At 45.8% G+C, this 71,925-nt stretch overlaps 1 protein-coding gene and 1 long non-coding RNA gene across 3 annotated transcripts; both read right to left on the minus strand.

The window, feature by feature from the left end:
- Positions 1–3,386: 3,386 nt before the first annotated feature.
- On the minus strand, positions 3,387–35,716 carry SENP5 (SUMO specific peptidase 5). Of its 2 annotated transcripts, none has more exons than XM_081006384.1 (10): positions 35,564–35,716; positions 22,665–24,193; positions 20,345–20,450; positions 20,055–20,202; positions 16,847–16,894; positions 16,146–16,223; positions 9,610–9,747; positions 8,753–8,836; positions 4,396–4,446; positions 3,387–4,266 (listed from the first exon to the last, which is right to left on the minus strand). In XM_081006384.1, exons 2-10 carry the CDS (start codon positions 24,160–24,162, stop codon positions 4,156–4,158), a joined length of 2,262 nt encoding a protein of 753 aa, XP_080862510.1. In that variant the 5' UTR covers positions 24,163–24,193; positions 35,564–35,716; the 3' UTR covers positions 3,387–4,155. The 2 variants fall into 2 exon arrangements, with proteins under 2 accessions (XP_080862510.1, XP_080862509.1); XM_081006383.1 differs by lacking the exon at positions 35,564–35,716 and adding an exon at positions 35,399–35,467.
- Positions 35,717–40,638: 4,922 nt separating this feature from the next.
- Positions 40,639–47,646, minus strand: LOC308477655. Its single transcript, XR_013986651.1, has 2 exons — positions 47,439–47,646; positions 40,639–40,849 (listed from the first exon to the last, which is right to left on the minus strand). It is a non-coding gene; the product is annotated as an uncharacterized lncRNA (long non-coding RNA).
- Positions 47,647–71,925: the final 24,279 nt, after the last annotated feature.

A 71,925-nucleotide genomic window follows, 5' to 3' on the forward strand; every position in this document is an offset into this window, starting at 1 on the left:
TGAAGCCCAATACGCTGAGGGACACAGAATTTGTGACATGAATATTTTCAAATTAAGATATTTCTTAAACAGCTGGTTGAGAACTCAGAAAAGGATCAAAGCAGTTGGGAGTTTAAAAAAACAGCAAAACTTTTGAAAATTATATGGGAGGCCAGGGTGCAAAATCTGCAATTTATCATTGAAGTTCACTGGGCAACCTTGGGGCAGTCTCAGCTTAACCAACCTCACAGGGTTGTTGTGGGAATAAAATAGGGAGGGGTGAAGAACTATGAATGCCACCTTGAGTTTCTGGGAGGAAAAGTGGGATATAAATGATGATGATGATAAATGTAATAATGCTACAAAATGGTAAGTAATGACTGGAATACCAGATACCAGCATATACATTGGGGCTAACATTAACAAGCATGCATGTTCATGGAACTTATGAACGACCTGGTATCCTAACCCAACTCAGAATAGCTAGAATTTATAACACCAGTAATGACAGCTATTGGAAAGAGGGAGAAGTTAAGATCAGATTTCACTCACTGCTGGTGGAATTGCCCTGAAGCTGAAAAGCACTGACAGGAAATCATATCCAATATAAAGAAACGTATTGAAACGCCCTGTTCAGCTAAACCCCAAAAATATTTCTATTAAACTTACCTGAAAGACGCAGCCCCAAAAGACAGAGAGAAACTCTAGTTTCACGTGATTTTGGCAGGAATGATCTAATTATATGCAAAGCTAACGGGTATGGGACAGACCTCCCCGCTTAATGGAATGCTGCAATTTTAGTTCAAGAACTGGCAATTTTGAGCAAAAGCATCGGAATCTTATGGGTCTGGCAGAGGGGGAGGGAGACAAAGGAAGAGTTTTGAGAATGAGGGATGTTTAAAGAACTTTGGAACAGCAAGCTGAGGACGAGTAGCTACAATCCTTTCTTCGGTCATGTGAGATGTCCTTCTTCAAGTACTGAATACCCAGGCAGTGTGTGTAATGAATAAATCACGCAATGACAGGTGGGAAGACCCATAATTCAAATCCACACACGGCCATAAAGTCTGCCAAGAGACCAGGACCCATCATTTTTGCTCAACATCACCTACTTCAAAGCACTGCCAAGTATAAAAGAGGTTGAAAGACCAGAATATGCCATTTGTATAACTTTTAAGCTTCTTGGAGGAAGGATTTGATGAAAAAATGTTTTAAAAAAGAAGCCACTAACTTTTTATCATGAAGTCTTTTAAGTCCTGCAAACATGTGTGAACTAGGCAACTGCTCTATTTCAAAGGGAATATGCCAGGACTGTTCATCAGGAAAAACAAGTGTTCGTCTCTAACCTCAAAGGGATTTTTTTAAAAACAAAAAACAAAAACCTGTAGCACTACAAATTCAGGGGACAACATGCAAGGCCAGGATTCTTCTAGACGGCTGCTTGCAAAACCCATTAATCTTCAATGCAAACGTTGAGTTGTCTCTTTTACCGCCGATAGCCATTACACATAAATAGCAATTATTGTGCCTGGCAAAGGGGCTGACAAGCTGCCTCTTTATGGTTTTGTATTTTAATCTCCTGATTTCTTAGCACTCACCCCCCATAAGAAATATTTAACAACGGCGCACAATTTCCTCTCAAAGGAAGGTTTTTTATATATATATATATAAAGAAAAAAATGGAAAAGAGTTATGAATGCAATAAAGACAAGGATGTTACTAGAAGGCATACATGATGAATTGCTTGAAGGCAGCGTAGGCACGAAACCTTGCAAAATAAAGGTCTGCAAGCCTTGCACATTTAATTTAGTGGACACTCCAGCAGGTGGCAAGTTAAAGCTAGTTTTAAAAAATCTGCTACATGCGCTTTACTAAGGGGAAAGGAGATAATCTTTGCACATGCTTCTGGAATAGATTCTTACGTCTCCAGGACTTTGTGCACTGCACCGTTGGTGACTGCATTTGTACAGAGTGCCAAGAAACTAAATTACATTATTGCTCACTGGAGCCAGAGTTGAGATGGGATGGCAAGAACAGAAATATGCCTGTACTGTATAGCCATCCTGGTTGGCAGAAGAAGCGTAACAGTCCAATGAACGTGATGGAATTGGAGACGCCACTGCAGCAGGGAGGTGGCCACTCCCAGAGCAAAAGCACTACGTAATCCATCAGGCTCCTGCCTCCTTCAGCAGTCACTTGGCAAGCAACTGTTCCATCAGGCTGCTGCTGCTGCTGCAGAAGAAGCAGAGCCACTCCATCGGCTCTGCTGAGAGACCAGCTCCATTTGCTGACGACGTCACCACCCCAGCTGCTTACTTTTAAGAACTGGTGCCAGAATACACTATTATTATTATTATTATTATTATTATTATTATTATTATTATATCTGAAAAACCTTTTCAACTTAGGAGCAATGAAAAGAACCCACCTTTTATTAGAATAGGAAAAGTGAATTGCAGGACCATCTGGGGTACTTTCCAATTTTATGATTCTATGAGGTTCTGACAGGGATTTCTCATGCAGGGATTTCTCAGTAAATAAAGTGGTGGTAGAAAGAGCGCCCCCTAAATGAATGGAAGCTCTAAATGCCACTCCTCTTATTTGAACTGCTAACAGTACCCATCTTCAAATCAGCAATTTGCCAGGAAAGTTCACACTAGGGTTCTCAGAATCAGGATGTCTCTAGCTGCACCAGGAAAATGTGAAATTGCGGAATTCTGTGGCTGGTGGAAGGGTCCCCAGATTCAGCTTTCATTCAAGCACAAAAAAAATATAGAAGCCAAGTTACTTGACCTCAGGATACACATACAGACTTTGCCCAAGAGGATGGTGGGAATTTCACGCAGTGTAGGTACTCTAGCATATTGCTGCCCGCCCCCCACTCCCATCCAAAACTCTCGGCCTTTCTTTCTCAGAAAGCTTGAACAGAAGATCACACATTCTTCAAGTACGCAAAGTAACTTTATCCACATTTAAAAGTTTTATTCCTGGCACGCACACACACGCACACACGAGAGAGAGAGAATTCAGCCTCAGGGAAAGTGATCACACTGGTCCTAAGCCAGGGGACAAGCGGGCCACCCCGAAAGAAGGGGAAGGACTACACTGATGCACACGGGGTGAATCTTAAGACTCCCTGCAGGACAAGCCCCAAGAAGCAAGAAAACTTACAGATAGATAAAAGAGCTGTTGTCCTCTTGACCCTGTCACCGACACCACAACAAACACAAGGAACAAGAAAAGGGAGTTTGGGGGCGGGGAGAGAGAGAGAAGTAAAGGAAGGCAGAGAGGCTCGGAGGGCTCAGATGTGGCCTACAAATCACCCTGAGAATGGGACCATATTAAAAAAAAGAAGACGACGTTTCCAGAGCAAGCGTAGGAGCAACACCACCAAATCCGAACCGAACTAGCATCTCCATCTTTTATTAGTACTAAAGAGTCTCGTGTACAAGGGATTGCTTTTGAACTGTAGGGTGATCTAGTAGCCACCTAGTAGATTTTCTCCCCCCAAGTTGCAATGATTTAAAACTTTACTGGATTTCCACAAATCAAATATATAGGCCAGTTTCCAACACACCCCTCTTCTTCCCAATATAATGGGAATTTAGAGCTTTTTAAAAAAAAGGCTGAAGGAGGAATAGTCTCAGGTTGTCGTTTTTTTAGAAGAAATGTTGTAACTGCTCTCGTTATGGCATTGGGTTTCTTTGTACATTCAAAGCATTATTGCATCAGAGAGGGGGGGAATGGAACATGCATTTTTTATGTTTTCAGACAAAAAAGTTTAACCTGTATTATTCTCTTCTGTTTCTAGCTACATTTCAAAAGGTGCACCAATTCTACAGTTTTATACTTCTCGTTTAGTCGCATGCTTTGCCTATGCGCATGCGTTTTAAGATAATAAATATTAAATACAGGAAAGAACATTAGAAAACGAAAAGAAAAGGGGGGAGGGGGGAACCAACGACTGACATCGGGAATATTTTGTGGCAGGTCCGCCGGTTAAGGAGCATGTCAGAAAAAATGTTTGAGGTAATTGTGTTGGCCACACTGCTCCGCCAAGACTCGTTTTGAAATCCATGGAAGTTTCTCAGAAAATTCAAGTACACAAAATACCAGCCAGGGCTCTTCAAAAATGCCGAAAGGAGTAGCTTCTCTCTTTCCTTCTCTTCCTTTTTATTAGTCTATTAGCCGGCATTCGCAGAGCTCCTTGTAAATCCTTTTTCGCACCCGAGGCATGTCTTCCTGGGAGAACTGAAAAGGCTGGTCTAAGGCGAGGCACTTGCAGTACTGCGGGAGGGGAGAGAAATGAGAGAGAGAGTTAGGAACCAGAACCGAAAATTATTACAAGGAAGATTCTAAAGAGGGAGGAAGCACACACAAAAATAATAAAATATAAAAAAATGATTGCATCCTTACCTGGAGCACAAAAACTCCACAGTCACTGTCGTTTTTCTGTTGTGGAATGCACTAGAAGGGGAAGAGGGGTGGGGGGAAACGCAAATAAATTTCAAACATCCATAGAATGATTCCCCATTCAAGACTCTCCTCCAAATGAAAGCTGGGGGAGCAGCCTCCACATTTCCTAGCCACACCTGTCAAAAGGGTGATATAAGAGAAAGAACCATGGGTGCACAGGTGGGAAGAGAGCTGTCCTGCAGGTATCCTGCCACTGAGAGAATAGAGCGCTGGACCTGATGCTGGGATAGCTCAGTTAGTAAAGCATGAGACTCCTAATCTCAGGTTCAAGCCCCACACTGAACAAAAGATTCCTGCATTGCAGGGAGTTGGAATAAATGACCCTCATGGTCCCTTCCTGCTCTACAAGTCTATGACTAGATGGGCCTTGGGCTGATCCAGAAGCCACTTTTCTTATATACTCCTCTTCCTGGCACAAGTCCTTTGCCAATCGGGCTTGTGGGACACCTGTTGCAGAACAGGCAGATAACCACGTGGGTTCTTTGACTGCTTGCAGGACAGTCCAGTAGCAGTGAGCAAGGGGTACCCGGTGGTGGCTGATCAACCACTCTCATACTTTTCTGCAGTGTCTCACATCTCGACTCTCCCTACTTCACTCTTGTCTGGAGCCAGCAAAGAGGAGTGACTCCTAGCAGCAATGTGGAGAGGGAGAGAGAGATAAACCAATGCCTCATCACTTCTACACTGTGCCAGGGAAGGAATGTTTTTGCAGAACCAACAGCATCTGCAGACTCAGAAGGTGGAACCCAACACAGCACTAACTCCCTTGTCCTGTCAGCACAAAGAACTCTTCTGCTCTTGCTCCCTAAATCTGTCCTGGAAGTTCCCCCAAACTTCTGGAACAGATGGAGGGGGCGTGGGACACATACAAGTAGATTGGAAATCCCTGGGATCCCAGAGCAAGGGTGGATTCGTCCCAGGACCTTTTGGGATGAAGTCTATATCCACATCAACCAGAAATTCAGCTATAATTCAACAGCAAAACATTTCTTTTTTCCATTTTGAAGAGAAGGAAACAGTTCTAACAGTTCAGGGATGGGGAACCTGCAACCATCTCTGACCACTGGCCATTCTGGCAGGGTCTAAGGGCCTCAGGTTCCCCATCCTCGTTTCTTTTTTTTCTTTTTTTTAAAGGGAGTGTAGCTTATTTTAGGGGATGGTCCTCTGAAGTAAATCAAAGCCAAGAGGTCAGGACAGACCGGGCTGTGTCACACAGCCCATGTATTCTATACTCAAGGAGGCGCTCAGATGCTTGCATGGATCGGGCCAAGTAATTTAACGCAAATACGCATTTTATAATAGAAAACAAATTACATCTCCCAGCCCAGCACCAAATTTTTAATGACCTCAGCAGGATAGTTTCTCCTCAATTATTTTGAGTAAATATTTGAACATTGCTATCTGCTTTACACAGGAAGAATTTGTTTCGTGCTTGCACACTGGCGCCCGCAGAAGCCCAAATGTGCCAGATCAGAGAAGCATTTGTCTCTAGGCTTCATGGGGGGGGTGAGGGAGGGAGAGATTTCTGCATCCCACCTCCTTAACAGCTTTAGAAAGCTACAAAGGCATAAAGCTATGGCAAATGGAAGTATTTTAGAGTGATTAGCCTGCATATCAATGCCAGTAATTTGAAGGCTTGGTACGGGACACATTTTTACTCATCGGTTCTGTGGGCACCAAGTCAGTGTGTTTCAGGGTAATCTGTAGCAGGTGCTCAAAGAGGCACAGAAAGTAGGTGAACATCACAGGCCTAATCCTCAGCAACATGGACACAAGCACTGTCTAGTGTTGGAAAGAAGAAAAGTAAGTTCTGGCTGGGTCTTAGTGGGGCTACTCAACGGCTGCTTCATGCATTATGCCAGTGTTTCTCAAAGTTGGGTCCTCAGCCATTGCTGGACTACAGCTCCCATCATCTCTGACCACTGGTCCTCCTGGCTAGGGATGATGGGAGTTGTAGTCCCCACAACAGCTGGGGACTCAAGTTTGATAAACAGTGGCATAATGCATGAAGTGACAAGTCTGTGGTTGCAACCAAATGACATCCTACAGCCCCCAGTTTTTACTATGCTTTGGCACCCCCCCCCCACCCCCGGCCAGCGCCTGTTGGCCCCAGCAACTAGTCCACCTGCCTGCATCCAAGGTCCCCTCCGCAGGTCTGGCTGGTGTGTGCCATTATCCCATCCACCCCTCCCCAAAATTGCTACGTCCACGCAAGCTTCCCCCAGTGAATCCTGGAGACCTGTTTCATAAGTATACAAGGAAGGAGAGAACTGAGTTTCTTAAGGAGGACTTCGGCAATATGTCCGCTGGGCCAAGTAGGACAGCGATCCACCACCTTGAGTCACCCCCTATAAATGTACTACAATTATTTATATCCCATCTTTCAGGATATGAATCCTACCAAAGTGGCTTACAAGTAATATGAAATTAAATAGGTTCTCCTTTTACTTCCTCCATGGTGCAAATCTATATTTTTGAACAGTGCAGTTTTAGGTACAATAATATTCAAAATGTATATTTAAAAAGGCAGGTGCCACAGTTGCATCTCTGCTATTTTTAGGTGTGCACTTGAAAAACACAACGCGAGGATAGGTCCTGAATCTCTTGCTCCCTGCAGCGATTACAACAAAGCCAAGCTGGCTTGGAAATACTCCAGCTTTACCAGCACATCTTCCAGATTCTCCAGACATAAAAATCACCAGACACTCCAGAGGTTAGGTTATGTCCTAGACCTCAAACTACTTCCCCGCCCCCAGGGCTGCAGAGAGTCACTTTTTTGGGGGGGGTGGAGGAGAAGTGAGAGAACTTCCTCATGCAGTAATAAAGCCTCAAGATGCCTCACTGTACCAGGAAGCCGTTGGGAGACAGCTTAATGTTCAATGACCCATTTTATCTCTTCAGAACTATTACAGGATATGGTTATGCAAGTCACAAATTCCCTTGTTTGCACTTCACACAAGTTGTTCCCTTTTATCACTGCCAGACTACATCTGGTTGCAAGCGGCTGTCGTATTGGAGTAACGTGGATGTCTTGGTAGATTGGGGGGGGGGGTCACTTCCACCACTTTTAAATCCCCCTGCCATTCACTGCAGGAGCCCCCCAGGCACCTCAGATAAGATGTGCTTCTTTTGGTCATGCAACACGCCGTTGCCTACAATCTGCTAACTCCATCCTAGCAAAGCCATGAACCCACAGTGGTTTTGAACGTAAAATACTGCTCAACTCTAATTTCCCCATTCCACCTCCACCACAGATTTTTTTTTCCATTTCACGATTTCATTTATTTCATCAGAATTACTGTATTTTTCGCTCTATAAGACGCACCAGACCATAAGACGCACCTAGCTTTTGGAAGAAGAAAACAAGAAAAAAATATTCTGAATCCCAGAAGCCAGGACAGCAAGCGATAGCCGCGCACAGCCTCTCCCGGGCAGCGGGAGCCTTCATCCCCCCTGCCTGGGAGAGGCTGTGCGCGGCTAAGACTCCCCCAAGAGCCGCGCTCCCTTTAAAGAGCGTACGGAGTGTGTGTGCGGCTCTTTAAAGGGAGCGCTGAGCAGAGCCTCCCGCCTGCATTCACTCCATAAGACACACACACACATTTCCCCTTACCTTTTAGGAGGGGGAAAGTGTGTCTTATAGAGCAAAAAATATGGTATATACCACCTGGTTGCAAATGGAGGCAACTAGTTTGGCTGCGGCTGAATCCCTGGGAATCCCTGCCCATTCTCACGCAGAAGCAAGAGGCGTCATTGCAGCGCAGGTAGAGCTTGTGGCAAGCCAACCCCCCCCCCCAAAGTGCTTCTCACTGGCTGCCAGCCCTGATGGTTACGTTCTGCCTCCCCTGTCAAGAGGCAGCAATGCTTCTGAATAGTAGTTGCTGGAAAATGCAGGAGGGAGAGTGTTTTGTGCTCAGGTACTGCTCAGGAACCCTAAAGGCATCTGGCTGGCCACCATGAGACCAGGATGCTGGACCAGACAGGTCACTGGCTGATCTAGAAGGCTCTTCTTATGCTCACTGTGCCTTCCAGATGTCCCTGGACTCCATTTCCCATAATTCCTGAGCATCAGCCACACCAGGTGGAGCTGATGAGAGTTGTAGTCCCCAAGAATCTGGAGGGCTACAGGCTCTCCATCCCTGCATTTTGGTGGTAACATGTCACATGTTGAGGGTTTTCATAGCAAACGCTCTCTGGGCTTCCTGGGGAAAGGTGGAGATTTCTGACTTCCAGTGGACATTGCGTGTTTCATCTTACTCAACAAAGCCTTCTTTCTAAAAACCACACAGGTGGTCCTTACCTTTGTAACAGCAGTCTGCCAATCCTGAAGGAAATCGGGGTGGTTCTTTTCTCTAGCTTCTGTCAGCAAGTATTTGCGTATGTTCTTTAAAGAAGAGGGGGTGGGGGACATGAATAAGGGCCATTTGAATACTGCTATGAAAACATCTTAACTGAGTGCTTCCCTGCAGAGGATACCTGTGGGTATAGTGAAGAGAGTTTTCTGCTTGGACTGGAGGAGACTGGGATTAATTTTGCAATTGCCCATCGTGTGAAGCTGGGAGACCCCAAGCTCACAAGAACACCAAGCAGGCCCAACGCAAAAGGTAAAAATGAAATAAACATCATACACAGGGCCTTGAGATCTTTACAGAAGGGAGCGGGGTAGAAGTGGGATTGATAAAGGGCATAAACTATTTGGAAGCTATTTAGGATTAATTTAGATATACTGGATAGGAACTGTCGCTTTCGCAAATGTGGGGTATGCATGAAATGTACTGCTGGAGAAGCAAGTCTTGAAATTATATAAACTCCTAGGGTCTGTGGCTGCAGCAGAGTTGCAAGACAAGCTTCAAGACAAGGAAACGCTACCAAACAATATAGCACCTGGCCTGGGATCCTTGAGACTGGTATGCCACTTGCCTGAAGATTAGAGTCTAATTCGCACAACAACTTCTGAACTACATCTGGGCCAGTTTCCACACTGACAATGCTCTCTGTTTTGGGCCAAAGAGTCCTGAAATGTGTAGATTGGACGCTCCAAAGGATTACCGAAAAAATCAGAGCCCTGTGAAAGGATTGGGGGGGGGGGGGAGCTAAATGCTTTTTCTAAGGCCGACGCTGTTTAGTAGAACAGCTGTAACAACAAGTTGCTCTTACCTCGACACAGAACTTAAAGTGAATGCCTTGAGAGTCGTAAAACGAAATAATTCGGTTAGGGAGATTCACAGTAATTAGGGACCAGTGGACTTCCAGATGAATAGGAATTAACAAGAGCGTCTTTTTGAAGAGGTCCACCTAGTGAAGGGGAAGAGAGCACCCATCACCACAAAATACAAAGTCACGTGCAATTCAGACAGAATGATCCCAAACCACCGTAGGAAGAGAACAGCCTGGAAACGTTTCACCCTGTGTGTATTTAAGTCACCGAAAAGCAAGTGGGTGGAGCAGCCTATTTCTAATAAGACACATTCTTCCTTCCCCTCTACTATGAAATCAAAAAACAGGGAGCCAGTGAAGCAGCAACAACTACAACGATTTTTCTTGAATATGACATGCCAAATTAAAATGTTCTGTTGTCAGGTGTAAAAGCATGTCAGCTGCGTTACTCTTGAGTTACTCTACTCATTGTAGGCTTGGAAGGCCATTCTCTTGTCAGACTTGGAGCAGGGAGACCCAGGTTCAAACGGCCACTCACTGTGCAGTCTTCAGTCAGTCACCATATCTAACTTTAACTGCGACAAAACAACCATCCCTTAGCTCCTTAGAAGAAAGAGAGCATACAAAATGTGATAAAAATCAGGTAGTGGTGGCACATTCTGGTTTCTGACAAAGCCAAATTCAACAAAACAAAACCCACTAGCCTTGGAGGCAGCAATAGTTACCAGGCAAGTACTACACAGACATTGAACTAGGCAAGACTTCCCAAGTGGAAGCAAGCCCTCTTGCCCCAGCCATACCCACCCAGTACATTTCCGAGCACAATTCAAAGTTGGTGCTGACCTTGAAAGCCCTAAACGGCCTTGGTCCTGTATACCTGAAGGAGCGTCTCCACCCCCATTGTCCAGCCCGGACACTGAGGTCCAGCACCGAGGGCTTTCTGGTGGTTCCCTCGCTGCGAGAAGTGAGGTTACAGGGAACCAGGCAGAGGGCGTTCTCGGTAGTGGCGCCTGCCCTGTAAAACGCCCTCCCAGCAGATGTCAAGGCAATAAACAACTATCTTGTCTTTAAAAGACATCTGAAGGCAGCCCTGTTTAGGGAAATTTTTAATATTTAATGCTGTATTGTTTTTAACACTCGATTGGGAGCTGCCCAGAGTGGCTGGGGAAACTCAGCCAGATGGGCGGGGTATAAATAAATAATTGTTGTTGTTGTTGTTGTCGTTGCTATACAGGTAAGAGCATACATGCATGAGAACACACCCAATTATTTCTTTGCAATCCAGTGGTCTAAGTTTGGCAGCGAATGGAAGCCCCACCGCTTTCAGCAGGAGTCTGACCCACTCAGCATAAAGGCTGATCCATGGGCTAAGGCCTTTCTGGTGATACCGTAACTGCACAGAGCAGTACCAACAGGAAAGATCTTGTTTCCAAGTCTGCTCCAAGTATTTGTGGGAAAAGCAGAGGTGAAATGTTCTTCCTCCAATCCCTCGCAAGCCAGCTCCATTCCTACCACTAGTTGAGTCCTGATCCACGCCCTATAAAGGCTACAAGTCTAAGAAAGTGGCATTTTCAATGCTCCCCACATAAAACACTCCCAACACAGTAAAATAAAGTAAGAAAAGCAGCACGTCAGCGAGAAAGGTTCTCACTCAGCCCACTTTCTGCTCTGTTGGTTTTCTTCTTGCAAGGGGTATTGGAAAAATATGACTCTCACCCCCCCCCCAAACCTGCGATATAAAGTCCATTCTACTGCTTCGAATTTGCTCCTTTATGTAGATTAAGCCTTGGAGCTTATAGACATTCACTTTGGGTTCCGTTTTCCTCCCCAGATGCAATTTATTTGATGCCATTTGCTTATTTAAACAGATGCTTCAATTTATTTATTTTTAAGCAGCGCGGCCGTTACTGCTTTACATCTCTTCATGCTGAATTATTCAAAATCAATATTTTTTTGACAAGTGTGCTATGAGATGGCATTGGGTTTTAAGCATGAAATTAGCATTCCAAAGAGACAGCCTTCCGCACGTGAACACACGCAGCATCAGCAGCACAACGCAGCCAAAAGACAACGAAGGAGCTCTGCATTCTGCATCTAGCCTACGAGTGAAGATGTCGAAGGCATATTAGAGAGGTGGAAACAGCCTTGGGCAAGTGATGAGGATGGCGGCTTAATGGATAGGACAAACATTTCTGCAAGGCAGGCTGCATGCGTTTAATACTTGATGCTGCAAGCAAAACTGCTAAAGAACATGGAAGGGATGAATAGGACCTAACTGTCAAAGTTACGGTTTTATGCACACACACAAAAGGAGCACACTTCTACGGAAATGGATGCCCGTCCCATTGCACCTGGTGTGCACACGCCGGCAAGAATGCCCAACTGCGAAAGGCAAAGAATTAGGTACACTCCTTGTGTTCTCAGCTGTTGCAAGGAGGTTTCTAGCTCTCGTGCCTGCAGAGAAAAGCCTGAAACAAGGAATTTCTCAGGGCAGGCACCCTTGTTCATGTGGTGGGAGCAGCAGAAAGGCCCCCACCAAGCACATAACATCCCATGAAGTAGTTGCCCAATACCCAAGATGCCAACTCGTGAATGGCCAGAGGCAAGTTGCCACGTTGCTGTTTTCATTTAAGAGAAACTGCTTCAGTTTAAAGCAATGGAGGTGCTTTCCCCAACAACCAATTAAGACACCCCCGTTCCAACAAAAAAGTGTGGGAAGTAGAAAAACCAGGTACAAACTAAGGTTTCACAACTATAAAATACCGGGCTTGGATGTAGGAAGTCTCAGTTCTAAACCTGGGTGAACCATTACTCTCTTTGCTCGACCCACCTCAGAGGATTACGCTAAAATGTAAGGCAGGTGTAATACATTGCCATATCGCAGGTGGGGCACACAAGCTGAAAAGAAGAGGCTTGAGGTGAGATTTGAACGGGGGGCTTCCTGGTGCATAGTTTAACCTTAGCCATTCTTATATACAAGCTCCTTGAGGTCATGGTGAGAATTAGCATTTGCTTTGAGGAGGAAGTGAGAGCAATCTTATCACAAGCGTCAAAAATCAGATACTCTTATTCTGGGGCAAAAGATGGAAAGCGAATGCACCCCAAGTTTAATTAAAATTCAGTCAGGTGAAACAGATGTTTGCTGCAGACTTTGAAATGCTGCAAAAGGCACGAACAAAACAAAAGCAGAGATCTAGTATGCAAGCTAAGTAACAAAATCCAATTTAGCTTCCCATTCCAAGAAGCAGAACAGCACATTTCAATTTATGAGGCCCCGTTTTAAATGAATCCTTACAAAAGAGGATTGACTTTCTATCTCAAAAAAGAAAGACAAGAAAGAAAGAAAAGGAGGAAGGATGGAAGAGATCACACTCAGTAGCTACTGAGGAGATCACATTTTTGCCAAAGCAGAACTACGACAGACAGCTGAAACTCAAAGAGAGCTTGGGAACAAAATTGTGACAGCATCAGAGGGTGCAAAGGTTTCAAAAACAAGACAATTTCAAGTCAACAAAAATAAAAATAAAGGCTGACTTAAATAATTAATTTGATCAATATTCCCTCTGATAATTCATGTGCTTCCCACCAAGTGACCACTTGATCCATGTTATCAACTAAAAACAATTTCATTTACACCTGCTGCAATCTACATACAGTTTTGAATACTTTCCATTTTTACCTACAGAGGGCATGCTTTTAAAATATCCCCATAGCATAGAGAGTCTTTCCTACCAGCAAGAAGCCATATCAGTTATGAGCTAAGGATAGGACTGTAGGAAGCTGTGCACTTATCTAAATCTTTGCCTATTGCTTCCAGCACTGCTTCTTTCTGCTTCACTCTGCCTTGGCGGACCCAGCCCTGCCTTCACAGAAACAGAGCAGCAAAATGAACAAGAAGTGCTTGTGATCAAAGGCTGGGATAGCTCAGCTGGTAGAGCACGAGGCTCTTAATCTCAGGGCTGTGAGTTCGAGCCCCACACTGGGCAAAATATTCCTGCATTGCAGGGGGTTGGACTGGATGACCCTCACTGTCCCTTCTGGCTCTAGAATTCTATGCACAGGCTGAAGGAAGGCCTGAGAGTCACTGGGCAGATTAGAGCAATCCTGTCTTCGCAGAGTCAATATACAGTGCCCATGGGCCGCATCTAAAGTTCTCTGCCGACTAGCACAAAGGTGAGTTTTAATGTTGAGCAGAGGACGCCAATGCAACAACTGCAATAGCAGAAACTCGTTGCAGAGGATTGTGCAACTCGCTGCACAAGACTGCGCAACGAAATTACCAGCAACCTTTTGGTGCGTTCCTCTTGCGCGACAACATCCCGCTGGAATAAAACATTTCGCGAGCGGAAAAAGTTTACCGCTAAGTGACTTTGATTTGGGGCAAACATTGGATACAACCCTACGTTTCGAAAGTGGGCAAGGCATTCCAGAAGTGGGCCCCACCAACAAAAAATGTTGGGAGTGCCGAATGCTCTCATTCATTGTGCCAACCAGCTGCACCCCTTTGTCATGCCTCCACCTCAGTTTCCTCCCCCTGCAACAGTCAGTATTGCACACACAAGCCAAGCAAGCTCAGTTCTTGCTGGATGTTTTGGAGTCTCTCCCCCACTTTAAGTCCTAAAGGCAACATATGTCCGCAAGCCTTAACAAAATAAAAAGATTCCTTCCAGTAGCACCTTAGAGACCAACTAAGTTTGTTATTGGTATGAGCTTTAGATGAAGATGGGTGCATGCACACAAAATCTCATACCAATAACAAACTTAGTTGGTCTCTAAGGTGCTACTGGAATGAATCTTTTTATTTTGTTTCGACTACAGCAGACCAACACGGCTACCTACCTGCAAGCCTTAAGTTTCCCAAAGCCTGACAGTACTTCATTTTGCACATAGATGGTGCCATTTTGCCTACATAAGGATAGCGAACTCCGTTCTCCAAGTGACCAAGTACATAGGATAATTGGGAAATGATCAACATGCTTCTTCATATGCACAGAAAAGTCTCAACCTATCTGGTAGGGGCATTGATTAGCTTTATAGTTTAACAGCAGGGCTAGCTTTGCTAATATTAATCTGTATGTAAGTTATTCCTTGAGAAACAAAAGTATTTTTACATAAATAAAATTAAAAGCTTATTGATCGATCGATAGAAGGAACCTGCTTTTATTCACTCTGAAGTATTTCCAAGATTTAAGGATGTGCCTTAAATAAACATTTAATAAACATCTCAAGTCTACTTTAAGCCTCTCTGCAAACAAAGCCCATTTCAGTGTTCAGTTGTGATTTAAGCAAACACCTAGAATGCTCTGGAGCACTTCAGCCCAAACACTTTGCTACATGGCTCCATATATAATTCATAGTGCTGAGTTGCTGAGCTTCCTGTAGGTTGAGGAACAAAAGCCAAGGCTGTATACTCTAAGGAGGCCATCTTTTCCTATCCTGAAGCTTGCCAGACCCTTTCTTTCTTTCTTTCTTTCTTTCTTTCTCTTTCTTTCTTTCTTTCTTTCTTTCTTTCACACACACCTCTCTAAATATTTTAATCAGTCAACTCAGTTGGTTATAGGAAGTCTTTCCTGTTACCCAGAGGTTTTTCCATCCCCCATATTAGAGAGGAACATTCTATCTGGCAAAGATAGTTTACTATTTGGGGCTTGGAAGGGTATTTCCACTAGGTCAGTCATGCCGGAGGGTAATTCCCAGCTGTGTGCGATGCTTGAAACCAGCACTTCCAGCACAAAGATGCTTTCCTCGCTTCTGCTTTTGGTTCATAGCTATGTATATTCTGCAGCCGAGCCTGGGACCGTCTTTCATGCAAAACCTGTATTTTATCAGGAAACTACAGCATCTCAGATCTATCTTAAGCATTTATTTAAGACATTTACATGTCATTTAATCCTAAGCCCTTCTAAGTTATGTACATTAAAAAAAAATAAAGTTGAATTTAAAAATAAAACAATAAAAACTTATCATAAAACCAAATGCTACTTTAAAATGCCTGCTGCAACAAGGAAGTCTCAGTCACGTGCCTGAAGTTCTGCAAAGAGGGCACCTGTCTAATTTCAGCTGGGAAGGAGCTCCACAGGCTCACATCCACTACAATGAATGCAATGTGTCTAATAATTATGAGCCATGCATTTGAGTCATTGAGGACTAGCTGACTGGGACGAAATATAAGGAATCAGGTGGTCCTTACAATATTCTGGACCCAAATTAAGGACTTGGAAATTAATACAAGAACCTTGAACTCAGCCTAATAATTCAGCAATACAGTGGAACCTCGGTTGCGAATGTGATCCGTGCAGGAGGCACGTTCGCAACCCGCCGCGTCGTGTCTGTGCACGCGCAGGTCACGATTCGGTGCTTCTGCACATGCACAAAGCGCAACTTAGTGCTTCTGCGTATGCACGAGCGCCAAAACCCGGAAGTAACCCATTCCAGTACTTCCGGGTTCAGCGCGGTGCATTCATTTCAAATTCATTCTTCGAAATAGTTCAGTATTACTCAGCTGTTAAGGGCTTTCAGAGCACACAGAAACCTACCTTTTTAGTCCATCGTTTTACTCCGTTATATCCTTTGGTTACCAGCTGTCTATGAAAAAAGCTGTTGAAGAAATGAACCTAAAAAAGGCAGAAGAGGTCGATGACTGATCACATTCGAAGCCTCCAGTTCTAGCACAATGAACTCCAGCTGAATGCAAACCAAGATCTGCTGCACCCCAACTAAGGAAGCTCTTATTTTATTAAGAGCATTTTTATACCACAGTAAAAACCTCTTAACTAGTGAAGGAGGGGAGCTTCAGCTCATAAACCATGCTGTGTGATTCTGAAGGTCCAATTTTATTATTTTAACTGTTTTGTTATGCTTGTTTTATTGCATATTTTAATTGAGGATGTTTTAATACTCCAGTGGATTTGTTATTGTGTCTCTTGGTTATGTGTTGATTTACAGTTGTAAACTGCTTACATGAAATTTTGGCGTGTAAGCAATATATAAATTAAATAATAGTAGATGAATGTCCATACATAGCCAGTGTGTGCTGTAGAGTGGAGTTCATATGTAAATAAACAGCCAGCAGATTAAAGGATTGACTACTCCCTCCCCCTGTGCAAAGTTAGGAATAACTGCCCCCATAATTGCCCCTCTCCATTTTCCCTTAGGACTAATACTTTTAAGCCACCTTTCCCCCCCTATCCAATTGAGCTACCGTTGCATAATACAGAACCAAGTAAAAGAAGCTCACCTTGTCAGGGACTGCGTCCATTATTAGCTCGCCATACATGTTGATAATCTGAAAGAATTTAGAGAAGAAGAAAGTTGAAACTTTATTAGGGAGGAAAATCACATTATATTTGTGAATTGCTCCTCTGCAATGCTCAATGTATCTGGTCATTCTCTGAATGCATTGCTAGAAGCCAGGATACATATACTGCACATTGAAAATAGATTCTGCACAATCCAACAACAAAGAAAGCTTAATTCTGCAACCTGAACGATTTAGAATGAATGAATTTACTCTGTTTTTGCTAGTAGCAATGAGTTACGCTGGAGACTGAAAGTCTTATTCTCTGGAGGTTTATTCTGCCACCTTTTCAGCTTCTGAGATTGCAGCAGCTACTGCCCCCAAACATACAAGACTGCAACCGTGAGGACTGGAATCCCAACCACCCCCAGTGTCAGATTTAAAACAGAGACTGCCCCAAATGGCAGCTCGCTCCATCTTGCAAGAGGTGTGATTTCTGCTCTTTAAAAAAAGAAGCACATGTTTGTTTTGTACCAGTGTACTCCCAACCTTTTTCCACCAAAAAAGAAGGGGAATATGGCTCTGTTCTCTATGGCAGAGGCGGTTCTTCTTCCTCCAATTACATTCACATGGACAATGTGTTCAGGAATAAGTTTACAACGCTGCTATGTCCTTCATTTATTTTATCTAAAGCATTTTAACTTTGCTTTTCAACCAAAAGGGCTCCCAGAGTGGCTTACATCTGATTAGTACAAACTTACTTACAGGCTTACAATCTAACTTGCACAACACAAAAGCAGCCTGGGGGGAGGAGGGAAGACCAACAAATAAAGCAAACCCACACACCAATTCTTAAAGTTGCACAGTAACTCTTAGAATGACCAGATATAGTATGCACAGCTTTACCTCTATGAAGCTCAGAGAGCCAGACCTGAGAAAACCGTGAGCTAATTGAGCCTTTCTTCATTAAGTCAGGTAGCTCAGTGAAGATTAACATATTTGTATGTATCCAGGGAGATTAAGGGACACTTGTGACCTGCAGTTACACCCTGGCATTGAGGGAAATGACTTTGTGGGTGTATTGTAGCAGATTTGACACATGCAGTGTTAGAAACTCAGATATACACCTCAGGTTAAGTACTTAATTCGTTCCGGAGGTCCGTACTTAACCTGAAACTGTTCTTAACCTGAAGCACCACTTTAGCTAATGGGGCCTCCTGCTGCCGCCGCACCACCAGAGCACGATTTCTGTTCTCATCCTGAAGCAAAGTTCTTAACCTGAAGCACTATTTCTGGGTTAGCTGAGTCTGTAACCTGAAGCATATGTAACCTGAGGTACCACTGTATAAGCTAGGCACCAAATGCCTCCTTAAACCAGGATTACAGTTGCAAAAAAGAATGCCTAGTTGCCATTTTTGGGCCAGACAGCTCAAAGGTCATATTTTTCAATACAAGTTTTTGATTTCTGAAATTCATTCTGATTGTGCAGATAAAATATAATGGATAAAATTTTACAGGATGTGTTGCTAGTGCGTGGAAACAGTCAAAATCCAAGGATCCCCAGGCATGCACCTCCAGACGGTGAAGACGTCAGGCACCATCCTGCCACCCAGGCATCTTCACTTGGTCACAAGTGGTCGATTGCCAGGTGCAAAGTGCGTCTGGTACATTTCAAAGGCTGGACACATTACTTACTGGCTTGATATGCAGCAGATGGGAAGAGTCCTTTGTGAAGCAGAAATTCTCTTCTCAATCCAGAAAGAGGCTACTATTTTACATTGTATACAGATTTCCACAAATATGCAAAAGCATTTGGTGTAACAGGAATCTAGACCTGACCACACAAGATAGGGTGTAAGGATGTAAATATTTTTTCCCCCTAGACCGACAGACAGAGCAAGTTCCATGCTCACATCTTGTCTTAGAGAATTTTCAAATCTCATTTTTAGGCAGCGATGCGAATCACCACTGAATGCAGCAGACAAGTATGAGAAGGAAGCAGTCATGGTTATTTGCTTTACAATTTTGTCTTATTCTACTGTTGCAGTCAACCATCTTTGCAAGCTTCATTTTCTCATTCCGCTAAGTAAGAATGCAAATTTTGAAGGATGCACTAATCCTAGCCTGGATTACATGTTTCAAACCCAGCATTCCAATTCTAATTAGACAGTCTAGTTCTGTACAAATCAAGCCACTTACTTACACCATAGCAATCTAACCAATTTGAACCCAGAACCAGATTAAGGGGGCAATTCTATAACAAGGTCTACTAGGATGAACTCCAACGAAGCTGAGAGGTTATCCTGTCTTAACTTCCTCATACTCAACTCAGATATCCACTGGCTTATCTCCCCCACGGAAGGGCATTCCATAATAGTCATACCTCGGGTTGAAGTAGCTTCGGGATAAGTATTTTCGGGTTGCGCGCTGCGGCAACCCGGAAGTAAGCGCGCTACTTCTGGGTTTCGCTGCTTGTGCATGCGCAGACGGTCAAAATGACATCACACGCATGCGCGGAAGCGGCGAATCGTGACCCGCAGACGCGGGTTGCGTTCGCTTCTGGATGCGAATGGGGCTCCGGAACGGATCCCGTTTGCTTCCAGAGGTACCACTGTATAGGACCAACCAGTCATGAGGTCAACTAATGCACACATGACAGTGGCCAAACCAACCCTGTTCAGGAAAGGGGTTATTGGTATATCCATGTAAGCTGATAATAGGTGCTCCTCACTTGAGAGATCACCTGAACCTCTGGTGACAAATATGGACCTAGGAACACCCTTGAATGTACACACACAAACACGCACCAATCAATTATATTAGTAGTGACTTGAATGGTTCCTTTCCTCCCAAATCACACACCCTTCCAGCAGTATGCCAACTGGGTAGGAGAGACTTTTGAATAAATGTGTTTTTAAAAAAGTTTTTTTTATAAAAAAAAGATGACCTTGGGTGGGAGTTTTAACAGACGTTACTGAAGATCAGTGAATTCTCGCATTGCAGACGCCTCTACTGGATAACCCTTGCCTTTTCTATACTCTAGAACTCATTTCCCACAATAAGGACAAGATCCATGAAGACAGTATAGAAGCAGGTTAATGTTTTGCACCCTGCTCCAAAGAAAACCCAACATCCCTTCAACCTGGAAGCAAGGCAACATGTGACTGAAAGCACCATTTTAAGCAGCAGAACCTGCAATTGCTCTCACCTGATCGTTTAGCCAGTTCTGACCATCCAACGTTGTCAAATCATCCATATCCAGCATGTGCTTGTTATAGAAGACTCGGAAATTGCAAGTGGAAGATTTGGGATGCCTCGTCTGATACTTCATGATTTCCTTGGTGATGAATGGCTTTCTGGAACAGGCAGCCGAGAAAGAGATAAGACAATGCGAAGTTATCCCAGCACATTTGATATGCAGCTCTGCATAGCCATAGGGAGCCAGTGGAATCCGGAAAGTGAATCAGCAGAGCGAAGAATTAAGAGATAGCTACTAACCTATAGGAGAAGTCTTCATTAAAGACTTCCTTTAATCTTCCCATAACATCCTTTTCACAGAGTGGAATTAGACTGCCATATTTCTTCATTACTTCATCTAGGAATCCTTATAAATAGAGAGAGGGGTTTTTTTGAAGAAGAAAAAGTATGCATAGGAGCAGCAGTTACATAGGAATCAGATGACTTATTTCTATGGTTGAGTTTCTACGAGCCATTTTCAAGTCAGAATGGGAACAGTACAAAATTGATGTACAAGGTTGACAACGACGCAATGACAAGTCCCAGACTTGGACCCCTGTTCAAATGAGCATAGACGTACACTTTCTGCAGAGCCACAGTATTTCTGTAGTACTGTGAGGGAGAGCAAGCATGCACTCATGAAGGGCTTAGCACCCTAGTCACTCCTAGAGAGCAAGAAGCATAAAATGGTTTCTAGGGCTTGCCTAAAATAAACCTGATAATCCTAAACCCAACCCAATCCTAAATCCAACCCAAAAGAGAAGCATGCTACAATCTCTGCCCAGATATGAGGCTTCCTGCAGCCTAAGTGAAACGAATTGGGGGGGGGGCGTGTCACACAGCTGTAGTGCTTAATTAATTGCACCTTTGGTATATAGCATTTCTAGGCAGATGAAAGAGTTTCCAATCAGCACATCATCAATTTACATTACATGGCTTGGGAGAAGAGATACGTACCCCTAACATCTGGATGAAATTGCGGTTCTGTTCGCATACCATTACGCTGAGGCAGAGATGGACAAAAAATAAACGTGGAATACGCAGCCCTTTAGATGGCAGCAATCAGACTGCGTTTCTCGAAACTTAACATCTTAAATTTTGAAAGACCAGTTGGGGATAATTGGGGGGAGGGGAAGAAGCCTAGAGAAGTGCAAAAATGAACCTTCCGGGGTCTGAATGCAGGACAGGTGCTATACTGGCCCTGACTGAAATCAACCCAAATCAATTAGATGTTCAGAGAATAGAGTCATGGGAATGCACACCAAATCCGTTTCAAAATTGTGGGCACCCTCTACTTACATTGTGACAAGGAGAAATATTTTTAAACCCATTGTACACGCCAAGTAACCACCGACACCATGGAACATTTCTAGCAGGAATTGCTACAATCCAAGGACTCAATCACCCCTGCATTCCAGAATGGAATTGGCCTGTGCCAGATGGATACCACTAAGCCCAATCTACACTGGGCTGCCAAGAGATGAGTACAGGGGATACCAACAGCCCAATCTACACTGGGCTGCCAAGAGATGAGTACAGGGGATACGGATCTACTGAGCTCACAGTCAGCAAGTAGCTTCACTCCTTTCATTACCCATTCCATTAAGCACTCAGATTTTTATTTCAATATGGAAGACGGGCAACTTTAGCATGTATTGAGATTAAGCCTCCAGTCTGGGTTCTCCTAAGTAACTGGGGCCACAATAAGCAGACAAAGCGTTCTGAAGAGTTAAACTGCCTCTTGATTTTGGCTCCAACCCCCAATTGCGCCAGTCTCAATTTCGTCCCATAACAAGCCCATCAAATGAAACACCACCACCAATGCACTGTGATTGCAACCCACTGGTTTATCATGCAACTACGCTATCAAAGGGCAGGCCTGTACTATCTGTAACCCATCAAGCTTAATACAGCCCAGCAGCCATTACTAAGGTCCATCAGGTACAGTGGTGCCTCGCAAGACGAAATTAATTCGTTCCGCGAGTTTGGTCGTCTTGCGGTTTTTTTCGTCTTGCGAAGCACGGTGTCGGGAAAGTTTTGGAAAAGCTTCAAAAATCACCAAAGTCTTTAAAAACCTCAAAAAAGGCTACCACACCGCGTTCTATGAGTTGCTCCTCGAAGTCAAGTCGCAACTGTATTAATGGTGTTAAGAAAAATGAAACAAACTTGCAAGACGTTTCCGTCTTGCGAAGCAAGCCCATAGCGAAAATCGGCTTGCGAAGCAGCTCAAAAAACAAAAAACCCTTTCGTCTAGCGAGTTTTTTGTCTTGCGAGGCATTCGTCTTGCGAGGTACCACTGTACTAAGACTGCAGCTCTTGCAATCCCAGACAGGCAAGCAAAAGCCAGAGCTTCGCTGCATTCCTGCAAAAGCCACAGTACGTGGCTTGGAGGATCACAAGAACAACAAGGACAGGCCAGCTGAACTGCTGTGTGTGCAACATCCTAATCTCAAACCCACAATAAATATAGCAAGAAGTACAATAGTGCATAAAATGTCATTATAATCTACAGGGACAGCACCCAGATTCATAGCATAAATAAACAAAACCAGCAATAAGCATTAAGAGTGTTGCTATATACCACAAAGCCACACAGCCAACTGCTCGTCAGTGACGCAAGAAGCTCTCTGGCTGCTTCTTTTCCCACTCTTTTGGGTCCCTGATTTCTGTCCTGTGCTTCCTCTCAGAGGCTCATCATGAGGGCTTTTACAGTACGGGTGATCTAAGAGCTCTGCGCCAAATACGTCCATATTTATGGGCCCTTCCACCTCCATCTGACCACTGTCCTCATTTTGCGCTAGCTCCACGGAAGCAGGCCCATTAGCAAAGCCGTCGTTTGTGCCCAAATCTGCCCTGGAGGGCCCCAGCACTGTCTCGCCGGCACCCGTAAACTGATTCGTTCCTCCATCTCCTGGACCTAAAACTGAGCTTTCTTTCTCCGTCACAGAGACGAAACTATCAGGGCAGCTGTCCAGTGCGGGTGCCTTCCGCGCTTCCTCTTTGTGAGTAGGCTGTGCTCCACATGCCGCTTCTGCTCCATGCAACTCCAGCACACAGGGCTCAGCGATGCCATTTTGGTCTCTGGGCGCAAGTTCCTTGTAATGGAGCTCCCTGCAGGGCAAGCGTGCGCCCTGGGTGAGGCAGGCGTCAGGCAGGTGTGTTTGACTCTCCTCAATCAATGGTCCTGGCATATGACTGTTCATATCTGACAAGCTGAACAGGTTCCAGGGAGATTTACTTTTCAGTTTCCAAGAGGGAAGCGAGGCCCCAGAGACTCCTTGGCGGAGGTCCTCTTGCCAATCTCTGCTTACTTTCTCCACCCAGCTCGGCCTCCTTATGCTCAACTTGCACGTCTTGCCTCTCCAAAACCTGGGACGAGATTTCGCGATTCTAATCCAAAACTTGACCGCAGAAAGTTTCTTATACATCATAAATAGAGATCTGTTTTTTAAAGTACACCTTTTAAATCTAGGCCTCCTCCTAATAGTCAGGAGGTCACAAGTTCCATTTTGCTCCAGGCCTTGGCAGCAGCACTTCCTTCTGGAGTTGTTCAGAACCTCAACGCCACTGTTATTGCTCTCGCCCACCTTCCGAGCAAGACCATCCTCTTTTACCAGGAAGGTAGTATTGCTGGTCTCGGTGCTGTACTGCTTGCTTTGAGAAGGCTTTGAGTCAACCGTTAAACTGCAAAATTTATTCAGAAGTTCTTCGCTCTGAAAGGATGTGCCACCCAGCTCCTCTGCCACTGTAACAGGTCCTCCACTTTTGCACCAAGGAAAAAAGCTTCTGTGTATGTTTTGTGGAAAGGTGCAGTTTTCAAAAGGTACAACTTGCTGGGGGTTTGCATTTAGGAACACTTCAGGAGCCCACTTCCTCTGGAGCCAAAGACTCTTGCTTCTGCAGGGCTTCGTTTGTTTCAGGCTCACAGGTGTCCAAGTGCCTCGCCTCCCTCCTTTAAGTAGAGAAAGACGGTTCCTTTGAAAGCAGTACTGCTTCAGCCCCCAAAATCCCACCGTCCATTTTCGATAACCGGCCAGCAACCGACTTCTCCGCTGTATTTTTCTCCTATGCTCTTTCATTTTTCTGCTGCATTATGATCTCGAAGTGCAGCTGCAACAGCAAAGGAAACACAAGAAAGAAACAAGTTACACCACAGAGAACTTTAAAAGTTCCATCATTCAAAGCCCTCCAGCAACACAAACTGTTCAGAACCCGTTTTTTGCATGCAGCAAGGTAAGTTTCCTGAGGAAGACTGCAGAGACATACCAGGGACTATGGCTTCTTTCCTGGTCATTAAAAACTTGCTGTTTGATTGGACTAGAGGCAACCACACCCTTGCTCATCGGTGCAATGCAGAACTCAAGATCTCTCCTGCTTACTGATCTGTGTTAAAGATGCCCATTTCACCCTAGCTACACTTGACATGGTTCAAATTGTGACTTCCGCCCCAATTTGTTGAGCCACTCCTTATTCCTCCGGTCCCCAATGTGCCCCCAATTCTGCATGTGTATTTGCATCCCTTTGCAAACCAGATCATAGCTGTCAACGTTTCCCTTTTTTTAAGGGAAATTCCCTTATTCCGAATAGGATTCCTCACAAGGGAAAAGTTGACAGCTATGAACCAGATGTCTACTGTGCTGCCAGGAAGGCAAGAGGTTATGGGGAAAAATGAGAAAGGCATGTTGGGAAATAAGCTACTTTTCCTTTAAGATCTGGTGGGAGAGCAGTGGCTAGGAATACAGGACAGTTTCTCATCCCAGGCACAGGTGTCCTCAAAATGCCACTAAGCTCAGGGTCATGGCCCCATCTCAATATGGCAGCAATGCTAGCCTACCTTGCAGGGTTACTGAGAAATTGTTTTTGAAGCGTTTCCAACACCCGAGGCATTATTCCAGCCTTCCTCATCTGGAGGGAACAGCTTCCATCAGACTGAGCCAGCACAACTGGGAGCTGTGATCCAAACCTTCTAGAGAGCACCAGGTTGTGAAAGGCAACACCATACAAATACTTATTATGTAGTGTATAACCTCACCCATAGCCAGTTTGAACTGTCTTATTTTTTTCAGCACAGTGAAAAACTGCACAGTGTTGCAGGCTATTTGTAACTGGGATTATTATTATTATTTTAAAAAAGAGAAAACAACCCAAATATGCTAAACAGAATTAGGAAGCAGTCAGAAAAAAGAACAGAAATTGTCATATGTGGTGGACATGCCAATTTCCAAAGAAAAAGGGGGGGGAGACCTTAATAAGAATGACAGGACATGAGATTGTGTTGGATCGCATTTTTGTTTTTTTAATTAAACTATGCAGGTGGTTCAGAAAAGAGCTAACAAATAAACAAAATTAGGAAGCATCAATTACAGAGCAAAGGGGCTAGATTGAAAGTTACAGTCTGCTTAAATAGCCGAATTAAAATGTGCTTTTGAAAAGAATTGGATTTCTGTTATTCTTTTCAAGTAATTAATTAGTATACTTAAAGAAGATTTACAAGAATTGCTGTATTTAATTAGTTATTAGTGCATAGGTTTAGCTATTAAGTTTATTTATTGAAGAACTGTATTTAGAATTTGCAGATATAAACTTTACGCAATCTTTTTTTAAATAAAAATCACTATAAAACTGCAAATACACATTGTGAGCAAGGCTGGAAAAATCCCATTTAGCGCCTTCAGTTTACTTTGCTCCTTAACTTGAGCCTTATTTGTGTGTTCTGATACCCCCGCAACATTAGATCTGTGGAAGGAAGAGTGCGGACCAACAAGCTAGCTCTGCCTCACCTGGCAGTCCTTGTCTCCATTCATATATCGGAGGCAAACGTCTGCAAAAGGGAGCAAACAGGTAGGATCCCCTGTGAAATTTGGAACTACTGAAAGTTCAGGCTTCCAAGTTGCACAGGGAGTCTGGGCAAGGAGAAATGACTCTTCACTTCAGGGCAATGTGACAGGGTGCAGTTCTTCATCACATGAGGGATCAGGATGCATAAAGGGCTCTATAACACTCTGGAAAAGATCCCCCAAACATGCCAAACCCGGACAAGTACTGTGCTTCCAAGAACTATGTCACACTTTTGTCCACCATAAGGGAGACAAAAGCAGAACTAGCAGTTCTGCCAGGAAGTAGATAGTAGTTTGATGTGTCAGTGGAAACTTAAGCCCTTCCCTGTGACCCAAATTATTCATTCTTGGCCACTTTATTTTACCTTGGCTTTATACTGCCAGGGTCCTTTACAGACCTTCCCTTCAAGTCTCCGCCAGTCCAACCCCACTGCCATGGTGATGTGTAATGCAAGAGCATGAACAGTGAAAGCTTCTTCTGTTACAGTTAGACACAGGAGCAATCGGCAACCAGTAAAGAGGACCTCTTGAGGAGAAGTGTATGTTGATTAGTGCATAGCTCAATACAACAAAAGTCAGAACAAAGTTGAAGGAAGGAAATAAGGGGAAGGTAACGGAAAAGCAAGGGAGGGAAGCTTAACAGACTACAGGAAGCACGAGGGTCATACTTTCAGGAACTGTCAATGCCTGCTTGCTGAAGAGGCTGGATTGGAAAGAAGGCAGGTGGCTCGCTGAATAGAAACGGTGAAAAAGTAATCCTTCAAGCATCTCTGAAGTGAGATGAAAAGTACATTTGGAGAGTACCCAGTGCTTTTCGAAATGTGCAGCTGCTGATGAAAGTGCAAGAGAGGATCAAAAATAGTTTCTGTTGCACACTTGAGAGCAAGAGGAAGGAAGGAAGGAAGGAAGGAAGGAAGGAAGGAAGGAAAAGCCAAGGGCAAAGGCAGTGGTGCTCAGCAGCCCACATATCCTTCTGAATACACAAGAAGCAACTTATTGCCTCTCAGCTAGATATATTTTCCCAGGCTCAAATAAGCTACCTTTCAAGGTTGCCATGCTATGAAACCTAATGTGATCCGTCACTTGACATGTGCTCTTAAAAATCGGTGCGGCTAGGGCCTCTCTTCAGGAGTCAGTGTGGCAAAATTAGGAGCATTAGATGTCAGAATGTAAGAGCCATACTGGATCAGACCAGACACCTGCCTAGTTCAGCATCCCACTTCCCACAGTGAGAAACCAAAAGCATATGGGAAGCATATGGGAAAACCAAAAGTAGAACGTTGATAAAACTGCCTTCTCTCACAGCTGTTCCCCAGCAGCTGGTATTCAGAGGCATATTGTCTGAACCTGGAGGGAGTATATAGGCATCACGACTATACTGTATATTGCTGCAGAACCAAACTGAGAACAAGAACCATAAGACAGTACATAGGCAGGATAATAGCCCTCTTACAGGCAACAAAAGAGCCTGGCATCTCCACCATCTGGAGGTGCATTTCTGGAAATCATTGAATCCTGACTGTTTTCACACACTTCTACCCCATCCTGTAGAATTCTATCAAGTTATATTTTATCTGAACAATCAGAATGAATGTCAGGAGCCCAAATGCTTTTTCTGTGCACACTGAGCAGGAGCAGTGAACAAATTATAGCTAATTGGTGTAGCTTCTCTTCAATTACCCCACCGCCCTGCTCACAGTTGTGAAGAATATTATTACGTTATGAATGGTCTGTGTCACCATTAAGAAAGAGAGGTAGGAATAGGCCAATGTATATGTGTGTGGACTTTCCCTGGATTATGTGACTTTTCTTCTTTAAGTTCTCAAAGTTCCTAACGTAGCTCAAGGCTGTCATCTGAACTATCCAGATGTTTAACTGAGAATCAATCACAGTCTGTCCATCATTTGAAAAAGAAGACTAGGCATTCCGTTTTGGTGACTGAAACGTTGGTTCAAGGAGCCATTTGGCCCCTACCTTATATATCTTGGGTTTCTAACACTGGACTCTGTAGGACTAGGACCTAGAAGACCCGGGTTCAAATCCCCACTCAGTCATGAATTTCACTGTGTGTTACTGTCCTCTCTGTATAACCTGTTTTGCTATGGCTGGTTACAACCCTCCAAATACCACTAATTGCAAAAGGAACCAAATAAATTCTTTACAAAAAAATAAATAGAGAGTGCTGCTACATTGGGGGGGGGGGGAACTAGCCATTCTGTTTTTGCACATATAACCCAGGTTCCAGGAGCCATGTGGTGAACAGCTTTCCATCCCAGTTTCTAACACTGCCTTTCTGGTTGCTTTAGATTCTCAACTCCCATCAGGTCCAGCCAGTATAGCCAATAGCCAAGAACAATAGGCACTGGAGTCGAACAATATCTGGAAAAGGGCATTGTTTTGTCTAACTCTGCTTAGGGGTGGGAAAAAGGGTTCTGAGTATGCACATACTATTAACATTAAAATGGCTTGCTGCTGCTCTTTCCCCCATTCCCATGCCAGTACCAAAAACCGCAACAAAGCATGAAGATAGAAGCACAAACAGAACAGAAAGTTCAACTCATTAGCCTCTGTTTTCACTGCTCAGACAACAGTGAGCAGCAGAAATTCTTATGCATGGAAAGTTCCGTACATTCAAAGAGGCTACTGAAGCCTTCCTAGAGTTTTGTCCACACTTTTTCTTTTTTGGAAGCTTTCGTGACAATAAAAGCTTCAATATACTATCCACAGAAGGGCAGAGCATCAGGAGTTCTAGCTGACACCATGAACTGCACAAAATCAATTCATTTTACACATTTAAAAGTTAAAACTATATCACATCAGTGTTTTGTTTTTAGGAGACTTGTATGTGCTGCACAAGACATTACTGCAAACGAGACATTTTATTCTAGTACCAACATTTAAGGGCTGACCGCATCATTGGCAAGTGACAAAAGCAACAAAGGCAAACTCCAAAAGCAGAAGTGGACAACTTACTCAGTGCCAGGGGGCAAACTGGAAAGATGTGACTAGAAAACAATTGCTAATCAGCAGTTTTTGCTACTTTAAGTAGTTTAATCATCGTGAAAATGAGAAAGTATTGAAACAAGTATATGTGCAGCAGAAGTTCCTAGAGAGGGTAATCAACATAATCTAACACATATTCGGGATATTTTGTTTGCTACTAATTTGGACATCTTTTAACCAAATTTTGCATGACTCTTCCCAAGATTAATGGGTAGGTTTTTATCCATGCTCTGATATATTTGGACACCGCTTTGAATCATGATGGTAATGTAAACTAAAGCTTTCAAAACTGCACTGATTTTTCGGGGGGGGGGGTGTCTTATAATTCCCATGCAACGCTTGGCACAAATAAGACTGCTAGTACAAAACAGACTGAAGAAATATTATTTCTGACTGGCACAGCAGGTGGGTAATTTTTTTCATCCTTCCTCTGCAATAACCATTGCCATAGGGAAATCCCGATTCAATCCAAAAACAATCAAAATGGGTTTAAATACTAAAACATATTCAGGTATGTAACACTGCACACAGAGGAGGAATGAGGTTTTAACATACAGAATATAACCGGGGTGGGGTGGGGAGGACTACTCTATAATCACACAAACATTTTGGGGTCACAGGGGCACTGCATGTTATTATCCCACCCTAAATAACTGAATACTCCTCATACTGCTTTGTTATTTTGTTCACTGCATCAGCAAGAAAATTTCTGTAGATCTTCATAGTATTCAGTGAACTTACCATATTTTTAGCTCTATAAGACGCACCAGAGGATAAGATGCACCTAGTTTTTGGAGGAGGGAAACAAAAGAAAAAATATTCTGAATCCCAGAAGCCAGAACAGCAAGAGGGATCGCTGTGCAGCGATCCCTCTTACTGTTCTGGCTTCTGGGATAGCTGTGAAGCCTGCATTCGCTCCATAAAACGCACACACATTTCTCCTTACTTTTCACGAGGGAAAAAGTGTGTCTTACAGAGCGAAAAATATGGTACTTTGCAAAACTGGTGGTGCACTTCTTGCTGAATCAATCTCTGCTGGTGGAGCACTATGCACTCTTGTCCTTCTGCACCAAGTTCCCAACACTAAAAGTTATTTTATATAAAGTATATTTTTCCCCAATAAAGATTTGTTTACTCAGATATACAATACGCTTGGGTGCTGCATTCAAGGATGCTCAACAGAAGCTACTATCCCCATTCTCCCAATCTGTTCCTCCTCAGTTTCACACTCCTTTCTCCTGTACCTTGAAAAGCATGATCATCAAAGTATAGGACTCCTGCCCAAGTTCTAAATAGCTGAAGATCTAGTTGGTCACACCTAAATAATTTCATTTTGCCAGGCTCTTTCAGCAATCTTTATTGTGTAAACTAGATATATCCCTGAAGTCAGATGAATCTGACTTGTAATTACATGTTAGGCCTCAGTTTATGGAGTCAGGAAGAACAACTTGCATCAGCTTTGTCTTCTTCCCACCTGCATCACCTCCACCACAGATGCACTGCCATGTAGTTCATCACTGCACATGGACTTGAAAGGCGTTAAGTTCTCATACCAACACCGATAATGTTCTGCAAAAGAACTTTATAACTCTTGTCCTTTAGATTTTTCAATAAGAAACTAGGAGGCCTGTAAAAGGAGGGAAATACAGAAAAGCAGAGCCATGACTGTCCAAACATCTTAAAACCAGCAAGATCCCAAATCTTGTTCTTCCCTCCTCCAATAAGCTGTATAAATTGGCCTAGGGCATCCTAGAATGCAGGGACTCTGTATGTCTCATTCCTTTCCAGCCCAAGTCACTCAATTGATTTTCTGTACTTCCCATACATCCCCATCCTATACAAATTTGCTCAGAAGAACCCACTCCTCCATTTCAGAAAAAAATATTTCCAAGAATGCACAGAACTGCAGGTCACTTGAAAAGAAGTAGCACTCCATAAAGAAGGCTGATCGCCGAAGAATTGACGCCTTTGAATTATGGTGCTGGAGGAGACTCTTGAGAGTCCCATGGACTGCAAGAAGATCAAACCTATCCATTCTTAAGGAAATCAGCCCTGAGTGCTCACTGGAAGGACAGATCCTGAAGCTGAGGCTCCAGTACTTTGGCCACCTCATGAGAAGAGAAGACTCCCTGGAAAAAACCCTGATGTTGGGAAAGATGGAGGGCACAAGTAGAAGGGGACGACAGAGGACGAGATGGTGGGACGGTGTTCTCGAAGCTACCAGCATGAGTTTGACCAAACTGCGGGAGGCAGTGGAAGACAGGAGTGCCTGGCGTGCTCTGGTCCATGGGGTCACGAAGAGTCGGACACGACTAAACAACAACAACAAGCACTCCATTATTGATCCCGTTATTATTCCTGCATATTATCTTGCAAATGTTGCTTTAAAACTTCCTGTTCTCATTAGTTTAATCAAGAACCGCTTAAAACTCAAAGTCTTTCTGTGACATATCAATAAACAAAGCACATCTGAATTATAGTATACACTTCACAAATTTAAGAATGCTTATAAGTACTTCAAGGTCCAACCTGCAGAACTGCTACCAAACAGTAACTGAAGTTACTTTTTCATAATATTTGTTCTTATTGTTTTAAAAGATCTCTGATCTGCATAGACCTCAATGGTAACCCATAAAGAAGTCACAAGTAACTTCTTCTTAACATTTTTAAATAATAAAGCACAGCAATGCAGAGGTTAAATTACTGTAAAGAAGTAACATATATATATATGAGAGAATATATATATATGATATTATGGAAAGACCTCCGCTGGATGCCAAGGAGAGCCACCGCCAGTCAAGAGTAGACAATATTGGGCAACACGGACAAGTAGTCTGGCCAGGCATAGAACAGCTTGCACAAGTAAAGATTATGAAGCCAATTAAACACCTTGCGTTGAGCAACAAAATCTTTTAATGAATCAACAAGGATTTAGAGGTGTTCTGAGCCAAGTTAGAATTCCTCAACAGAAGCTACAAAAATAGTAAGGCCTTTTTGGAATTATACATTATGACACAAACATGAGTTGAATATACGCTACTTTAGCCAAATGTAGCAAGCGTTTCTATCCAATTCTGAAGAAACCGTGACAGATATTATGTAGAATTTGCATTTTGCTTCGGTATGAATTAGGTTATAACTACTGAACTCACTACACTTTCTAGAATTCCACCACGACAAAGGGGTCACTGAGATTATGACTGTTGTTTTTATATCACATATAATGCCAACAGATAATTGCTCCCTGCTCTGCTCATGTCTAAATACTTCTTGAAGGTATTAGTGTATATTCAGTACAAACAGCATGCCTATGACCAGGCTCTTTACCCTGGGAATGGTCAAAGAGACATTACCAAGCCACTTGTGGCACAATGGGGCAGTGCATCTGGCTGTTAACCAGAAGGTTGGTGGTTTGAGCCCATGCACAGATGGCTGCAGGCAGGGTTTCTGAATTGCAGGGGGCTGAACTAGATGACCCTTGGGGTCCTTTCCAACTCTACACAGAGTAAACTTTCATTGATGCAAACTTCAGATAAACGAGTTTGGACATAAGAAAAGCTGTGCTGGATTAGATCAAAGCCCCATGTATTCCAGCGGAGTGTTCGAAACTCACATTGTTCTAGGAGCATTTTATGACAGGGAATTTCATTAGTGTGAGCAGTTTCTGAGCTTTGGATGCAGTACTGTGCCTAAGATTTCAGATTTAAACTGAAGAGTGGAAGGAGAGGACGACCTTTTTCTGCCTCCTTATTTCCACCTACTCTCTGAAGACTGGAGAAGAGACCCTCTTAAGAATATCAGGGGGGTGGGAAGGGGAAGGACTAGACCATGTACAAATGAACATAATAGTTGCAGTTCATTTTCAGCTTTGTATTCTTGTTATAAAAAAGCACGCCTAGACATTCCATTGCTGTGCCCTTAACCTAGGTTTAAGGGACCGTTTAGCTCCTAGCTTTCATATCTCTGTTTCTAACACTGTTCTAGCATTCCATTTCCCAAGGAGCCACCTAGATGCCTCTGAAGTCCACAACTAGGGCATGGAGGCAACAGTCCTCTCACACTGCCACTCCCCAACAGGTGGTATTCAATGGCAGAGTGTCTCTGAATCTGATGACTTCATACAGCCATCATGACCAGTAACCAGAAATACAATTTATGGAAAATAAGGCTCTCTAACCCCCTTTAAAGCCATCTAAACTAGCAGTCACCACAGTAGCTCGTAGCAGCCCAATTGCATAAAATTATGTGTGGAAAAATTAATTGTCTGTCCTGAATATCCTGCTGATAACCTCAAGTACTAGTATTATGAGCTAGGGATAAAGGTATTGTTTCTAGCATTTCTTTGAATGAAGAACAAATGCTTGAATACACCTGAGGACATAAATGTTTGCAAGTATCTGAGGACATACTCAGCTGTTTCCCTTGCAGTGTGCATGAGCAAAACATCTCTGCCTTTGGTGAAACTATGCAGGAAAGCTTTTTCGCTTATCTCATGCATAAAAAATAAAACCAGAATACAGGAATTCAGTCCTACATCCCTTCATACACTCCTTTACCCTATAAAACTATGAACCCTATAGTCCTTGCTATGCACTACACAATACTTCATAGCATCAGTCTACCTGCATGCTCATAGTACTCGCTCTCTCTTCAGGATCTTCCCGAAAGCTCACCTTCCCTGTGAATCCTTTGACTTAGCATCTTAATCCACATTCTCACCTGTCAGCTTGTCTAGGCACACGTAAACATACTGCCTCATAGTCACACCTCGTTTCATATTCATCTTTCCATCTCCCCTCGTCTCAAATAAAAGTAAGTAGGTTGTCAACACTTGGGGGTAGTTATCTTTTATTATTATCTATATTATTATATTCTCTTGAACATCATATATTTTGATGGGTAGGATATAAACATTATTTCCACATCTTTCCCTCTCACTATATGATTAGTTTCTGCTGCCGCTCCACCTTTAACTGTTCCCATTCTCTCTAATGAAGAGCCAGCAAAATCACAAAACATCTTTGTCCCAGGAGTAGCACTAAAGAAATGCACCCACTTGCTTAGCAACAGCAAATTCCCAGACACATCTCAACGGCCCCCTTCCCATGGGAAAACCTCAACTGCTTTGCAAAAAGAGAAGTGCTGCACCCTCTTGAACATCCTTTCTCAAACTTGGGTCCCCCAACGATGTTGGACTATAACTCCCATCATTCCTAGCAACCAGGACCAGTAGTCAGGGATGATGAGAGTTGTAGTCCAACAACATCTGGGGGCCCAAATTTGAGAAAGGCTGCTCTTGAAGGATGACTTTGCAGCAAGGCACCCACCCTCTCTACTCTAGCCTGACCCCTCCCCAAGAAGGCCAGTTCCCACACGTAAGAGCCCTTCTGGATCAGGCTAATGGTCCATCCAGCCCAGCATCCTGGTCTCCCAGCAGCCAATCAGATGCCCCTATGGGGAAGCCTGAAGACATAACGCAGCTGCAACAGCAACTCTCCCCATTTGCGACTCCCAGCAAATGTCACTGAGGGACATGCTGCCTCTGAAAGGGGAAGTAGAACACAGCCATGGTTGGCTAGTAGGCTTATCCCACCCCATCATGACTCTGCCTTATCGTCTTTTAAAGCCATGTTGGGGTCACCACTACCTCCCACGGAAGTGAATCCCAGGCTTAACTATGCCCCTGTGTGTGCAGAAGAGCTTTCTTTTATCTTGAGACTGGATAGCCTCAGGTTCTTCTATTATTATTATTATTATTATTATTGAAAGTAATAATAATAACAATCTCAACTGGTAGAGCATGAGACTCTTAGAATCAGAGAACCATAAAACCGTGAGAGTTGGAAGTGACCCCGAGGGTCATCAAGTCCAACCCCTTGCCACGCAGGAATCTTTTACCCAACACGGGGCTCGATCCCACGACCAAAAGCCTCACGCTCTAGTGATGGAGCTATCCAGCCCCACCTTGGGCAAAAAGAGAAGACTCCTGCATTGCAGCGGGTTTGGCTGGATGGCCCTCGCGGTCCCTTGCAACGACAAACGTGATGACCCAAGGGCGTGCAGTCAGAAGACAAAAGAAAGCCCTTCCACATACTCGGGGGGGGGGCGGGCACGGTGACGGGGGAGGGAGAAAGGAAAGCTTTTCCGGCCATGCATAAAAACTTATCACGTCCTCTGGCCCACCTTCTTTCCAAACTAAAAAAAAGGGGGGGAGCCCCCCCCGCCCGCAAAAAGACACCACCGTTATGAGGAAGGAATCGAAAGGTTTCCAGCAGGAGGCCGCCCCCCCCTCCCGCCCCTCAGGTCAGGGGGGCTGACTAGGCCAGACAGCCTCCCCCCACCCTCAGGCACGACCCCCTGCGAACCTGCTCGGCCCCCTCACCTCTGAGGAGAATATGGGGAGGGGGGGCGTGAAGAGAAGGGGAAACAAAACACACGGACCCCGCCCCCCACCCGCCCCTCGAGCCGCCCGTACCTTTGTCGCTTGGCGCATCCCGGCCGCGAAAAGGGGCCTCTCCCCGCCCCCCGCAAACACCCGCCTCCCTCTCTCTTTCCGCCCCCCTCCTCCCAACTCCACGAGCGCGACGGCGACGGCAGCCGCTCGGCGACACCTCACGTGGGTCCGGTTCCCACAACCTACACGGCAGCGGCCGGCCCAGCGCCTCTACACGTCACTCTCCCGCGACGAGAGCTTCCGGATCGAGAGGCGGGGGTGGAGGAAGTGAGAGGGAGGGGATTAGGAGCGGTTTCTTGCCGGACCTGTTTGCGCATGCGTGCAAGAAAAGGGACTGAAGGGGAGGGGCGGAGAAGGAGGAGGAATGTGCCGCTAGGCTCCACCATCTTTTGGTCTGGGAAAGGGAGGAGGAGTGCGCATGCGTTGGGGGGAAGCAAGCTGGGAGGAAGGTTCGGCCGTTCTCGTGCGCGTGCGCGGTTGGTTTCTCGTTGCTAGGAGATGGGTGGGTTTCCACCCCACTCCCGTATTTGCATATTAATTGCTGGGGGCGGAGGGACGACGGTGGATTTAAAGATCAATATAACTTCCTAAAAGAAAAAAACAATGCAAAATAACCATTTAGAGATAAGCCCTTTATCTCTAGTCATTTAAAGATAATAATCATTAAATTAATCTCGACTAATTAGTCATTACTTTCGTGCTGATGGTGTGCATTTAATCTGGCTTGATATTTTGCCACCTAATTTGTGTTTAGATTTTTTGTTAATTAGATTGCTCTGCGTCGCCTGGAGAACTGGATTAACAGGCAACTAAACATGCTAATAATTACTTATTATTATTATTATTATTATTATTAAAATTACCTGGGTACTATTAGAGTCCAAGTGACTTAGCAAGCTGTTGCACTATGCTAGTGAAGGGTAGGCCAGTCAGCCATGGATGCTGCCTTCAGTCTACTCAGGAATGTATTATTATTATTATTATTATTAATAATAATAATAATAGAGCATTATGATATGCGATCCCCTAACAGCTGCCCGAAGTGATACATTCAAGGAATGGGTTTGCACCTCTAAAGAAATTAAGGCCCTCAAAAGGAACCCTGAGTCAAAAAAGGTTCAACCAGTAATGGTGAATAGAAACTGGATCAGGTCAGCTCCTTCTCTTGCAGAGAAATCAAAATGATGACAACGAAGGTTGCAAAGCAGCTGCGCTTGCAGGGCAAAATCTGTTACAAGTTCCCTCCTGATTGGTGTGCGAGGCAGTTTTCTTTTGATGATTGGCATCTGTCAGGATGACAGTTCATGCTAAGAATCTTTTCAGCATTCAGAAAAGCCGTCTTGCACAAGAAATAATAATAAGAGGAAAGTGCCCTTGTGGGATGGAGCCCAGAAGTAGGGAGAGGGTTGAGACTTGCAACCATGGCAAGCAGATCCAGCGCCAGTTTGGAAGCCTGCCCCCTTTGCACCCCAAACAAAGCAGCTGGTGCTACAGACTTGAAGCTACAAGGGTACACTTTGAAAGAATGAACACTGACACCCTCTCAATGGTGTGTGTCTTGGATTCGAATGCTGGAACAGGAAGGATTATGCTCCAGCAGATCCAAACGCAAACATGCAAATAAAAAGTTGGCAGAGCTGGTGCCAGGCTTAGCAGGGCCCAGGACATGGCAATCATTATTATTATTGTTATTATTAATTTAATGCATTTATATCCCACCTTTCTGCTTTCTTGAAGGACCATCTTTTACCACGAGTCTGTCAGTTTGCATTTCTTAGTGCAGAAAGTATTGATCTGATGTGTGGAGATCTTTCCTAATCTACTTATTTCAAGGGGGTTCTGGAAGCTTCTCTGCATGAAAGAAATAAGCAGAGGGTTCATGATGTTTGGGTTATTCCTTCTGGGAAGCTGAGTACAGCTGGTGTAAACTGGTTCTGTTACCTCTTCTGTCATGGTCATGCTGACTATAATAATAGGCCAGAAGGAGCGTGCGCTTCACTTTCTCTATCTCTTTTCCTTCTGGTGTGGTGTTCTGCACATAGTATGCTTAGTGTTAAGGTTTAGACTTATTATAAGTTATTGTAAGTTTAAGTGAAGTCTGCTGCAACTGGATTTCTTATAGAAAGTGCCAATCCTGAACGTATTGGATTTGTGTCCATTATGCTCATTTGCCTTCAGTACCAGAAAAGCTCTGCTGGATGGAATATTAATTTCATCTGGTCTATTTTGGGGGGAATCCTGCAACATGTTTAAGTTTTTAATCTGCTAACTATACGTTGAAATCTGCTGTGGATCAATATTGAGTAGAATTTCAGTGACAGAGTTTGCCCGCCCTCAACTTGCAACATTGCCCGGGACGTAGACAGGGCCTTCTTCATAGTGGCACCAACCTTGTGGAAGGATTAGCTCCCTCCTTTTTAACCTTTAGGCCAGGGTTGGGGAACCTGTGCCCCCTCCCCAGATGTTGCTGGACTACCAATTCCCATCATCCCTAACCATTGGCCATGCTACTAGCTGGCCACAGGTTCCCTACCCCTGCATTCTGGTTTTATTTAATCTTGTACTTGAGTTGCTTTTCATTTTCACCTCAATGCAATAGGTGGCTTTAGCATTGCTCTGTTTTTGCACTCTTGGTTTCTCTGTATTTGTTTTGCTTCATTGTACATTTTGTATCTGTTGGGGACTCTTGGAATGGAGAGGTATGATATACATTTCCTAATAAATAAATCGATTTGTGCACTACTATTTTATATCAACCTCGTACCAAAACTCCCCCCCCCCCCAAAAAAAAATAATTCTGGGAATTGTAGTTTGGCGATGTGGCTACTGAGAATTCTTTGTCTGAAATCCTTTTCCCTCTGCCCAGAACTAGTTTTCCAAGATTCCTCTGGGGAGAAAAACTGATTATTAATGGGGGGGTCACATAACTCCCCATCCCGCTGGGGTCAGGATTAGCTTAATTCACTATTTGTATACATCACTCCACACAACCAGAGACATTCCAAAGTGATTTGCAGTTATAACAAAATACATAGGAAATTCTCATCTGTGGCTCTTATCAGTGCAATTGGAGGTGACTTCATTATCATGGTCAAGTCTGAATAGGCCACTAACAGGCAATCAAAGTCCTTCTGCTCATCACATCACAGTGCCTCATGGCAATTTCTTATCTTTCAGATCGTATTGTGATGGACACCCCCAATCTCCAAGCGGCGAGAGATTTCGGGGTGCCGGCACTAACCTCAAGTGTGGTTTCCTTGGAATGAAGGTCACTGGAGATGGTGGTGTCTTGATGATATATGGTTTAATGTGCTCATAGATATAGGCTGAACATAAGTGCTCACTGTATTAGGACTTCAGCAGATACTGCTCTCCCGTTAGGTTTCTAGGGAGGCTCTTGGTTTCAGCACAGATTCAGGCTTCTGTTTTCCCCCCTCCTGCAGACTATACGGACTATTGATTCCTTACACTCACCAGTGACATCACCTCCACCCAGGCAAGATGGGGAAGACTTCTTTGAGCATCTCCATCTTGTAGTTTCTGTGGCAAACCAGTCAGCTCTATCTACTCTTTGCAAGAGATACTTAACATATAATGCTAGCTTAACAAAGAGAACATCTTAAAAAGCAGAGACATCACCTTGCCAACAAAGGCCCGTATAGTTAAAGCTATGGTTTTCCCAGTAGTGATGTATGGAAGTGAGAGCTGGACCATAAATAAGGCTGATCGCCGAAGAATTGATGCTTTTAAATTATGGTGCTGGAGGAGACTCTTGAGAGTCCCATGGACTGCAAGAAGATCAAACCTATCCATTTTGAAGGAAATCAGCCCTGAGTGCTCACTGGAAGGACAGATCGTGAAGCTGAAGCTCCAATACTTTGGCCACCTCGTGAGAAGAGAAGACTCCCTGGAAAAGACCCTGACATTGGGAAAGATTGAGGGCACAATGAGAAGGGGATGACAGAGGAGGAGATGGTTGGACAGTGTTCGCAAAGTTACTAACATGAGTTTGGCTGAACTGCGGGAGGCAGTGGAAGACAGGAGTGCCTGGCATGCTCTGGTCCATGGGGTCACAAAGAGTCGGACACGACTAAACGACAACAACAAAGAGACTGGTCTGACCACTTTAGCAGCCTCTCTTTCTATGGTGCTCAAACTTATTTTCCTCTGGGCCACACTTTCATGCCCTCCAACATTTCCTCGATGAAAATAAGGACATCCCATTCTTAATGATAATTTTACTATTTATACCCCACACATCTGACTGGGTTGCCCCAGCACTCTGGGCAGCTTCCAACACATACAAAAACATAATAAAGACTTAAACACTACAAAAATAAATAAATCCCTATACAGGATTACCTCCAGTTGGCTCAGGGGTTGGATAACTCCATTCCCTCCAACATTTCTCCTAAGGAAAAGCGGGACATTCTGGGATCAAATCAGAAACCGGGATGGCTTCTGTAAATCAGGGACATCCCTGGAAAATAGATACACTTGGACGGTCTGCAGTTTCAGAATAAAAATCTGTTTGCACCACATACGTTTGGGGTGCTGTGTGAGATTGCGCCCCCGAAAAAGCATTTTTTGGAGCAAGATCTTGGTGCGAAACTGCAAAATCACGGTGCCCAAAATGGCCACCATGCTCTCGCAGGGGGAACTGGGATTTTTTTTCAGGGCACTTCCAGGTATGCCCCAAAGATGTCCAACCCTCATGATAGTTCTCCATACATTGCACACACATCACATCACCAGTGGGGAAAGCGAGACAATTTAGGTTTTTTATGATGAATGAAAGCCCCTGTCCTTGGCATTATATATCTGGTCAACTCTTTAATAACAGCACCATGAGCTGAAATAACAAGCACATAAAGGGAGATGGGCGCAGAAAAATGAATTCAAACAAAGATGGCTACAAGGTACACATTGTTAGGGGGCTCTTTACAGCCCCCTGAATGCATTATTTCAACATGTGGAAGATGAACACGTGCAGTGCAATTCTATACATGTACACTCAGAATTGCTTTGGCTCAGTTGTAGAGCATTTCTTTTTCATGCAAAAGGTCCCAGGTTCATTCCCCAGCAACTCCCAAGTAGAGCTGGGAATCTATAGGATTTTAGGCTCAGCCGAAGAAGTGAGCAAACACCAACAAAGACATTGGAAGCACATTCTGTGCTGATTTGCAGGTTAAGAAACTGAGAGCAAAACTGATGTTTGAGCAGCATGTTAAGAAAACCATGCATGATGCCTTGAAACATGCTTATTGTTAGGGCCTTTTATTATCTCCTCAAACAGGAGGATAGATCAGTTGGAGAAGATGCCCAATCTCTACAGGTCTTGCACTGTGCTGCTAAGCAATTAACATTCATAAAATGCTATCACTGGAATCAATTTCCCAGAGAAGTTGAGGAAGAAAGACACGACTCCAGTGCCATCTTCTGGGCTCTTGCGGCTGTTGCTCTGTTCTTGTACTTTATTTGGATCCTAAAAGAAAAGGTACAAACACTTAGGACAGTTCCATCTTTCAGGCACACAGGCACACACAAAACAGACGTATCAAACAACAGCAAAAAGGAAAAAGAGAAGAAAGAAAGAAAAAATACCCAGCAGCGCAACCCCCCCCCCAAATGATAATAAAATGACTTTCAAATGAAATGTTATCCTAGCATCAATAGCAATATCAACATCACGAAACAGGAGATTTACTCCTCTGCCGTTAGATTAACGCCATTCATCTTTTGCCACTCTTGACTTTCTTGGGGAATTCTCACATATGCATTTGACCTTTTAAAGCATTATTATTCTTCTACAAAGGAAACCCCAGCGGTATCCAGTTTGATTCTTGCCTCAGAGCACAACTGAGAAATTTCAAGGGCTGTCTATTATCGAGTGTTTGCAGGGAAAGATCAGATAAGAGTTGTTCCCTGTGATCTCAAGCTGCCTCTGTGTCTCCTCAGGGCCCCGGTAAACATGCAGGAAGGATGCTGAAAGCTGTCCTTTATTTTCTAATGAACACAGATATTTCATGCAGGTGTTTGGGGTGAGGAAAGGCTTTCTGACCACAGCACTGCAGCTAGGTCATTTTAGACCCTGGCCTCAGTTGCAAAGCACACAATTAACATTTCTCTTCTACTTCAACATTCCTTGGTATGTTAGAAAGAAAGAAAGAAAATGCAAAAAATAAAATAAATAAATACTCTGAGCATGTACAGTTTTGCATTTGAAAGTCCCTCAAATCATAGCACTATCACAGCTGCTTCTGCTGCCCTGATGTTGAACATATTTACTTGGGGATAAGCACTGTTTGTTGTAGAAAAAGATGGTACAGCATTTAAAACCAAAAGTAATAAAATGAGCATGGGGAAACAAGCCCATGCCCAGCCCTGAAGAAGAAAGGAAGGATGCTGCAGGGATCAGCATCAGTTTCCTGCTGCCCCCATCATCCCTTGCTCTCTGGGTAGTCATTTGGGATGGGGGGGGTGGACTTCAGTGGCGAGACTCAGCCCTAGCTGGGACACTGCCTCTTTCGCCTGCTAGCTGGGACACCTGCACTGGGCATACCCAAGAACCAAGAAAGGCTGGTGAGAAGAGGCATCATCGTGGTCCTGGTCCCCTGTAGCAGCATCACCGGAATGCCAACAGAGCCCATCCAGGATTCCTGCTGGTGCACCCGAATCACAGGACCGCTGCCCTGCCCCACACCATCTCAGTGATCCTGCTTCTGGGAGCCCAGGTCTCCTCCAACCAAGCTCTCTGACTCTAATTCTCTTTGGGGAATCATCATTCCTGATCCTAACCTCGTCCGTGCAATTTTCAAGCTTTTGGATATTCTTTTTCTCCAAATATCATAAACTGTGAGGCATCTCCACCCTTCTCCTTTGAGCACAGAATTTGGGAGTTATTTTATGTGCGCAGGATGCATCGGCGGCCCAGTATATATCTGCAAACTGATCTCAAAGACAAGGTGAACTACGGGAGTGGCAGAAGGAGCAGCCTGGGGAATTAACCTCATCTAAATGGAAATGCGGAGCTGTTAAAAGGATATCTTGTGATGAGGTTGGGGTTGGCTAAGTGGGTTTGGGGGGTCCCCTCCAACCAGAGTATGGATAATAGAATCATAGAGTTGGAAGGGACCGCAAGGATCATCTATCCCAACCCCCTGAAATGCAGGAATCTTTCCCCCAACGTGGGGCTTGAACCCATGAACCTGAGGTTAAGAGTCTCATGCTCTACCGACTGAGTTTCCACTACCCTGTGATTCTGGCTGCAAAAAGAGACTGCTAAAGAGGTCAAACATGTCTGGCTCTGTTATGGCCACGTACAAGCAATCTGTTGCCAAAGGAGCTAGTTCATAGAGATTCCTTCCAGAACAGGTCATGTGTTTCCCCACTGCTTGCTCCTCGCAGGAGGTGATGTCATAGAGGTCCATGGGATCACAACTACACTATCGACAATATTCCACTAAATAACTGTGCAAGTAGAACAATTTCCATTTGCACAATGGGACTCGGTCGGTCAACCAGCTACAAATCCACAGTTACTTCATCCAGCCCACATGTTACCAGATTCTCCACAAGAAAATCATGGGAGATTTTGTCAAAAGCCTTACTGAAATCAAGATATACTATGTCCTCAGCATTCCCCTGATCCACCCAGCTTATTTTTTTAACTCTGTTACTCTTTTTGAGTATTTTTTAACTCTGTTACTCTTTTTGAGAAGACCATGCTGGGTCCTAGTAATCACAGCATCCTTTTCTAAATGCTCACAGACCAATTCAGAGGGTTGGACTTGAGTCTCATTGCCAAGGGCACATTGTTGTCAGCACAGGCACAAACAGATACACACATCCTGGGGGGGGGGGGCACATGACTGCAAACACTGTCTTCTCTCTTGGGATAAGAACCACACAAATGATGTACCCTACCCCATCCCTTTAAAAGTCGAACAGGAGACACGGGTCATGTGTTGGGACACGGTCTTCACTTACTCCGGGTCATGTATCTTAGTCTCTGTCCCTGCACCTTTTGAACTGTGTAACCTGAACCTTGAGCTGAGGCCAAGATCATGTACTAAATTTTTAAATAAAACTTTGAGATTTTCTGAAATGAGGGTGAATCTTTTGTCCAGGGGTGGGAGCCAGCACAGAGAGGGGTTGGGAGTGTACACACATATCCCAAAATCCTATTCACAACGCTCCCATCTGCACATGTGCTGTCATCTATACTTGCAAAACGAATGCTTCAAATGTACACACCTCAACTTGATCGCGCGAAGTGAATGTGGCTTTCGTTTTTCAAATCGGATGGAAGCTGGTTTGAAGGGAAAGACATCAGGCAGTGGCGTTTCTCAAGAATAGATAGATTTGGATAGTGGGTGACATCTTGAGTACATGGCTTCATGCACCAGAGGTGGGCGTATCCTGGAGCCAGAGTAAGCAGTAATGTTACCCAGCTTAAGAGAATTCTGAAGGAGAGCAGGAGGAAACCAAGGCTGGCTCAAGGCCTTTTGCCACCTGAGGCAAAGATGGCGCTTCACTCTCCCCACGGCAGGCATGGAAGCTGACTGGACTGGCCGTTGACTCTTACGTCAGGGCAGTCAATGGAATAGTCTCCTTCACTGCACCTGAGGGGAGCGGGCCAGTTCTAGAGGGGCAGACCAGGCTTCGTGGCACACACAGTCTGTCCTTCAACTGAATGCTTTGGCCAGGGAGTTATGGAAAAACAGCTGCCTCTGCTGCCCACCCCCTAGCATTTGCCACCTGAGATGGCTGCCTCACTCTGCCTGACGAAAGGGCCGGCCTTGAGAAAATCATATCCCCAATAAACTAGCATCTACTTTGCATGTAGAAAGGGCTGAAGAAGACTCTTGTTTGAAACCCCAGAGAGCTGCCACCAGTCAGCTAGATCAGGGGTCAGCAAACTTTTGCAGCAGGGGGCCGGTCCACTATCCCTCAGACCTTGTGGGGGGGCCGGACTATATTGGGGGGGGGGAATGAACAAATTCCTATGCCCCACAAATAACCCAGAGATGCATTTAAATAAAAGCACACATTCTACTCATGTAAAAACACACTGATTCCCAGACCGTCCGTGGGCCGGATTTAGAAGGCGATTGGGCCAGATCCAGCCCCTGGGCCTTAGTTTGCCTACCCATGGGCTAGATGGACTAATGGCTTGATAAGACAGCTTCCTATGCCCTTATTGTTCGAAGAGCTTGGAAGGTGGAATGCGATGGGGGGGGCGGTAAACAACCTTAAATTGGAAAGAGTGTTCTCATTTCGCTACTTCTGTCGCTGAGCTTCTCCCCCAGATAAAATCTTCTCTCTCTCTCTGCCATGGATTAGGTAGATACAGCAGCCATCGCTTCACCATCCAGCAGTTCTGAGAATTGTTTCTTCCTTGCTGAAGTGTATTAATAGCCGGCTCTTGAGTCTGGGATTAAAAGTGTGCTCCTAAAAGTGGATTCTCTGGTGGTTAATAAAACTCACTTCTCTTCTCTCTCCCTGCCTCCCTCTTTCCTTCTCTCTCTCTTTGCCGACAGAGTGCTTCTGAGGAAGATGACTCATTCTCAAAGCGGGGACCCAAATGAACAGAGACGCTGTGATGTATGGTCGCGCCGCTGAGAGAGAAATATGAACTCACCCTAAAGAACTGCATCTGCCATCTTTAGTGTAGCAAAACATTTTACGGGGATAGTTTGAAATGCACTGTGTGGATCGTGCATCTCCAAGGGACAGCTGCCGTTTTTGCGGATGCTGTAATGTTATGTTATGGCATAGCATAGCATTATTTTCTTTTTTCTTGTGGGTGGGGGCTTGTTAAAGGATGGTGCATTTTGTAACACTCTGCAGAGGAAAGCCATGGTCTGGCTTGTGCGTAATGCTAAGCTGTGGTTCTGATTTTATGTTAATGTATTATACATTTGATGTTAGCCGCTCTGAGCCCGTCTTCGGCTGGGGAGGGCGGGATATAAATAAAATTTATTATTGTTGTTGTTGTTGTTGTTGTTGTTGTTGTTTGTTTTACAAACAAGTTAAGCAGGAGCCATCCCACAGATGACAAAAGAAACCATGGTTTGTTTCTTCAAAGTTTGTCTCAATTTTCAGCAGCTCTCGCCTTGTACCTTTTTAGATTGGCCAACCTCTGGAATAGGGTGCCCATGGTTAAGGAAGGGTTCACACGCAACACCAAGCCATAAACAAACCAAGGTGTGTTAGCCAACAACAAACCATAGCTACAGATCATGGTTTGTTAGTATTAGAGAGGCCAGAGTTTAGCTGCCGGTCAGGGTTTAATAAACCAGGGCTAAGTGTTATGTGTAAACCAGGCCAATAGTTTGGATCCATACCTATAAACATGGGAACTGCAAGAGGGCTTCTGATCCTTTCTTTGTACCTTGCCCTTGAAAAGGATGAATTAGAGCTGCCAGAAAAGGAAGTGCCTGGATTTACCAAATAAAGTAAGGAAGGGATTTACTGTTTGCCAAACAGCTGTTGAGCTGGATCACTGGTGATGGGTTGGTGGATGTTGTAAACCAGGGTTTCCCAAACTTGGGTCTCCAGCTGTTTTTGGGACTACAGTTCCCATCATCCCTAACCACTGGTCTTGCTAGCTAGGGAGGATGGGAATTGTAGTCCAAAATAATCTGGAGACCCAAGTTTGGGAAACCCTACCCTAAACCAAGAAGGCTGCTTTAATGCCCCAAAGAGAGGTATAGCTGGAGTAGGCTGGAAATAATTAGAGGGTGCTGTAAAGGTCATAAAATTGCTGCACAGAAAGCACTTTTGTGTAGGAAGAAAATGATGATTATGATTATAACAGCTAGCATGTATATAGCATTCATTCATTCATTGCCCTTCATCATAAGATCTCAGAGTGGTTCACAGAACATTGTAGAGTATTTAAAGTCCTTTGCATATATATCTTGGCATAATACTTACAGGTAAAGGACCTCTGGACGGTTAGGTCCAGTCAAAGGCGACTATGGGGTGCAGTGCTCAGCTTGCTTTCAGGCCGAGGGAGCTGGCGTTTGTCCACAGACAACTTTCCAGGTCATGTACCAACATGACTAAACCACTTCTGGCATGATGGAACACCGTGATGGAAGCCAGAGCGCATGGAAACTCGGTTTACCTATTGGTACCTAGTGGTACCTATTTATCTACTTGCACTGGTGTGCTTTCAAACTGCTAAGTTGGCAGAAGCTGAGTCAGAGCAACGGGAGCTCACCCCATCGTAGGGATTCAAACTGCCGACTTTCCGATATACATTATATAAAGCAAGTCTGTGTGAATAGAAGCAGGTTCCTTGAATGAACCCCTGCCCACGGATGCCCATCAGCAGGTAAGAAATCTAATAATTAAATAATTAAATCTGGAGCCGGCACTCAATTTACTGCCCAGTATTAAGCTGCGAGCATCCCCCCCCCCTCCACTGCATGGCATAATACATATTAGGAAGACATGCAGGTCTGGGATAGCTCAGTTGGTAGAGCATGAGACTCTTAATCTCAGGGTCGCGGGTTTGATCACCACACTGGGCAAAAGATTCCTGCATTGCAGGGGGTTGGACTAGATGACTTTAGTAGTCCCTTCCAACTCTGCCCTGGTGCTGCAAACTCGATGACTATTAATAACAAAGAAAAGCCCCAGTAAACCGCTCAAGCATACAATTCATAAAAGGAGAGGTTATTTGTGCGAGAGAAATGCGTGGAGATGTTTATCTGGGCCAGGGAGGTAATGCAAAAGGGACAAAACGAGATGAGAATGGAACACAGGAAGAATATTGGTGCCTAAGCAGCTACCTATCTGCAGAGGGGAAGGTTGCTATTTCCCCTGCCCTGCTTCTGTTTCCTGCATTCTCAAGCCCAAGGCAGGAGCTAAATTAATGTTAAGCAGTGGCAGTAAATGTCCCTCAATTCATCTCTGTGGCAAGAAGCCAAACGACCTTCCCTTTCAGAGTCGAGCTGCCCTCATTTTTTTCAAAAAACGGAAGATTATTCCATTTCCTCCTTATAGCCTCCCTGAATTGGAGACTCGTAACACTTGGATATTACATTACCTTCTGCCCCAACACTTTTATTTTGTAGCCGATTATCATGGTAATAAGGCGATTCCATCTCTAATTGTGTCCTCTGTGTTTTGCCGGCAGTGGGTGGGGGGGGGGGGAGAGAGTCACTAGCCGTTCATTAGATGCCTCCACCACCATGTGAACCGACCAGGGAGCTTAGCAGGCCTCAGTGCACAATTCAGAAGCCACAGAGACACACATCCGTCATCATAATGAGCAGTTTAAAAGTGCAGGATGGGGGGGCACCAGCCAGCAGAGCTGGTCCTACCATTAGACTCAATAACCATTAGACGCAATGGGGTAGTGGAGGGATCCAACATGTTGTGAGTTGAGCGGGGGACACCCCTCTAAATGGTAGAATTTTAATAAATTAAATAAATGGTAGGATTTTGATTATTTGGAGTACTGAAGGGAAGTTTGGAGGCTAGTGGAAAAATACAGGCTAAGCTTCCTTTCCAAGCCAAAACCTCACCTGGGATAGAGGCATTAACATGTCAAAAGGTGTTGATGGCCCATTTGAGAGGAATTCTTGGGCCTGGGCAGACAGAAGGTTACCAGGGTAACGGTGTGAGGCAGGGATGCCAACTTGAATAAAATATTTGGTGGGGCAGGTAAGCTCTAGCCCACATAATCGGATTACACAATGTGGCACGCACACACCATTTGAATGGCAATGGCCATTAATTTGCAGGGGGTGGCCCCCTCAAATGTTTCATGGGGGGGATGAAGGGCCCTAGGGCCCTAGGAGTTGGCTTCAATGGTGTGAGGTGATATGAAAAGAGAAACATGTAAGCGAGTAAACTTGAAGATGAACCGGATACCACTCAAAGTTCAACCGCAAAATGAACTTATTTCACATTATGTCACTTACGGGACCTACTTTCAATTGTAGTTCAGAGATTCTTGAACTAATTCTGTGAACTTTGTTAAACCAAACTAGTTTGTTCCAAATATCAGTCATGGAGAGTAGTCAGCCTTATTTTCTATGAATGCCTATACAGTCGTACTTCAGTTTACAGACGCTTCAGGTTGCGTTTTTTGGGGGGGGGTTACAGACCCACCAAAACCCAGAAGTACAGGGACAGGTTACTTCCAGGTTTTGGCGGTCGCACATGCTCAGAGGCGCTAAATAGTGCTTTGTGCATGCGAAAAAGCGCTGAATCAGAACCCGCGCATGCGCAGACGCAGCGCTGCAGGTTGCGAACACTGTGAGTTGCGACCGTGCCTGGAACATGGATCATGTTCACAACCTGAGCGTCCACTGTAATCCAATTTAAAGACATCTGGTTTGTTGGCCATCATGGCCTCCTTTGGGAGCAAGTTCCATCATTTCACTATGCGCCGTGTGAAGAAGTTGTTTGCTTTTGCTTGTCCTGAATTTTCGAGCTAGGTAGGAACGAACCACCTGAGACATAGCTGAAGGAGCAGTCGTGTTGTGAGAAGAGAAACATACCAAATAAGACAAACACGTTAACGAATGTTGGCCCACGGGAGGGGCAGAAGATGCTGGAAGTGCCGCAAATAAAATGGAGAGATGAAGTGGCCATTCTGAAGGGGAGCGCTAGTCTCGATTGCTACACAGGCGCTTTGCCACGTTTCTGTTTCTTCACCTCTTTAACCTCTTGTTCTGCATCATCCATCTGTGCCAGACGAAAAGTAGAAGTTGAAAAGCGTTAATGCAGACGCTGGGTTCTTTTCTCGGCAACAGCCGCACGGCATCTACCGGATGAAGAGTTGCAGATCTTGGATTGTAAAATGATGGATGCCTATGAGCCTGAGAGTCTAATGAAAGTCTCGGGTCTCGTTTGTTTAAAAAATATCCAGTTGGGGAAAGCAGCTCTTCGAAGGAGGGGAAAGCAGAGGAGCTCCTTTGCAAGATGGAAGGGATTGCCAAAGCAGATCAGGCTGCCTTTCCATCTCCTTCAAGGCCTTCTCCTGGGATATTTTCATCTTCCTCGCAGCCCCTTGATGATGCCACCCACCGGGAGGTGAACGTGATTTCTGTATGTACAGGAATGCAGAAATGAACCTACTTAATTTGCACTTTTCAAAACAACGTGGAAACCTAAACACTGCTTGTTCTGCTCCCGTCCAAGAACAATGACAGGTGCACTTTCTTGCAAGTAAAGAAGCCAAGCTTTCATCTAGCAGACTGACGGTGCAAATTCAGCAACAGGAGACAAACAGAAATTAGTTCAGGTGCCCTTGGGCACTAGCGATGAGGCTACGATAAAAACCAGCTTAGGAAAGGTGCTCCAGGGTTCTCCAAATGCAGTTCAGGGCTAAGGCCAGGGGTCAGGATTCCATGATCAACAACTGGCTGCACCTACCCACCACGCTTTTAAACAGAAACATGGAAAGTCTAGCTCAGGGGTCAGCAACCTTTTTCAGCCATGGGCCGGTCCACTGTCCCTTAGACCATGTGGTGGGCTAGACTATATTTGGGGGGGGGGGGGGAAATGAACAAATCTATGCCCCACAAATAACCCAGAGATGCATTTTAAATAAAAGGGCACATTCTACTCATGTAAAAACACGCTGATTCCCTGACCGTCTGCAGGCCGGACTGAGAAGGCAATTGGGCCGCATCCGGTCCACGGGCCTTAGGTTGCCTACCCCTGGTCCAGCTACTCATTAGAATGCCTGTCTAGTCAATAACTTATGATCTGCCCAGATACCTCTTGGGATTTGGGTCTGATCTTGACTCTTGATGTGCCACCATTCCCTCAGAGACAAGGCCTGACTTTTCCTGCTCCCCTGATAACATGGAACAAAATCAAGGTATAATTTTAGTTCTGTCTGTCATACTTCAGGCCTTGTACATAGCAGGGAGACATTCAACCAAATATACAGAGGAAAAACTGAAGAACTACACAGCAAAGCAGAGCACATTCTACGTCAGTAGACATAATGCACTTTCTTCAGATTGCAAAGCAACACCTCCACCACAACTCTCTTGGTTAGCTGACTTCCTGATAATAAGATTGACCCTTAGGTTGCAAACTGAATAATCCCTACTGTCTTAAAACTAGTTACATATAAACATTACAAGAACAAAATACAAAGTAGCACATTGCATTCAAGTAGCAAGCAATGCGGTTTAGGTTTTTATGTAGTTCAGGGACTTTCCTCTTCCTGGTCCCAGAAAGAGACCATAAGCTTGTTCACCATTGCGGAGCTACACTGACTTCTCAGGTTTCCTCTCCTGCTGGGAGAGTTCAGCAGATTGGCTTTCTGGCAATGAGTCATCAGGTAGCCAAACACAACAAAATGAAAAAACACCAGCCTTCCGCATTCACCTAGAGTGGAACCTCTCACTTAATGCAAACTTCTCTGCTTTGCACATGCAAACTTTTACATACATTTTACTTTACTTCAATGCATACAAACATTACATCTTATGCATTTTAAAATTACATCTTTAACACAACTCACATTAACTACAGTAAGCATGTTCAGTAGCCAGGGATGATGGAAGTTGTAGTCCAACAGCACCTAGAAGTCTAACAAATTTCCCACTCCTGATTTAACATAAAACTAGTGTAGCTGTTTCCCCCTGTTGAATATTTAGAGCTAAGCTAAGCTCTAAATATTCGTTGTTTTTCACCCATCAGAACTCAAGTGCCTTGGAAGCAGAAGTTTGGCCATGCCCAAACTTGCGTATTTCTTTCCTCACACGACATCCCTTTAGGAATTAAAAAAATGTAGGACAGTTGATTAAAAAGTAAACATGTGTTGCCTTTGGGAAAATATTCTGGCCTTGAATTATGCATTGAAAAATAAAGGAGACAATAAATAATCCTCTTTTTTCCTCCTTTGTGTTGACTCACCCACATTAGGCTGATGAATAGGTCTCGGTAAGAGAGCAAATGGAAGATGAAGAGTCTCTTTCTACTTTTAAAATATGAATCCAAGTACTAAATCTGCACCAGCAACAACACGTCCAGGGCAGGCGCGCTGTTTTCCTGAGGGAAAACTTTTTTATACAGAAAAAGATATTGATAAGAAATGCAACATTAACAGTTGGCATTTTTCTTTCATCGTTTTTGCGATAACTCCTGAGTTATCACGGCCGCGTTATCCTTTGGATTAATATGACATGTTGTATCTATTTTATTTTTAAAATTCAGCCTGCGTCTCTCAGTCAGTCTCGCCAGCCAAGTTCTAGTGTGTTGTTTTTTAGCAACTCAAACTGCTCTAAGAGACATAAAGCTTATTTATTGGCTCCCTGGGAGGCTGTTTATCTTGACTGTTTGTTTCTTCCTATCTCAGCTGTTCTCATCTCCCTCTGAGGTGCTGGAGAGGCCTGCTGGCATTTGGGTCAGCCGAGTCTCCAGCTATCCCGCCTCGATTGCCTTGTCCGGATGCCAGACAGTCTGTCGTGGGGCAGGCCTAAGACTGTTTGCTGCCTGAGGCGAAAGACAAGATGGCGCCCTTCCCCATTCCACACACAGAAGCCAACTGGGCTGGCAGCTGAATTTTCCTTCAGTGCTATCAACACTGATAGTGGGGAAGCTTCTCCTGAGGTAGCTTCACGGATACTGCGCCGCTTCAGAGGCTGCCAATGGGAGGTCCAAACTTGGCACGACTGCCGCATTTAAAAACAAAACTCTCTGTCTGTACAAACTTGGCACAGTAGGAAGTAGACTGGGGTTGAACCTTTCACCCTGGTATTAGAGGCTTTTGTACATGGGAGAATATTCAAAACCTGTATCTCCACTTCCCTGACACACAGTCCTGTTGCCTGAATGATGCAATCCACTCTGCCATATTGATTCTGCTGCATGTGTTGTTGTTGTTTAGTCATCTTAGTCATGTTCGACTCTCTGTGACCCCATGAACCAGAGCATGCCTTGGAAACTCTTCTCAAAGCTTCTCCTTTTTTATGTCCATGGATTTTTCTTGGCAAAATACTGGAGTGGTTTGCCAGTTCCTTCTCCAGGTGCATCACATTTAGTCGAAACTCTCGGTTATGATGGCATGCCTCATAGCTTCTTGGGGTTATTCAAGCCCCTTCGCCACGACAAGGCAGTGATCCATGAAGGGGGTTGCATGTGTAGACTTGATCTATCCTTCCACCGGCCCAAGCACTCTCTGCACACTCCGGATCATGGCAGCCCTTTCTTGATCAGTGTCCAGAAGCTTCCCATGAGGTCCTCCTCACCGCAAACAACACTGCAATTCAGATTCTCCTCAAGCAACCCCCTGCCATGCTAAATGGACCGTGCAACTCACCCCTGGCATACTGTGCCATGAACCTAAACTGAAAGGGCCTTGTAATTTGATAGATAACAAGCTTAAGAGAATCTATCCTAAGAAGGACCAACTGCAATAGCAGCCGTAATGGACTCCAGGCCAGTAAACCCTTTGGCAAAGATGACAGTCTGGGGGAAGGAGGAATTACTCTGAGTTCTCTAGAGAACAGCCGTGCTGATATAATTCGCACAAAAGAAGCCACGAGTATTTCTTTTCGGGTCCCCGATCACAGTTTAATGATTCCATCAATCAGCCTGCAATAAGGCTCCCTCCAGCTTAATGGTGCTTGCTTTGCCATATTTATTACGTCAACTGAGCTCACAATAAATGCAACGGACCACAGCTGACGTTATGAAAAAGCAGAACAATATTTTGTGGAAAGGGCTGGTGATGGCTGGTTTTTAAATATATATATAATCTTAATCACTATTATTTTTAAAAAGCATGCCATACCCCTCAACTGTCCTGGCAAAACTGGGACATCCCATTCTCCCACCCCCACCCCAATGAGAGCTCAGCAGCCATTTTGGATGCTGCGATCTTGTTCCGAAAAAGTGGGGTTTTTTTCAGGGCTGTGATCATGCACAGCTCCCCAAAATACATGATAAAATGGGGGAGGGGAAGAACCATATATACTTCCTTGATCTCCTTGGAGGAAAGGTGATATAGAAAATGCAACAATAAATAAATAAACACCAGCCTAGCTTTCAGCTTTCAGCTTCCAACTCCAAGCTGAAGAGGCTAGTAGAATTCATCCATTCAGCAGTACCAGAGGACAATCCTGGTTCAAAAACCTGAGCCCAGCATTTCATGGGTTCTTGACCCCGAGACCACCCCAGCAGCTCATAACAGCCATTTCCTTTTAATTTGTTTCGGACAGCTTTTCATCTTGCACTAATCTCTTAACTGAATGCTCCATCTCAAAATGCAGGCCTGGGCAGCAGGTCAGTTGGGTTTTAGTAGTACATCTTTGAATGATTTTGAGTAGACCAGCGAGGATCCTGAATCGCAAACGTTTAGCGACGGCAACAACAAGAAGATGCTAAAACTTCTAAATTAAGCCGCTGGGATGAATGAAGCTCAGGAGGTAGGGAAAACCAGGAGCAGATTTTTGTGTGACTAGACTCTGTTGATGAAAACAAATTCTTGACCTGGGCTGAACATATGCTCAAAGGCACCATGTTTCTTTCATGAGTCTGTTGCCCATCTTCCCACCACAACTATTTTGCACCTGGCTTCAGTTGGTGGATCTCAAGATCTGAGCAAAAATATGAAGTAAATTGTGCAAGCCTTAGGTCTACTCACCCCCCATCGCAATGGGCCTGGTTACACTGGTTATGTAGTAACTGCAATAATTTACTCAACGCGGACTGAGCAACATTTGCTACCTCAATAGGCAGCAGTATATAGGGTGGCAGAGAAGGGAAGGAATTGGACTCTAGTTCAAAGGTGGACAGACTTCAGGATAATGAGATCTACTTTGCCTTGTACCTGAACCCTGAGTTACACGAATCAGGGCCAAGTACAAAATGCTTGTGGCTGAGGGAATGGACCCAATGCCCCCACGAGCCATATAGACACAGGGATGACCTGCATATCCAAGTTCAAATACACGCCAGAGCTACTTGAAACCAGAGCACTTAAAGCTCTAAACCTGGTCAGCAGAGCTGCACAAAAACTGGATCAAAGGGAGCCGATCAATACCAATAATTTACAGTTGAGTCTGAGAGATTAGGAATTAGCACAAGGACAGCCATGGGAGAGAGTTATTTTTCTTTTTGCATGCAACTTGCTATTGTTCAATATTTTGGAGTCAGAAACTCCTACCTATACATCTCCCGGTAGATCCCAGTCTATCTTCTGCTCCAGTAAATTTGAGCACATATTTAAAACTTTTTTAAAAAGAGACATCTCTGAAAGGCATAGGGACAAAAGAGAAGGAAACTTTTACTGGATAGGGGTAAATTCAATTTGTGTTTGTGTTTTAAGGGGAACTTCCTAATTTGCATTTCTTCAGACAATGCACAAACCGAAATACTGGTAACCAAAAGACTTAGGTGGAAAACCAAGATAGGGTCTTCTTAGTGGTGGCTCCCCAGGTATGGAATGCTCTCCCCAGAGAGATGTTCCTAGTGCTATCACTATCCAGTGGCGTAGCGTGGGGGGTGCCAGGGGTGCCGGCCGCACCGGGCGCAACATCTGGGGGGGCGCGAGTCCAGAGGGAAGGGACAAGCAACAAAGGCTTGTTTGGGGTGGGGGGTCGTCGTCTCCGTTTGGCCGGCCCCCCTCGAGGAAGCGGGAACCTCTCCAAGGCGCAGCACGCCATCGGTGGAGGGAAAAGAGCCACGCAGCAGCAGCAGCAAAGCCGGGAAGAGGAGGAGGAGGAGGCGCTGCCTGCCGCAGGATCCGATCCGAGCCTGCTAATCGCTTGCTGGGAATTAAGCGGCTCAAAGAGGCAAAGGAAGAGGTGGAGCCGCTGGCCCGGCCGGGAGGAAGCTGGAGAGAGCAGCGCGCCTGGGCGCGGTGAGGTTGGGTAGGTGCGCCCTGGCTGGCTACCCACCTCCCGGGCTCAGTGCCTCCATGACCCCTCCAGCGGCGATGGGAGAGATGGGGGGGGGGTCTGGAGCAGCCCTGGCTGGCCTGCTCCTGCTTCTCCCCCGCCTCCTTCCCGTTGCCGGCGCCTTGATCTCATCCGGATCAGGGACGAAACACGCCCATCCTTTGCTACTCCTTGTTGGGTCACTGCTTCATTTCTCCAGGGAGAGAGAGAGGAGAGGAGAAGTGCCGGGGATTGCCAAGCGCGCGTGATGCAAAGGGCCTGCCCACGCGCAGGCTGAGCTCCACGTGGCGGGGGCAGAGGGAGGCGCTCTGCACATGCTTAGGAGGCGCTTGCTCTTTCCGAAGAAGGACCTGGCTACTGGATCAAGGCCACAAGGGCCCATCTAGAGTGGCCAAGCAGACGCGTCAATGAGAAGCACTCAAAGCAGGACCGGGGCACAAGAGTGCTCTCCCTTTCTGCTGTTTCCAGGGGGTGGAAGCGTCGCTGCCTCGAACAGTGGCGTAGCGTGGGGGGTGCAGGGGGGGCCGGCCGCACCGGGCACAACATCTGGGGGTTAGGGTTAGGGGGCGCAAATCCACAGGTTAGGGGGCGCAAATTACTTGCCTTGCCCCGGGTGCTGACAACCCACGCTACGCCACTGTCACTATCAACCATTAGGTGCCAGGTGAAGACGTTTGTGGTCACCCAGGCATTTCACTCTTAATTGGTGTTCTTTTAGCTGTGTGGGGTAGGATGTGTCCTTTTTATGGTATTGCAAGATGAGCACCTTTAGTTAATAATGTTTTCTTTATCTTCTGACATATTTTGAGTTTGGTACTGTATGCTTTTTAAGGAAATTGTGATTCATTACGAGACAAAAAAAATTGTGGTGGCAAATAAATATAATAAATGAATGAATAAATAACCATAAAAAATAGCATTTCTCCAAATTCTCCAACCAGATAGTCTGCTTTAAAATGCACATGTTAGGGGAAAGTGAAAACAACATATATATAAATGCATACTATTTTGGGGGGGGGATTGCTGGTAGTAAATGGGAATATTAGTCAAAACAGCAAGCAAAAGTGTGCCTGCGAGAAACTAAAATGCTGACAAATTTTCATTAAGATTTTTTTTAAAAAAACACAACAAGTGCAAATTGCTGTATAAATCTGGAGAACAGAATTTAAGACTGGAAAAAATTAGTACCTGAATTTGATATATTTATCTATCCCTACAGCCAGCACTTAGCATAGCTGGTCAGGAGGGAACTTGACATAGGAGCTTAGTAGTGAACTCTTATTCCAGCAAGAACCCCAATGAAATGCAGTAGGTTATATACTCCCCTTCCTGGTCATCTTTCAAGGACTCGGGAACTGTTTTGCTGGCTTGATTCTTCTGAACCCTTAACTATCAACCCACTAAAGTTGACTTCAGCAGAAAAGCCAAGGTCCTGCACCCTTCATTGGGCAAGGCAACCTCTTCCCCATCTGATCCTCCCTGGTAAAGGTAAAGGGACCCCTGACCATTAGGTCCAGCTGTGGCCAACTCTGGGGTTGCAGCGCTCATCTCCCTTTATTGGCCGAGGGAGCCAGCATGACTAAGCTGTTAAGTTAGATTTATTGCTTTATTGTTGTGGTCCGGCACGCTCCCCTGCACCTCTGCAGGTCGTAAAGCAATTAGCAGAATTGCACAGCAGTTCGTGTAGAAAGGGCAGTAAAAGACGTCCCACACGTTTCTTCTTTCCTAGTAGCACTTTATTTGCTCAAAAATAGCATATTTACAGTCCATCTGATTCAAGTTGCATTTTGCGACCTGTCTCTCTCAGCAGCTGCGTAGCAAAGCTGCTTTCACTTTTCACTCAGCTCACAGCATTCCAAGCTGCTTTCGTCACGTCCTGGCTTACTTCCCTTGTAAGCGCCTCCTCTCAGCCTCGAGACACAGAAGGTTAACCCTTCACTACACCCAACACCCCCTCTTGTCTCGCGCCTGAGGGGAGAATCGACCTTTGGTCGTCCCAAACCCAGACCTTCACAAAACTCCCCATGTCTTTGGAAGGTGAGTGGCTTCGTGAACCCATCAGCTAGATTCTTGGCAGAGGGACAATACTTCAGCGCAACTAATCCCTCCTGAACACTTTGGCACACATTCCGAAAGCGAATGTCTAGGTGTTTCGTTCTGGCCTTGAACTGACCTGACTCTGCCAAACGCAGGCATGGTTGATTGTCCTCGAAAACACGTATTGGCAGACAATCCACTTCGCAGAGTTCCTGCACCAAACAAGCATAGAACTCTACTTCTCTGCACACCTCTGAAAGAGCACTGAACTCAGCCTCAGTGGATGAGAGCGCTATCAGACTTTGCTTCTTGGACCTCCATCCAACTACTGAGTTCCCAAACTTCACCACTAGGCCAGACACAGACTTTCGATCCTCAAGATTAGCCCAATCCGAGTCCACAAAGCAAGTCAGTTTCACTTCTCCTTGTGCTGGCAACCTAAGACAAAAGTCTTTGGTCTCCTGCAAATATCTCAGAACTCTCTTGATGCCATTCCAGGCTTGCACACTAGGGTTTGATGCCTCCCTGCTGAGCAGATTGACAGCAAACGCTATATCAGGTCTGCTCCACTGGGACAAGTACAACAAACTCCCTAGGGCTGACTGAAACACTTCAGTATTTTCGAACGCAGTGCGTTCTACTTGCTTGCTGTCCTTCACAAAACTAGTCTCCATAGGACTTCTCACTCCTGCACAATCACTCATCCTCATTTTCTGAAGCAGTTGCTCAATTTTACCTCTCTGGCTGAGCAAAAAACTTCCATCCTGTGCACGCTCAACATTGACACCTAGATAGGTTTTGACAGCACCAAGCTGTTTAAGCTTGAATCGTTTACCTAGCTTTTTGGCAAACTTCTCCGCCTGTTCATCTGTTTCTGAGACGAAAAGCACATCATCAACCCAAATCAGCACCAGTTCCTGTGAGTCTCCTGATCCTCTAAGGAACAGGCAACTATCAGCAAGACTCTTCCTGAAACCTAGCTTCTCCAAAGCTTCATTCAGGCACATGTTCCAGTTTCTAGCAGATTGACGTAATCCATAGATGGATTTGTGCAATCTCCACACAACATCCTGCCTTGAGTTCTCAAACCCCGGAGGAGGAATCATGTACAGCTCCTCCTGGAGATCTGAGTTAAGGTAGGCAACATCCACATCAAAGTGGTTTACCTTCCAGCCTCTCTGTGCTGCACAAGCTAAAAGCGTTCTCAGAGTCTCCGCTCGTGACGTTGGCGAATACACCTCCGTGAAGTGTATTCCCTTCCTCTGAGTAAACCCTCGAGCAACTAACCTGGCTTTATACTGCGGCTCTCCAGCGTCAGTGGGTTTCAAGCGGTAAACCCATCTGGAACTCACAGCCTGCTTCCCCGGTGGCAACTCTGTGAGTGAGAACACACCTAGATCTTTCATGGACTTCATCTCTTTGTCCATTGCTCTGTGCCACTTGCCTGCTTCTTCCTCAGGTAAACTCTGAATATCCTCGAAGGATTCAGGTTCACATCTTGCAGAACCTACCCAGACGCTTGAAGCGTCGTACCGATCAGGAGGCCTCCTTGTCCTCGCTGATCTCCTCAGTGTGACTCCTGGTGACCCTGCCGCTTCACTGGGTCCAGCTGAATCATCCTCAACTTCAGTGTCTTCCCCCTCTGACCTGCTGTGCCTCTTGGGCCTTACAGCTGGTCCAGCAGGTGAAGAAGGCTCACTCTTTGGCTCAAACTTGACACTTGCCTGAGGAGGTGTTCTAGGTTCCCCCCTCTGAGGGATCCTGAGCTGTCCCTGCCTTGGACTCTGTCCCTCTGGACCGTGGTCCCCAGCTCCAAGTTCCTCCTCCTCCTCGTCTGAGTCATAGAACTGCTGTGGAAGCACGTCTGGATTGGCGTGCAGACGTTTCCAACCAGCTTGCTCACAGAACTCAGCGCTATTGCTGATAACCAACCTAGACTGGTCTCCACTTGGGTATGCAAACCTCCAGGCCTTTGAGCCAGGCTCATACCCTACAAAGATCATCCTTTTAGACCTTGGCTCACCTTTCTTGCGTAGAGCCTTTGGAATAAGCACCCAAGCCTCACAACCAAACACACGAAGGTAGTGTACCTTGGGCTGCCTTTCATGAAGTAAGAAATACGGTGTATTTCCTACACTAGAGTTGTACACTCTGTTCTCGGTATGGACCACATATCTCCAGGCCTCCGACCAAAACTTCTGGGGTAGCCCTGCGTCCCACAGGATCGCAGACACAGCTTCCTGCACCGTCCTGTTCTTTCTCTCTGCCAGCCCATTCTGTTGCGGAGAGTAAGGAGCGGTCAGTCTGTGGCTAATCCCCTTCTCCCTAAAGAAATCCTGTAAAGCAGAACCAGTGAATTCAGCACCTCTGTCACTTTGAAAACCACGAACTTTGGTGGAAAAGGTTATCTCAACTGCGGTGATCCAATCCCTGATCATTTTAGCCGCCTCCCCTTTCGTTTTCAGAGAGAAGGTCCAAGCAGACCTCGAAAAATCATCAATCAAAAGCAAAGAATACTTCGAACCTCCCAGTGACTCAACAGACATGGGTCCACACAAATCTGCATGAATTAATTCAAAGGGTTGCGTGGTCTGCCTCTCTGACTTTGGATATGAGCATGTCACAACTTTCGCCTGTTTACATGCATTGCAATCTAGAAATTTGTCACAAACATTAAATTTGCACCTTTGTGTCAGCTCTGGTGCTTTCTGGAGAAATCTCCAATTTAAATGAGCGAAGCGTCTGTGCCAAATATGTAAACAACCATTGTGGGGCGCTACATTCACACATTGGCCCTTCGCATCTTCGGTGTCATCCTCTCCTGTGGAAAAAGGCACATTTACAGCAAACAAATTATCTTTAGACTGCACTGTGTACACGTGTTTCCCATCCTTGGAAAATTCACATTTGTCACCTGAAAAAGAAACTTGAAAATTATCAATCAATAGATCATGCACACTTAACAAACAGTTAGTTAAACCGGGCACTGCATAAGCTTTGACTTCATGCTTAAGAAAAGGACAGAAGAACAGTCCTGTCTCTGTCAGCTTTTTTCTGCTTCCACCTGCAAATGTAACATACTTCTCAGTTTTTACTGTCCTGCAATTCCTCAAAAGATCAGGAGATGGCACTAGCGAGTTTGAGGCACCAGAGTCTATGATTATAGTGAGAAAGTCTTGTTGTTTACATTCCTGGGTCGCCAGGGCAACGATCTCCTCACTACCCCCCTCCTTGGGGCTTCTGCAGATGTCCTCTCTGGTTGTCACGGCAACAGACTCCCCCCGGCAGGAAGACTTGCCCACGACCTTGACAGCTTCCGTAGATGCAACTCTCTCAGTTGCCATGGAGACTGGACTTGTCTCGGCGTTCCCACACAACTCTGAAGCGCTTATCTCTACTTGGTGCAGGTGGCTGACCTTGAAGCCTCTAGCCCTTTTCAGCTTCCCAGGCTCCGACTCACGACGTAAACAACTCTTGGCAGCTTTTGGAGAAAGAGGCGTCTCTGAGCTTTCACTGGTCACTGCCCCCCCACTGCTCATGGGGTCTCCAGAACGTTTTTCTGCACCCCCTCTGAAGGGTGGAGGGCTCTCAACACTTGGCCTCTCTTCAGGCTTCACACACAGACACGTTGCAGCATCCACACAGCTCCCAGGCTCAGCAAAAGCACAAGCAGCAGTGCTAGCAACAACAACAGGAACAGCAACAGTCCCTTCTCGGCCCTTGCTTCCCACTCCAGCTCCACAAGCTTCTTGGAGTGCTAGCCAAGCGGCCTCTGGCTTTCTTGCACCCAGGACAACAGGCACCAGATGAGCATCCACACTTTCTGCCAAAAAAGCAAGCACACGCTTCTCCACTTCACTTTGCTCTGCAGCCCTATTAGCCTCTGTTTTCCCAGCTGCATTCTGTGTGGGGTGAATTACATTCCACAGCTGCTCCCCCACCAGCAAAAGCTCCACTTGAAAGCTCCACTGCAGCCAATCCTCCCAATTACTCCCATTGAGTCTCTCAAAGGGGATATTGAAACTCTCAAAGACTTGTCCCTGGGGCTGAGCCATTGCCTCCCTTCTGTTGGCTTTTCCCAAAGGTACTCACTCAGCCAAACTGGGAACTCCGGACGTCATGGCTCTTGGCTCCCACTCTCTGTCAGCCTCCTCCGATCTGCCTCTTTGAAGTCTCCGGCAGTCGATCAAGCTGACGATCAGCAGATAAAACTTCAAAGCCCTTCCTCACGCTTCACGTTGACCCATAACCATGTTAAGTTAGATTTATTGCTTTATTGTTGTGGTCCGGCACGCTCCCCTGCACCTCTGCAGGTCGTAAAGCAATTAGCAGAATTGCACAGCAGTTCGTGTAGAAAGGGCAGTAAAAGACGTCCCACACGTTTCTTCTTTCCTAGTAGCACTTTATTTGCTCAAAAATAGCATATTTACAGTCCATCTGATTCAAGTTGCATTTTGCGACCTGTCTCTCTCAGCAGCTGCGTAGCAAAGCTGCTTTCACTTTTCACTCAGCTCACAGCATTCCAAGCTGCTTTCGTCACGTCCTGGCTTACTTCCCTTGTAAGCGCCTCCTCTCAGCCTCGAGACACAGAAGGTTAACCCTTCACTACACCCAACATAAGCCGCTTCTGGCAAACCAGAAAGTGTGACCTTGGGCCAGTCACACTTCTCTGAAGTCTCTCAGCCCCACTCATCTCACAGAGTGTTTGTTGTGGGGGAGGAAGGGAAAGGAGAATGTTAGCTGCTTTGAGACTCCTTTGGGTAGTGATAAAGCGGGATATCAAATCCAAACTCTTCTTCTTCATCATCCTGATCCAACCAGCCCCTCCAAGATGGCTCTCCTGGGCTCATGACACACCTTCCGGTGCACAGCGCATGAAAGGGAGCACAGACATCTTGCAGTTTCTTTGAGAATGGCCCCAGGACAGGGGGGGAAAGGGCACCTGGGTTTAGGTCACCAGACCACTCTGTTTTATTTATTTCTGCCTACAGTTGGCTGTGTGCCTTCGAGAGCAGGCAAGTGCGTGGCAGAGCAAACCATTCTTTGCAACTCGAGCTTGTACTTGCAGCAAGGAAGAGTAACCTCAGAAGGAAGCAAAGAAGCCGGGGGGGAGGGGGGATAGTGAGGAGTGTCAGGGAGCAAAGAGGAATTTAAAATGTACTCTGAAAAAGAAGAAGAAAACCATGGTTTCGTTCCAGAAATAGTCCTTTATATCTCAGCAAGGGGGATTTCAAGTTGAGATCTCCTTTGGCACACAAGCCTGAGAGAATTTTTTATAACTCTGTGCAGGCAGGTCTAAAATTCATTTTGTTTTTTTAAAAAAATGCTGTTATCACTTACCCTCCTCAATCCTTCTATAGCTGGTGAAGGAAGGAAGAAAAAATACAGCGATTCACAGGGGACCGCCCAGTCACAGGGTTGCGTAACTGGGCTTCCCAGTTAATATTTTGCTGAAAGCCGCCCAGAGATGGGCAGGGTATAAATAAATTATTATTATTATTATTATTATTATTATTATTAGTCAACTGTTGCAGACACACTGTTGGGATCTGAAATCTGAAGGGGAAAACACATCTAGACTTCGCCCCCAAAGACCTCGCTGGAAACAAATTAAGCAGAACTGCGCTGCTACCATCTGCTGGCGCAAAATTGGCATTACAACTAGAATTAGCTGCATGTGTTCATCCTGGAGGTTTAAACTGCTCTTGGCAAAGGTCTGCAGGGCAACAGTTAGCACATTTGGGAAAGTATGGAGGGAGATTTTAAGTGCAGCAAAGTGATCGTCCTGCGACAGCTTCTTGCAAATGGGAACCCTGATGAGGCAAGAGTTCTCGATCCAAGTGAGGACCCAGAGGGTAGGACTCAAACCAAGGTGCTTTAAGTTACAAGAAAGGCGATGGAAGCTTTAGCTGAGATTCTTGCATTGCAGGGGGTTGGACTAGATGACCCTCGGGGTCCCTTCCAACTCTACAATTCTATGATTCTAAGTGCATCCACCTGAATGTGTTCAGAACCTCCATTCAGGCTTTCCCTGTCCGTGCACACTTTCCAACATTCCTCAAATGAAAATGGGGATATTTTTCACTCCCAGCTGACGCTCCTCAACCCCCAATTTTTGTCGCCCCACTGCAGAGCATTTCCTATCAGAAGAAGGGCAACTTACACTAACAGGACACAACACACATGCCCTCCACCGTCTGGAGAAAACCCCTTAATCCCAATTTTATTTTATTTTATTCTTTGGTAGATCTGCAAAAAGAAAACACACACCAGTAGATCAATTTTAGTACGGGGCAAGATTAGACACAGAACATTAAAAAATAAGATAATCAATAATAATAATAATAATAATAATAATAATAATAATACTTTATTTAGAATTCAACAATAACAAAGGAAAGAAAGAAAAACTACAGTAATTGCAACATCAATTCATTACAATTATCCAATTTTAATGATATATAAATAGTAATAGAAAAATTACACAACATCGCTTTTAACTTACTCAAGTTTTCATATTACACTTTTATCTCTTTATCTCTTTCTTAACAAAACAAAAAGAGAAAGACCAAGAAAGGAGGCACAAAAAAGAAAAAAAGAAGAGGAAAAAGAAGGGGGGAGAAAAAAGAAAAAAGGGGGGAAAGAAAAAAAGTGAAACAAAACAAAATAAACACATTTGACTTCCGGTTAGATTCATTGTGTTATTATTTCTACTATTTTTTCACACACTATAATAAGAATAGGGGTTGCTCGTGCGTAAGTTGCCGCCACTCCTGGCTAGGTTGCCTGGTTAAACCTTTCCTGTCCGGACAGCCCTTCACTTCTTGGCTGTCTCAGTCGCTAGCAGAATCCGTCAGTGGGCGCCTCTTAAACCTTTTCCAGCATAAAAGCTGTTTGACGCCAAGTCTCCTCCTACTCTCCCTGCGCGGAAGTCTTCTGCGCAGGGAGGGTGTGGGTAGCGGAGGACCTGTGCTCTCCCCGCTGGTCTCTGGCGAGGAGTCCTGGAGCCCCCTCGCCGATTCCCCCATCTGCCCCCCTTTATCCCTGGTGTTACGCTGATTTCCTTCCCCAGCTGATGAGCTGCCTCTCTCCCTGCTGGGCCCTTCTCCAGCATCACTTGGGAGCCCAGCCTCCGCCTCTGGCTCCGATGTCAGTTCCCTGACATCCACCTCCCCCCCAGGACCCCCTCCACCCCCGGCCCGACCTTTTGATCCAACTTCATCCCTTACCTCGGCCGACGATGCGGGGAACCCCCGGAAGGAGCTGTCGCCATCCTCTGAGGATTCAAAACCCGCTTCCCACCCGCTCCGATCCCTTCCCACGGGGTGGGCCTCCCAGTCTGATTCTTCTTCCTCCGAAGCCTCTCCTTCCTCCTCTTCGGAGGGAGAAAAACCCACAAAATCCTCTTCACCATCTGTGGTTCCAAATTGCTCCTCCCAGAATCTCGCTAGTGGTTTGGGTTTGTCCGGGAACAGGCTGTGGAATTCCTCCACAAGATACCCGTCATTGATTGCCTCCACGGGAACCCACGTATTTTCCGACCCGGGTTCTCCCTCCCAAGCTACCAAGTACTCGACCTGGCGTCCTTGCCACCTTGAATCGAGTATTTCCGTGGCCAGGTTGTGGTGTTCCCTCTCCTCTACCTGCGGGTGTGTGGTGACTTCTCCCTCTCGCCCCGGGAATTCCCGCCCCTCCCTGTATGGTGAGAGTATGGACCTATGGAACACCGGGTGTATCTTCATGCTGTCAGGCAACTTGAGCTTGAATGCCACGGGGTTAACCTGCTGTGTTACCTCAAACGGTCCCAGCCGCCTTGGCTGCAACTTCTTGCACCCCCCCCCTTAAAGGGTAGCCCTTGGGTCGACAACCACACCCGGTCTCCCACCCGTATGGTCTCCCCTTCCCTACGGTGCTTGTCTGCCTGCCTCTTGTAAATTTCCTTGGCCCGTTCCAAGTTCATCTTAAGTTGCAGGTGCAGGGCCTCCATTTCTTCCACAAACTGCTCTGCCGCAGGTACGCTCCACCCTTCCTCCCCACTCCCCGGGAAGGCCCTGGGGTGACACCCATAATTGGCCATGAACGGGCTCATTCCCGTGGACACATGTTCAGCATTATTGTACGCAAATTCAGCCAGCGCTAGTTTCTCTACCCAATCGTTCTGCCTCTCACTGACGTAGCAGCGTAAGTATTGCTGGAGTATACTGTTCGCTCTTTCTGCTTGCCCGTTGGTTTCCGGGTGTCTCGCCGTCGAGAAGCCCACTTCGACCTGCAGCAAGCTCATGACTTCCTCCAGAACCGGGAAGTAAATTGTTTCCCGCGGTCGGAGATAACCCTCGAGAGAGCCCCATGCAGCCTGAAGATGTGATCCACAAACAACCTGGCTGTTTCCTCTGCCGTGACCGCATGTGAGCAAGCTATAAAATGGCACATTTTTGTCAGTAGATCGACCACTACCATGACCGCTGTCTTCCCCCTTGATTTGGGCAAATCTGTCATAAAATCGATGGATACCACCTCCCAGGGTCTTCCCGGCGTGGGTAAGGGTTCTAGTAACCCTGCGGGGGCAGCCCTCTCCCCCTTTGTCCTCTGGCAGCGGTCGCACCCCCGTACATACTCCCGTACATCTTTCCTTACCCTTGGCCACCAGAACTGCCGGGTGACAAGCAACATGGTTTTGTGTTGACCAAAGTGCCCCCCTGTTGGGCTGTCGTGGAGTTGTTTGAGTACCCTTCCCCTCAAGGTCTCCCCCGGTACGTACAGCCCCCCCTTGTAGTACAGGAGCCCTTCCTTTTCCTCAAACCCTCCATGGTTTTCCCTTCCGTCCCGGATTTCCCGGATTTTAGTTTGAGCGAATTCGTCGTTTCTAGTAAGCCCGGCCAGTTCTCGTTTCCCAACCAACACTCCCCCACACACCCATCGGTTCTCGGGGAACACGTGTCTAACTTCCGGCGGTCCCTCTCCTTCCATGTACTCCGACTTCCGGGAGAGAGCATCTGCTCTTACGTTTTCCTCTCCCGGTACGTACCGGATCTCGAAGGAAAACTTGGAGAACTCCTGTGCCCATCGAATCTGTCTCTGGTTGAGTACTCGCGCAGTCCTCCAGTATTCCAAGTTCTTATGATCCGTACACACCTGGATCTTGTGCTGCGCCCCTATTAGCAGACGTCTCCATCGTCGAAATGCTGCATAAATTGCTAGCAATTCGCGGTCATACACCGTGTAGTTTTGCTCCGACTTGCTCAGCTTCCTCGAGAAAAATGCGCCCGGCCTCCAGCGCTGCTGGTCCCCTGGCTGCAACAGTACCGCTCCGATTGCTCGGTCTGACGCGTCGGTCTCCAGTCTCATTGGCTTCTGCAAATCCACGTGTAGGAGCTGCTCTTCCGAAGCGAATGCCTTCTTCAGTCTTTCAAAGGACTGCTGGGCACTTTCTGTCCAGACGAACTTCTTTTTGCTACTGAGACAATCTGTGATGGGCGCTGTCAAGTGGGCGAAGTTCCTGTAGAAGTTGCTGAACCCTAGGAACCTCTGCACGTCCTTCCGGGTTTTGGGGGCCTTCCATTCCAGCACCGCCTGCACCTTGCTTGGGTCCATAGCTAGGCCTTTGTCTGACAACTTGTACCCCAGAAACTCGACTTCTCTGGCGTGAAACTGACATTTTTCCAGCTTGACCCACAACTGGTGCTTCTGCAGTCTCTTTAGCACTTCCCTGACGTCTCTGACATGTTGCTTCTCATTGTCCGAATAGATTAAGACGTCGTCCAAGAAGGCTACGCAGTTCTTGTACAGCAGGGACCCCAACACGTGGTGCATGAAAGCTTGAAAACAGGCAGAGCCCAACTGTAATCCAAATGGCATAACTAAGTACTCAAAGGCCCCCAGGGGGGGTGAACATTGTGGTCTTCCATTCGTCCCCCTCCCTCATCCTAATCAAATTGTATGCTCCCCTGAGGTCCAGCTTGGTAAAAAATTTCCCCTGCCTTACCCGTGTTAAAATGTCGTCAATCCTGGGCATTGGGAAGGTGACGGGTTCTGATACCAAATTTAACGCCCTATAATCTATGATTAATCTGGGCTGGTTAGTCCCTTTTTTGTCCACAAAGAACACCGGACTGCCCCCCACCGCCTTTGATTCCCTTATGAACCCCCTCTTCAGGTTCTTGTCAATAAACTCCCGCAACTCCTTCATCTCCCTGTCCGACATGGCATACAGTTTACCCACCGGCAGCTGAGCCCCTGGGAGCAAGTTGATTTGGCAGTCAAAGGGTCTATGGGGGGGTAGTCTATCCGCCTCCTTCTCGCTGAAGACCTCCTGCAGGTCAGCATATTGTGGCGGCACCTCCCCTTTCGGCTCCACCGCTATCACAGCCACCCTGGCCACGGTCATCCTTGGGGTTTCCCCCCCTAGACAGTGTTCCAAGCAGTAAGCTGACCCAAAGGCGACCGTCCGCTGATGCCATGCCACTACTGGATCATGTAGTGCCAGCCAGCTCATCCCCTAATATTATTGGGGGTCCTGCCAGTGTGGCTACGTGAAAGGCAATGGTCTCCGTGTGCCTGGAAACCCTCATTCTCATTGGTGGGGTTTGGTGCGTCACTTCCCCTCCCAGAAGCTCCCTGCCATCAATGGTGGTCACTTGCAAGGGAAAATCCAGGGGCAGCAGGTGGAGCTGGTGCTCTAGGGCGAAGTTCTTGCTGAAGAAATTGCAGGAGCTGCCTGAATCCAGCAGCCCCTTCACCGTGACTGGGTGCCCATTCGGGAGTTCTAGCACCACTTCTATGGCTATAGCCGCCCTGGGGGGGTCTGGCTGGGGCACTTCTATTGGTTGCTGGCCTGGCTGTTGTGCCCGCTGATCGGCAGCCAAGCGTTGGCGTTTCCCTGCTCCTGCCCCTTTTCCCCCTCCTCCTCACCGCCAGCAGCTCCCACCATCCCTTGCCAGGCCTTTCTTTGAGGGCAGACCCTGGCAAAATGTCCTGGCCGTTGGCAGAGGAAACACTTCTTGGTGGTTTTCCAATCCTTTCCCTCCCTCTTGCGACCTTCACTGGAGTTTGAAACCGCGCGCGCCACCTATTTCCATTGGCTCAGCCGGCGGGGAAGGCTGCCTCGGTATTTCAGGAATGCAGTAGTCATGGCAACGTTCCCCTCTCCCTTCCCGCTTCTCCTGAGCCCGCGCTTCCTGTCTTACGCCAATCACAAGCACAGCCTTGGTCAGCTGATCCATCGACTGCGGGCGTGGCGCGCGGGAAAGCTCGTCCTTCACCGTTGGGGACAACCCCTCCTCAAACAACATTTGAATGGGTTCAGAGTCCAGTTCCCACCCAAGCCGGTGGATTAACATCGCAAAGCGCGACCGGTAGTCTCTCACTGACTGGTTCCCCTGTTTGCATCCCACCAGTTCCTGCCACGTCACACTTTGCTGCACATCACTGGAATACATCGCATCCATCGCCTGGAAGAATTTCCTAAGGTCTTTCAAGGCGGCATTTTGCGTTGCCATTAGGGGCCTGATCCATTCCCTGGCCCCATCCTGTAGATGCCCGACAATATAGGCCACCCTCTCCCCATCGTCAGCAAAATCCTTCTGCTGCAGTTCCAAAGCGTACTCTATTTCCATTCGGAACTCGTTGTAGTCCTGGGGCTTCCCCCCAAACTTGTGTACCAGTCCCGGTACCTTCCTTGCTACGGGGGTGGGTCTGACCTGTGCATCGTGAGCCCGCCTTTCGTCCAACCGCGCCGTCAGAAGAGCCACATGCTGTTCCAAATCTCGGTTCCTCTCCACCAGATTTTGCACTCCAGCTGCTCCCTCCGTGGCGCCCGCTCCTCCGGTTTGGCTCATTATGCTGCCTGCCTGTCGCTGCGCACAAGCAACGTCAAGGACTGACGGATTGCTATAATAAGAATAGGGGTTGCTCGTGCATAAGTTGCCGCCACTCCTGGCTAGGTTGCCTGGTTAAACCTTTCCTGTCCGGACAGCCCTTCACTTCATGGCTGTCTCAGTCGCTAGCAGAATCCGTCAGTGGGCGCCTCTTAAACCTTTTCCAGCATAAAAGCTGTTTGACGCCAAGTCTCCTCCTACTCTCCCTGCGCGGAAGTCTTCTGCGCAGGGAGGGTGTGGGTAGCGGAGGACCTGTGCTCTCCCCGCTGGTCTCCGGCGAGGAGTCCTGGAGCCCCCTCGCCGATTCCCCCATCTGCCCCCCTTTATCCCTGGTGTTACGCTGATTTCCTTCCCCAGCTGATGAGCTGCCTCTCTCCCTGCTGGGCCCTTCTCCAGCATCACTTGGGAGCCCAGCCTCCGCCTCTGGCTCCGATGTCAGTTCCCTGACACACACAGTTCCAAATTATTGTATTGCTTTCTTTATTTTCGTCAGATATCAAAAAACATTATATTTGTTGTTTTACAAGGATCATTCTCTTTCTGTCAGGAGATATTTAAAAATAAAAATAATAATAAGATAATCAAGACTCCTTGTGCTCCACTCTGCTCCCCTTTCATAATTCTGGGACTGTCCCTGGAAAATCGGGACACTTGGAGGATATGTCAGTGTGAGTAGGTCTGAAGTGGAGTCAGGATAGCACACCTGAAGCGAGCTTAGAAAGAGAGGCTTTTTCAGTTGTCCTGTAGCCTCCGGAATTACAGATGTCTTTTATAAACATGTTGTGGAGATTATTGCTTCATAAAGATGGCATCTATTGCTTAGCCCAGCCTTCACCAACCCGGGGCCGCTGAGATGTTTTGGACTACAATTCCCATCAGGTCCAACAGCTGGAGGTGATGGGAGTTGTAGTCCAAAACATCTCAGAGGCCCCAGGGTTGGTGAAGAGGATATTCTGGGTAAAATTCTCTGGTGAAACGCACAAACGGTTCCGATCCAGGATCACATCTTTAAAGAGTACAGATGCCGGCTCCTTTCTCAGTTTAAATCAGTCCAGGAGAAGGACAAGTCAACAGAAGACATAAAATCATTAACTGATGCCACTGTTCCTGTGAACAACACTTGAAGAGACTTATCCTTTAGTTTCTTCCTAGGAAATTGCTGGAGAAGCAGAGGTGTCTGCCCATTTCAGTTTCTCCCCTTTCTCAATTTCCCAACTTTAAGTTCAGTTACCCCATGAAAATCCCCCGTGCAAATTTCACCTAACAATCACATTCCTGTAAACATTTTTGCAAAGCAATTTCCGCCCCTTGCAATGCATTTTCTATGTCATTTTCACCCACGTGTGCATTTTAAAGCACTCTTTACCCTAGCAGATGGGGTTTCGTATGCATTACTTAGTTGGAAAACCGTATTGCAAAATTCAGGAAGAGCACATTTTGAAGGGTGCCTGGGTTTCGGTTCATGTATTGTTTCCAAAAATGTGAATTAGTTAGGTTCATTTTTAAATGCAAACAGAAATTGAATGTCCACCCCCATCCCTAGTGGCACCCCAGGATATACTCCAATCAACAGAAATCAAAGCACAGTGGAAAAATCCATTCCACTTAAAATTTTGTGCAGGAGTCCACCACCAACACTCCGAGTTAAACTATCACCCGAGGCAATGAGATAAGATAAGAAAGCGGGGGGGGGGGGGAGGCTATTTTGTTTATTCACTGGAGTTCAGAGAGAAATGTCTGAACTAACAGCAAGATAAGAAGCCCGGCAATCTGAATTATTAACATAGCAGACTTGCTTTTGAGATTGTCCAATGGTTGCAAATGCAGAATAACTCAAAGAAGCTTTCATTGAAGCCTCTGAACATTTAAGGGAGGTGATATGTACCAGGAGCAGACTTCTAAAGGATGTGTGCAGAGCAGATCCAACAGTCAGTGGTGCATGCAATTCAGCCTGGGAAGAAAATAAATCTGAATCCAATCCTGTACCCGTGCCAAGTGTTGCTGCCCATTTTGCAGCCACAGGCCTCCACAGTGCCAAAGCAGAAGTCCTGGTGGTTTGACTGCTGCCTTTTAGCATGCTTTGGTGAGGACATCGGATTTCCCCACCTGACCCCTGCAAAAAACAACAACAGTGGCAATGAGCAGCAAAAATTTGCTCATCATTCCAACCTTCCTTCAGATCCATTTGATGGTAGCCAGGAGCATTTAATCAGGGCATTGGTCCATTTATCTCAGTATTGTTGTCAGGGAGCCAGTCAGCAATAAATCACACAGAGTAAGGGAACTTAACTCTTTATTAGAAGAAACAAGGCCCGCTCAGGGGTGCCAGGCCTAATGAACACAGCAACTCTTCTTGGTAGGTCTTGCCCCTATGAGGCAGTTGTGGAGGTTGAAGTTCCCTGTCTTCCCACAGCTGCCTAAATCTCCCCCTCTCCCAAGTCCTTCCCAGGCAATCTGAGACTACACCAGGGCACCTGTCTCCGCTCCTAGCTCTTCATACCTCTCCTGGTTCTTGGAGACCAGGGGGAAGGGGAGTTTTTTGCAGCAGCAGGAGGAGACACCCATGCCTCTTCCCCAGCCAAACTCATCTCTGCCTCTTGGCCTCCCTCCTCTTCTGCTTCTGGACCTCTCTGCCACAGACTCCTCCTGCTCACTAAGCCCTGTTACTTTTTCCTCTTCCCATTCTTCTCCTTCTGACTACTCATTGTTGTCCCACTACCACTCCCTGGGCTCTGAGCCTTCTTCCCTTGAG

This window comes from Podarcis pityusensis, assembly GCF_964106645.2.
Source record: "Podarcis pityusensis genome assembly, chromosome: 5".
Classification (NCBI taxonomy): domain Eukaryota; kingdom Metazoa; phylum Chordata; class Lepidosauria; order Squamata; family Lacertidae; genus Podarcis; species Podarcis pityusensis.

Bases quoted from the DNA above. Each gene is read 5' to 3' on its own strand.
- SENP5 (XM_081006384.1), bottom strand. From the start codon at position 24,162: ATGAAAGAGCATAGGAGAAAAATACAGCGGAGAAGTCGGTTGCTGGCC. The intron at 20,203-20,344 runs GTTAGTAGCTAT...TGCCTGTTCCAG, and splicing joins AATGAAGACTTCTCCTATAG to AAAGCCATTCATCACCAAGG. The intron at 16,224-16,846 runs GTGAGCTTCTTT...TGCCTTTTTTAG, and splicing joins TGGACGCAGTCCCTGACAAG to GTTCATTTCTTCAACAGCTT.